Source organism: Lissotriton helveticus, chromosome 4_1 (genome assembly GCF_964261635.1).
Source record: "Lissotriton helveticus chromosome 4_1, aLisHel1.1, whole genome shotgun sequence".
NCBI lineage: Eukaryota > Metazoa > Chordata > Amphibia > Caudata > Salamandridae > Lissotriton > Lissotriton helveticus.
The window spans coordinates 2,012,992,244-2,013,064,332 of NC_136063.1; positions in this window are offsets into that span (position 1 = coordinate 2,012,992,244).

The window sequence follows — 72,089 nt, forward strand, 5'->3', positions numbered from 1 at the left end:
CTTTTTTGATGGTGCGCTTCCCAGAGAGCGACCCGGTACGCGAACTGGCGAGCGCCCCGGTACGCGAACCTGAAGCGTTACGGGAGTCCACCATTTTGTGTTTCGGTCGACTTAAGATACAAGATGGAGGGCAAATAATGTTCAGAATGGGTAGAAGGGGGCATGGTAGACTTATCTTGACCCCCTAGGTTTTCTGAGGGTGGCTGAGGAGGCTTATATGTGCAAAAAAAACCATTTTTAAAAAAATTTTCGCGAGGTTAGCGTCCGGTTCGCGTACCGGGTAGCGCACCGGGGAGCGTACTTTGTTGAAAATTAGTGAAAAAAGTTAGAGAAAAATAATAATTGTGAGTGATCAGATGTAGGGTAGCTCTGAGAAGAGCTTTTGGGTTTATGGTACATTTAGGTACTTATAAGTAGGTACCAATGCACAGTCTTAAATTCAGAATGAAAATTCTGTTGCCCTCATCTGAGAAGTGAACTCCATCTCCTCTGTAGATATCTTGCATGTAGTAACGCAAGTTATTGTTGTACATGGAGCCCATTCCATGGTCTCTCATGTAAGCTGAAACAGATTTGTTTACATGCTTCCTCGACTTCTCAATTTGTGGACAAAATTGGTTTGACCACCTCCATTTCTGTCTTTGGCATATATTTGAATATACCAAGGCAGTTTGAGGAAAAAGTGCCATCAATTGCTCAAAGGTGTCCTTTAAAAGCATTTCCAGACCTACCCCAGTCAAAGTGCCCAAATCATTACCTCCACAGTGCACAATTAACAGGTCAGGTTTTGGCAAATGCATAAAGGTTTTCACCAATGGTATCAATTGGTGACATTTTAATCCTCTGTGGCCAAACCACTTAATTTCCACATCTTGTAAATTGAGGTTAGGTAAATTTCTGTTCTCAGCATACCTCTGAGCCCAATAGATGTAACTATGTCCAACAATCCAGACAGAAAACATGGTGAGAGAAGGTTCTGCTGCAGTCAGATGAAGTGTGGCAATGAAATGGCAGTTGAAAAAATAAGAGTTTAAAATGAAAAAAACTGTGGAGTTTCTGTGTTAATGAAGCAGTAACAGTGATTGGTGGATTTTGATTGCTGAAAACAGAAAGTTAGGGTGCATGGATGAGTTCTTTTGAAAGATGTATTTTGAGTGGTCAAGAAAAAATCATTAAATGAAAGATTGCACTGGATATGCAGGTGCACTGAGAGTTCAGAGTTCAATTGAAACATTGTTGTGTGAACTTGCAAACACCAGAGGTCTTCCAAGAGGTGGTTGCTATGCAAAAAAGGCAGAGAGGGCAGAGGGGGGAAGGGTTTTGATTTGAAAAAAGTGAGGGAAGAGTTTTGATTGGGTGACATGAGAGATATGTGTGAAGAATTACAGCATTTCTGTGCTTTTGATAGCTGCAGACTCTGGAGTGCATACCTTTTGCTCTGCTGAAGACAAATTGGTGTGTTTCTGAGACTGTTTTGAAACTCATAAAGTATTTGCTAAGGTGAGAAAAGATTTATTTAATTTAGATAGAGAATAGTGAGCTTTAAGGAGAAAATTATGAAGAAAGTTGTGTTTTTCAAATGTTGCTTTGTCTCAAGTGTTTTACAAATAGATTTTGTTTCTTTGAGAAATTGTAATTGGAGAAAATGTGAAGTATTAGTACTGACAGGGTGTTTTTTTGCATAGGAGCTGTGGAGTGTTTTCAAATTATGACTTGAAAATCGTTTTTGAGGAAAAGGAATGGTTTTAAAATTTATGACAAGGACATAATGGTGTATGCTTCTTTATAAGGCATTTGAGTGTCGCTGATGTTATTTTTCCCATTTTAATGTAAGACCTTTCCCTGTGGAGCAAATTGCTTGTAAATATGCTCCCACCTGTGCATGGCAAATTTAGATTTTGAATGTTTGCGTTACATAGCCATGTTAAAAGTGACCCAAACATGCTGCAAAGGCAATCAAAAAACGCTTTCATGTGTCTTAAGGACATTTTAAGTCATTTCCCCATGTGCAGTGTTTTCAAATTATGACTTGAAAATCGTTTTTGGGGAAAAGGAATGGTTTTAAAATTTATGACAAGGACATAATGGTGTATGCTTCTTTATAAGGCATTTCAGTGTCTCTGATGTTATTTTTCCCATATTAAATTAAAAGACCTTTCCCCGTGGAGCAAATTCCTTATAAATATGCTCTCACCTGTGCATGGGAAATTTAGATTTTGATTGTTTGAGTTACATAGCCATGTTAAAAGTGACCCAAAAAAGTTGCAAAGGCTTTAAAAAAACACTTTCATGTGTCTTAAGGACATTTTAAGTCATTTCCCCGTGGGCAGTGTTTTCAAATTATGACTTGAAAATCGTTTTTGAGGTAAAGGAATGTTTTTAAAATTTATGTGCGCCATATGCCCCCAAATTTCTTTTTCAGGGGTGCAGCAGGGTGTTCTTGAGACACCCCTGCACCCTTGGAAAAATTCCTAATTTGCGATGAGCTAATTGCTAATCGCAAATTGCACCTTCATTCCTATGGGGCTCCTGGCCCATGGAAATGAATGGGTAATTTGCAATTAGCAATTTGCTCATCGCAAATTAGGAATGGTAAAGAATCGCTATTTATTCCTTAAAATTCGCTATTTAGGAAATGCAAAATAGTTTGATGATACATATGGCGGTTCATCTCTAACAAGATAAGAAGCTTAGGGATAGATTTATGATGACTGGCGCAATGAGGTGGACATCACTTACTTCATTGGTAGGCCTTTACATGTATTATCTCCTCTGTATTCTTCAACAAGCGTAACTTTGATCTGCAACCCTGAGTAGGCCTCACCTTAAACAAACCTCTGGATAGGCCACACCTTATCGTCATCCTGAATTAATCATTTAAAATGCTAGGGACAGATTTATGATAGGTGTATGCCCTTTTGCGCCACTGTGCGTCACTTTTGTGATGCAGCGGCGGTGCAAAAGATTTGCTATGAGGCGACAAAATTACAAATTGATGCATTTAGGCAGATGTGTCATGCTTTAAAAAAACCGTGCCACATGAAACCGATGCAGCAGTGATGCAAAAGATGCACCATGTTGCAAGACAGGCCTCACTTGGGGCCATATGTATCAAGCTAATTAGCATTCGCAAAGGCAGAAATTCTGCGAATTTCGGCCTTTGCGAATGCTAATTAGACAAATGGTATGTATCAAACAAGTTTGATGCAAAATAAGGAATAGCAAAATTTGCTATTCCTTATTTTGCGATTGCACTTAAGGATTTGCAAATTTTGCGATTCCTTAAATGCAATGTATCAAACAAAAAATATGCAAAAAATGCCATTAAGGATTTGCAAATTACCACCAACTTCTAGTTGGTGGTAATTTGCAAATTCTTTTCAAAAAGCTTTTTTTCCAAAAAACAAAAGGTGCCATATGACGCCCATACATGCCCTTAGGGCATGTATGTGCGCCATATGCCCCCAAATTTCTTTTTCAGGGGTGCAGCAGGGTGTTCTTGAGACACCCCTGCACCCTTGGAAAAATTCCTAATTTGCGATGAGCTAATTGCTAATCGCAAATTGCACCTTCATTCCTATGGGCCTCCTGGCCCATTGAAATGAATGGGTAATTTGCAATTAGCAATTTGCTCATCGCAAATTAGGAATGGTAAAGAATCGCTATTTATTCCTTAAAATTCGCTATTTAGGAAATGCAAAATAGTTTGATGATACATATGGCGGTTCATCTCTAACAAGATAAGAAGCTTAGGGATAGATTTATGATGACTGGCGCAATGAAGTGGACATCACTTACTTCATTGGTAGGCTTTACATGTATTATCTCCTCTGTATTCTTCAACAAGCGTAACTTTGATCTGCAACCCTGAGTAGGCCTCACCTTAAACAAACCTCTGGATAGGCCACACCTTATCGTCATCCTGAATTAATCATTTAAAATGCTAGGGACAGATTTATGATAGGTGTATGCCTCTTTTGCGCCACTGTGCGTCACTTTTGTGATGCAGCGGCGGTGCAAAAGATTTGCTATGAGGCGACAAAATTACAAATTGATGCATTTAGGCAGATGTGTCATGCTGTAAATAAACCGTGCCACATGAAACCGATGCAGCAGTGATGCAAAAGATGCACCATGTTGTAAGACAGGCCTCACTTGGGGCAATATGTATCAAGCTAATTAGCATTCGCAAAGGCAGAAATTCTGCGAATTTCGGCCTTTGCGAATGCTAATTAGACAAATGGTATGTATCAAACAAGTTTGATGCAAAATAAGGAATAGCAAAATTTGCTATTCCTTATTTTGCGATTGCACTTAAGGATTTGCAAATTTTGCGATTCCTTAAATGCAATGTATCAAACAAAAAATATGCAAAAAATGCCATTAAGGATTTGCAAATTACCACCAACTTCTAGTTGGTGGTAATTTGCAAATTCTTTTCAAAAAGCTTTTTTTCCAAAAAACAAAAGGTGCCATATGACGCCCATACATGCCCTTAGGGCATGTATGTGCGCCATATGCCCCCAAATTTCTTTTTCAGGGGTGCAGCAGGGTGTTCTTGAGACACCCCTGCACCCTTGGAAAAATTCCTAATTTGCGATGAGCTAATTGCTAATCGCAAATTGCACCTTCATTCCTATGGGCCTCCTGGCCCATGGAAATGAATGGGTAATTTGCAATTAGCAATTTGCTCATCGCAAATTAGGAATGGTAAAGAATCGCTATGTATTCCTTACAATTCGCTATTTAGGAAATGCAAAATAGTTTGATGATACATATGGCGGTTCATCTCTAACAAGATAAGAAGCTTAGGGATAGATTCATGATGACTGGCGCAATGAGGTGGACATCACTTACTTCATTGGTAGGCCTTTACATGTATTATCTCCTCTGTATTCTTCAACAAGCGTAACTTTGATCTGCAACCCTGAGTAGGCCTCACCTTAAACAAACCTCTGGATAGGCCACACCTTATCGTCATCCTGAATTAATCATTTAAAGTGCTAGGGACAGATTTATGATAGGTGTATGCCTCTTTTGCGCCACTCTGCGTCACTTTTGTGATGCAGCGGCGGTGCAAAAGATTTGCTATGAGGCGACAAAATTACAAATTGATGCATTTAGGCAGATGTGTCATGCTGTAAAAAAAACGTGCCACATGAAACCGATGCAGCAGTGATGCAAAAGATGCACCATGTTGCAAGACAGGCCTCACTTGGGGCCATATGTATCAAGCTAATTAGCATTCGCAAAGGCCGAAATTCTGCGAATTTTGGCCTTTGCGAATGCTAATTAGACAAATGGTATGTATCAAACAAGTTTGATGCAAAATAAGGAATAGCAAAATTTGCTATTCCTTATTTTGCGATTGCACTTAAGGATTTGCAAATTTTGCGATTCCTTAAATGCAATGTATCAAACAAAAAATATGCAAAAAATGCCATTAAGGATTTGCAAATTACCACCAACTTCTAGTTGGTGGTAATTTGCAAATTCTTTTCAAAAAGCTTTTTTTCCAAAAAACAAAAGGTGCCATATGACGCCCATACATGCCCTTAGGGCATGTATGTGCGCCATATGCCCCCAAATTTCTTTTTCAGGAGTGCAGCAGGGTGTTCTTGAGACACCCCTGCACCCTTGGAAAAATTCCTAATTTGCGATGAGCTAATTGCTAATCGCAAATTGCACCTTCATTCCTATGGGCCTCCTGGCCCATGGAAATGAATGGGTAATTTGCAATTAGCAATTTGCTCATCGCAAATTAGGAATGGTAAAGAATCGCTATTTATTCCTTAAAATTCGCTATTTAGGAAATGCAAAATAGTTTGATGATTCATATGGCGGTTCATCTCTAACAAGATAAGAAGCTTAGGGATAGATTTATGATGACTGGCGCATCACCAGGGATGTGCCAGTCATCCTGCGCCGCTGTTCCGCCACCCATGGTGTGCTGCATTTACAATGAGGCGCACCATGGGGCAAAAACGGCACAGATGCGTGACGCATCTGTGCCGTAAAGGTGACGCATTGCTGGAGTTGTATCGCAAGTGCGATGCAGCTCCAGCAAGGCTCAGGGGTGCCCCATCTCCACAATGCTGCGTCAAGACCTATGCCTGCTTCAAGCAGGCGCAGGGTTTTGACGCAGCTTTGTCCTATCTGATTGTAAATGCGGCACACCATGGGTGGCAGAGCAGCGGTGCACGTTAACTGGTGCATCCCTGGGGATGTGCCAGTTAACATAAATCTGCCCCTTTACATTTAAGTATGTGCAGGGGACACAGAGTCGGTGAGGCTTATCCAAGGTTAAGAAGAGATGAGTCCTGTTCACTGAAAAATTGGACATAGGCTTCACCTCCTCAGCATCGCTGGACATGGCTAAATAATAGCTGCAAAATGTTACTCTTGTTAAACAATTTTACTATTATAATCTCTGAGATTTGTCTCTTACTCTGCAACATCTCATTGTTGTTATCTTTCTTTAAAGATAAAGACAACATCAACATGAGCGACAATCAGCAATCAGTTGATTTCGACCTCATCATTGAACTCGTAATTGAAACATCAGTGGATGTTGATCCCTTGGATGATTTAAATCCTGAGGATGAAGAAGAACGTGATGAGGATGCAGATTTGTCAGAATTGTATGACATAGGATGGGAAGCTGACGTGCTTGAGCCTATGGAACTATAAACATTTATTTTAAAAATTTATAATAAATGAAAAGTAAAAATGTAAACCGTTTCATTTAAAAATAAAGACACCTTCAAAAACAGGTTATGTGTAGTGTCTTCAATAAAATATTAAAATATGCTCATAAAATTAGATCAGATTCACATATAAAACAGCACAGGTAAAATGAATATAAATTCCATTTCTTTTCTGCTATTTCTGTATTCTAAATTTGCCAAGCGCTAAAAAATCTTCTATGTAAAAATGTCAAGTAGTGTGTTAAGTTTTTGATGACTGTTATTGATTTACTGTTGGGTAATAGTGGTTAATAACATTTTTTATTATATTTTACCACAGATTCAACTGCAGAGCATTTCAAGATTTCAGCATGCCAACCAAAGAAAGACTGAGAAAGGCTGCAAAACGTCAAAGACAGCAGGTCAATGAAAAAAAGCAGCAGTCCTCTAACAAAAAGATTTGTCAAGTCACCAAGAAAGCACCGGGTAAGAGAACAAAAACATTCATAAGAAATATCTGTAGTAAAAAAAATATTACTACAGAAAATGTTTCAGTCCAGAAAAAGAGAAGCAATTCAAACGGAAAGGAAAGGCCAATGAAAAATGTTACTGCTAGAGCAAGAGATAACTCTGTGCATGATAGTAGAAGGAAACAACAGTTTAGGGACATTCGTAAACGAATGTTCCGCAACAGGATAATTGGCAATTTGTTAAAAAATATTAAGAAAGGTCAACAGAAAGTGGTTTTTTATAAGAGAAAAAAAATAGTTGAGAAAGTTATTGATCAGGCATTTGAAATTAAACGTAAGTTATTTATTTTGATAATCAATAGAATTAGGAAGCTAAACAAGGCAATTTATGATTTCAAAAGAAATAGTAGATGGAAGAGAATAGTTAATCGTAGTAATTTTTGTGAAGTTTTTTCTGGAGAATGGATGCATAGTTCAAGCTGTGAGGCATTTTTTAATGAGGAGAGTTATTTCCAGGATAATGATTTGGTGCATGCAGTTGACACCAGTGGTCGAGCTTATGAAGTGAAAGATGGTTGTCCAGTTGAAAAAGAAAAACTTGTGACAACAGAGATAGAAGAGGTGTTAGGTAATGAGGTTTTAGGAAGACGTCCTAAGGGTCCTGTGTACACCTGGAAGTGTAGTAGTATTTGCAGTGTGCGACAGGATTCCATCAATTTGCTTTGTGATTTTGTACGGTCATTTAATAAGAAAAGTTTGAAGCAGAAAATGAAGTTGTTGCAAGAATTAGATCCTTGCAGAGTGAGAGAAGTGACAGGTTTGCATGGTCATTCACTGGCTTGTCTTTCCAGGAGAGTATGCCAGAGTGTTTTTCATCATTTCAGGATGCTAGCAGTGCATCATAATAAAGTGAGGAAATTAGTTAGAATGTTGTATTATGCTAAGAGTCCAGCAATTATGCTTAAACAATTATGCGCTGCTCTTTTGCATGGTTCTGAAATAGATGTGAAGAATATATGTGAAGAAATTGAGTTTTGTTACTTTGGAAGTAAAGAGGAGAATGTTGAAATTGACCAAGAAGAAGAGGGTAATGTGGAAGATAGTGTACAGGTTTCCAGTACAGATAATTTCCAGAGGGAAATTGCGACGTTTGAGGTGAAATCAAGTGAGAGGCCAAATTTCACTTGTGTGTGTTGTCGACGCACTTATTATAAGAATCAGACTAAGTTAGTGGATTTATATGCAAAAAGTGAAAGGGAAAATAATAGTGAATGGAAGGATTTCACAACATACTTGATGGTAGAAAATTGTTTTGATTTGGGATTGGATCAATGTGTGTGTACTTATTGTTGTAACAAATTAAATCAAAACCAGATGCCTGCTAGAGCAGTTCATAATAATCTGGAATTGGTTGAGATTCCTTCTGAATTGAAGGATTTAAATACTTATGAATCTATTTTGATTCAAAGTATCCATCCCTTTCAGGCTATTGTAAGAATGGAGCCAAAGACAGGGAAATTGCCTCCATCAGATTTACAGAGAGGATTAAAGGGAAGAGTTGTTTATTTGCCTCTAGATTTGAAGAAAAACATTAACACAATTGGAGTAGAAAAAGTGGAAGAGGAACCTCTGGTTATCTTAGTTAATGGGGTTCCGACAAAGAATAAGAAAATATGGCAAGATTTAGTGGATGTTAGGAAAGTTAAAAAGGCAACATTGTATTTGAAAAAAAATATTAAATACTATAAGAATGTATATGTTGCAGAAGAGGAAGTAAGTGAGGAAGAGGATAGCGATTTGTGTGCTGGTCAAATTGAGAAAGTAGAACCCTGTACTAGTGAAGAAATATATGAACATTATAGTGTTCATCCTTTGCATTCCAAGGAAGTCATGGGGAATGCTATTGAGTTGTTTCAAATGAAACAAGCCAAAGGGAGTCCCATTAGTGTTTGGGAGGAAAGTTTGGAAGCTCGGTGTTTCCCACAGCTTTTTCCAACAGGTCAGGGAGGAAGATATGATGAGCGACCTCATCAAATTCCTGCTTCTGAATACCGGACTTTGCGATTGTATGCAGGAGATGCTAGGTTTCGACAATGCATTCCCTATTTGTTTCATCTCCTGTTTGAAAGCGATCTGTCTGGACTGTCATATGCAGTGAACCACATCTTGAAAAGTGGTATACACATGCAAAACATCTCGGCAAGTGACTTTATGGATAAAGTCAATGTCCAAGACAGTATTTTGGATTCTCACCTGATTAATCTCATGGCGTGTCAGCGTGGTACTAATGAGTACTGGTACCGTCGTCATGGTGATTTAAAATGTATGCTGAGGAACTTAGGAACTCCCACATGGTTCCTCACTCTGAGCTGTGCCGAGTATGGCTGGGAAGACTTACTTGAATTTCTACGAGAGGCAAATGGAAACATCGAAAACATCGAATTCAAGACACCCGGAGAACTGTGCTCTTTGGATCCAGTCAATGTATGCAGGTACTTCAATCATAGATTTGAAGCTATGATGTCTTTCATCATGAATAAGAAGAATCCACCTCTTGGAGAGGTGTTGGATTTCTTCTGGAGAAAGGAGTACCAAGCAAGAGGTGCTCCTCATATACATATGCTGCTGTGGATCAAGGATGCACCTAAATTTGGAACGGATCCAGAAGACTCAGTGATGAGTTTCATACAACAGTATTCTACGTGTGCTGTTCCAAACGCAAAGGAGAAGAAAAGCCTAAGAGAAAAAGTTCTACGTTTCCAAAGCCATCGATGTGGAAAGTACTGTCGTCGTAAATTCCGAAACAAGGACAAGTTCTACACCAAATGTCGTTTCGGCTTTCCAAGACCGGTGATTTCTAAAGGAAGAGTAAACAGTTTGATGTCTTCGCTGCGACATAATGTGATGAAGAAATCACCTAAAAACACATACAATTTGAAGAGGAACGAAGAGTCCAAGTACATCAACGACTACAACCCGGTGATTTTGTCCATGTGGAATGCTAACATGGATATACAGTTTGTGGCTGATAACTGTATGGCTGTGGCTCGGTATGTGACATCTTACATCACCAAAAAAGAGAAGACAGAATTGAAGGATATGTGGGAGGACATTTCCCATGAAAAGAGCCTCAGTAAGAAGTTGTACAGTTTCAGTCTGAAGATCTTGTCGCATCGAGAAATCGGAGCTTACGAATGTTCTGACCGGTTGTCTTAAGCAAGTCTCTATGCCAAGTCCAGGAGTATCGTTTGGGCGAGTCTTGGTCTTGCTGCAACGCGTAATCGAGTTCTGAAACCTGTGCGGGAAATTGAGTATTTGGCGGAAAAGGAGCCAAACAGTACCGACATTTTGAAGACCGACATGTTGGATACATATTATCCAAATCGAAGCAGTCACCTCGAGAATGTTTGTCTGTATGAGGTTCTTCAAAATTACATATTCAAGAGGAACATCAAAGAAGATACTGAGAAAGGAGTGTATGCTGTAATAGGAAGTGAGGGATGTCTGGTCAAGCAAAGAAAATGCCACTTGGTAAACCATCGAAAATTGAGTGGCGAATCTCCTGAAAAAAAGGAGTTTTTCTATTTAGCACTTTTGCAACTTTTCAAGCCTTGGCGTGCAGAAGAGGAACTGCTTGGAGATTTCCTCTGTTATGAAGACTCTTTCAATGCTGCCAAGGAGACCATAGAATGTCCTGCTTTTCCCAAATATGTAGAAATGTTGAATGCGGAAATTGAGCAGGAAGCAACGATTGCAGCCGAGATTGCCAGAGACAGTTCTCAGGACAGTCAGAGTTCTGCTTCATTGAGTCAGGATCCACTAGGAGGACCTGTTATCCAAAATGAAGCTGCCACTGCTATGAATGAAGTGGAAAGAGCCATGGCACATGCTCAGGAAGATGCGGTTAACTTAGAAGAGGTTGAAAGACAACTCAACGTTGAGCAGAGGAAAATATATGACGAAGTTACCATGCAAATTGATCATGGATTAAGTCATGAGAAGAAAGAGTGCTCATGTACGTCGTTGAAGCCTGTCCGACTGTACGTGAGTGGAGAAGCGGGAACTGGAAAAAGTTTCCTTATTAAAGCAATTTCATGTTATTTGCAGGAAAGGACAGAGTCATCGCTGTCTTGTGTTGTCACCGCTCCAACTGGACTGGCAGCACATAACATTAAAGGGATTACTTTACATCATTTACTGATGCTGCCAGTGGAGCATGACAACAAATTACAATATCACAAGCTATCTGGAGATGCTTGTTGTGAAGTTTCAAGAATCTTGAGGAAAATGAAACTTCTTATCATTGACGAAGTAAGCATGGTTTCCAATGTCATGCTTGCCTTTGTGCATTTGAGAATGCAAGAAGTTCTCAAAACAGAGTATGATGTGTTATTTGGTCGCAAACACATCATTGTTTTCGGAGATCTTCTGCAGCTGACACCAGTGAAAGGGCAACCTGTGTTCAAAATGCTCACGCATGAAGATACCAGGAAGTGCCTAGGGAGCATTGGCAACGTCAATATATGGTTAAACTTCAATTATGCTGAACTGCATGAAAATATGCGTCAGGCGAAGGATGAAGTTTACAAGACTATTCTACAAGATGTTAGAATTGGAAAAGTGACCGAGCATGGGAAAGAAGCTTTACATGCACGATTACTGTCAAATTTATATCCAGAACAAGATGTTGTGCCTGAGAATATTTTTCAGAAAATTACTGAGAAGAAATCTGGAATATGTTTGATGCCAACTCTTGCAGAATGTGCCAAATTCAACAACAAAATGTTGCATTTAGAAAAGCAAGAGATGGTGAAACTGGAAGCTATTGACAGAGTAGAGCATATGGGATCAACAATTATTTTGTCTGAGAATTTGAAAACAAAATTGGATTCTTTAGAGAAGACTATATCTAAAACTGCAGGTTTTGAAAAGACTCTGAATGTGTGCTTGAACTGCCGTATAATTTTAAGAAGGAATTTACATGTTGAAAGAGGTCTGGTAAATGGATCAATGGGTAATGTTGTTGATTTTGTAAAATACAGAAATAGAGATGGAATTGAATTTTTAAAAATTAAATTTGATGGCATTGAGGAAGTACAGCTAATTGGTCGTTGTTCTGCTAGATTTTTGCTTGTAAAAGACTTATATGTTCGCCATAAGCAGTTTCCTGTTTGCTTGGCATATGCGGTGACAATCCATAAATCGCAAGGTTTAAGTGTAGACAGTGCATTGGTGAATATTGGCAGTTCTGTGTTCAAGGAGGGTATGGCATATGTGGCATTGTCACGAGTTAGAACTTTATCGGGATTGTACTTGATTGAGTGTGATGTCACAAACATTTGTGCGGATCTAGATTGTGTTAAGGAATACAATAGGTTAAGAAGAGAGTATGCGCCACATTTGCCTCAATATCCTTTGTTTGAGAAACGTGTGGTAGGCCGGAAACGAAGAAATGTGACCAATACTGGGGAGGTTGTAGCAAAAAGACGAAAAGTCGATGAACCTGAAATTATAAGCAGAAACAAAAAGGATTCTGTTGAAGATGTTGTTGGTTTTCAATTTGAAAACAGTTCTGGTGTCAACTGCTATGCTAATGTAGTGGTTAATGTTTTGTTTTCTCTAGAAAATGTAAAAGAAGAGATTGTGGTCAATTCTGATGAAAGATTTTGCAGTTTGTTAAATTCTGTGTTAGAGAAATGTAGCACTGATAGAACAAAAATAGAAAGTGTGTCTGAAATTCGAAATCTGTTAGACAGATGTTCAGGCCAAACACAATTCTCTCAAAATATTCAGCACGATTGTCAGGAGTTTTTAATGTATATGCTTGATGTATTGCATGCTGAAGGTGTAGATGTAGATCACCTGTTTGGGCTTTCTTATCAATGGCAGCATGACTGTGAGAACTGTAGGGTATCAAGTACTACTAGTGTAGACTCAGAAAGATTTATATATTTAACTTTGCCAGACAGTAAATCAGTCTCTTTTAATAAACTAGTAAAAGCAGCTGATCACAACATGGAGTGTAGCCAATGTAAATCTGAAATGATGTCCACATTATTTATACGAACATATGGCCAGTATGTTATTTTAATGTTCCAACGATGTAGGCCTGATGGAACAAAATTGACAACTTTAATTAAAAATTTTGTGGCTTCACAGTTGTCAATATCAGGAAGGACTTTTGTAACTGCAGCAATTATATATCATGACGGCCCTTCAATAACATCAGGACATTACACAGCTTATTTAAAGTCTAGAAATGGCTGGTCATTCTGCAATGATTCTGTTTTAATTTTCACAAAAAAATTGCCGTATGACCTTAAAAACTCTTACCTGGTGTTTTTAAAACCAAAATTTTAGGGAAAGAATCTCGGGATGTGCTCTGAGGAATTTCAAGAAGTTCTAATGGCTCCTACATGATTTGGCCTTGAGGATAAGTGTAGTACAGAGACATAACTTCTTACCATAACACTGGACGTCATGGAGAAATAACTGCACTTTGAATGAATTCAGAAAAACTGTTTCTTTATATAAGCAAATTGAAGCAGCCAATCAAAACATGGAGTAGAGGGAATGTAAGTCTGCAATGCTGTCTACTGTTTTATATTGCTTTGTGATTAAAAGTGATGTAGAGAATTAAATAATTGTAGTAGTCATAGAGATAGTGTAAGTCTGCTTCATAGTAAGCAGTATCAGTGTCATAGGAAATGTAGAACATGACTGAGCAAGAAGGGGAAGATCTTACTAGTCCAGGATTGTGAAAATGATCTTCAACATTTTAATTGTGAAAGTTGCGGAAATACAACATGACGGGATTGGCTTACAAGAATTCTAAGAGTTATAAATGGCTCTGACATGATTTGGCCTTGTGGAAACGTGTGGTAGAGAGCAAGAAGTCATTTATTGTATGTAACATGTTTTTCAAAACGATGGAGGTTTTCTTTCAGAAAGTGGCGGTCTGAAAGTAATAACAGCACAACAGAGTGTAAGCTGTTCATAGGACATCCTTCGACGTCATGGAAAGTAAGTTAACTTTAAGGAGTTTGGAATTCTGATTTGTTATGTTGTATGGGTTTTTTAAACACAATCATTTTGATTGTGTTTTTTTTTCCCCGCTGTTATATGATGAATACCTTCAAGTCACTGTTTTTAGTGAAATTTGATACATTCTGAGAACAGCAAAAATAAACCATTTAACATGTATAATTAATTCTGTACTGTTTGCATTTATGATGTACATTTAGAACTGTGTAGGAGGCATGGAGAAGGAGAGGCTTCTGTAAGTGTCAAAGTTGTTGCATACAGTGCTCATATTCTACGTAGTCTTTCATATGATAGACTACATTTCCACAATGAGATACCTAAGCAAAGGAAACACAGGTGATATGATTGTGGAATGAGCAAAAAAAATTGCACGTTTTTCAATTATATTACCTGTGTTTCCTAACATTACACATCACATTGTGTAGATGAGGTTTGGGCCTGTTCCTGGAGACAGAGGAGGTCTGACATTTGTTCAAGAGTGCAGTGGACACGACTCACTTCGTTGGTAGGCCTCCACATGTATTATCTCCTCTGTATTCTTCAACAAACCTAAATTCCATCTGCAACCCTGAGTAGGACTTACCTGAAACAAATCTGTGGATAGGTTACACCTTATTGGCATCTTGAAACAATCATTTAAAATGTTAGGGTCAGATTTATGGTGGCCGTGCGCCTCTTTTGCTCCATTGTGGGTCACTTTTGTGTAAAAGATGCACCATGTTGCAAGATAGGTTTCAGTTCATCTCCAGCAAGATACCATCAGTTTAAAATGTATATAATTAGCACTGTGTAGGGGGCATGCAGAAGCTGAAGCTTTTGTAAGTGTCAAAGTTGTTGCATGCAGTGCTGCACTTCTGGGTACTGTTTAATATGCTGCACTACATCTGCACTATGAGATACTTAAGCCTAGGCAACACAGGTGATGTGATTGTGAAATGAGGGAAAGAAACTCCACATTTTTCAATTACATCACCTGTGTTTCCTAAGTTTACGAATGACATTGTGCAGATGAAGTTTAGGTCTGTCCACGGACACAGAAGAGGTCTGGCCTTTGTTCAAGAGTGAAGTGGACATGACTTACTCCATTGGTAGGCCTTCACATGTATTATCTCCTCTGTATTCTTCAACAAGCATAAATTTGATATGCAATCCTGAGTAGGCCTCACCTTAAACAAACCTCTGGAGAGGCCACACCTTATCAATCATTTCAAATGTTAGGGACAGATTTATGATAGGTGTATGCCTCTTTTGCGCCACTGTGCGTCACTTTTGTGATGCAGCGGCGGTGCAAAAGATTTGCTATGAGGCGACAAAATTACAAATTGATGCATCTAGGCAGATGTGTCATGCTGTAAAAAACCCGTGCCACATGAAACCGATGCAGCAGTGATGCAAAAGATGCACCATGTTGCAAGACAGGCCTCATTTCATCTCCAACAAGATAAGAAGCTAAGTCTTCTGTAAATGTCAAAATTGTTGTATATACTGCTCAACTTCTATGTACTCTTTGATATGCTAGACTCCATCTGCACTATGAGATACCTAACCAAAGGCAACACAGGTGATGTGATTGTGAAATGAGGAAAAGAAACTCCACATTTTTCAATTACATCACCTGTGTTTCCTAAGTTTACGAATGACATTGTGCAGATGAAGTTTAGGTCTGTCCACGGACACAGAAGAGGTCTGGCCTTTGTTCAAGAGTGAAGTGGACATGACTTACTTCATTGGTAGGCCTTCACATGTATTATGTCCTCTGTTCTCTTCAACAACTCGAAATTTCATTTGGAACCCTGAGTAGGCCTCACCTCAAACAAACCTCTGGATAGGACACATCTTATTGGCATCCTGAAACAATCATTTAAAATGTTAGTGTCTTGCGACACTTTTGTGAGACAACAGCAGTGCAAAAGATGCACCATGTTTTAAGATAGGCCTCACTTCATCTGCATCAAGATACTGTTAGTTTAAAATGTATATCTTTAGGACTGTGTAGGGGGCCTGGAGAAGCAGAAGCTTCTGTAAGTGTCAAAGTTGTTGAAAAACTGTTTGTCCTTCAATCTTTTCCCTTGTCTTTTCTAATTTTTAAATACATGTTTTAATATTTTTCAAATGTTTGTTCTCTCTTTCACAGATTGAAAGTATAAAAACAAAAAGTGAGTAAGTTAACGACAATTATAAGGTAAATGTTTTGTACTCTTTTCGTTACATTTCTATCACATTCACCTACTAGTAGTTCGACAGCTTCATTTCTTTAACCCTCAGTTTCCTGCCTTTGCTACTTCCCTCATTCCTTTCTCTATTACCTACTTACTCTACTCCTTCCACATCTTTTCTCAGTCCCTCTCTTCTCATAGTTCCTCACTCTTGTTCACTCACTCCGTCTCTATTACTCTTAGTGTCTTTGACTGATCACTCTTTCACTACTTGTTCATTATGCTTTTTCTGTGTAGCTGAAGCACACTAAGGGGCATATTATGAACACAGCCAATAAAATTATTGCTGTTTTTATTGGCAGAAAACTGTTGCAAAAGTGGTTTTAGCGGCAGTTTTCCGCCGCAAAAGCGGCTTTAGCGACACATTTCTGCCGATAAAAGCTGCAAAACTTTTATTGCCTATGTTGATGATATGGCTCTATGTTATTTACATTTATTTGCTGTTTCAATTAATCTTTTTCTGTTATTTTTTCTTTTCTGTTTTCTGTTTTTTGTCTCTGTTATTCCACATGTTTTAATCTGATTTTGAACATTCACTCACATTCTCCAAGAAACTCTTCTTTGTTATTGTTCTACTCTCTTTTTTTTCTTTCACTTCCTTATCTATTTTGTTTTTCACATTTATACCCTCTTCCATCTTTTCTTCGGTAAATAGATCTATTAAACAGTATCTCTGGTTTACTCCCTATAGCTGTCTTTCTTTTAACATTACTCTCTGTTTACTTCCCTTATACTTACTCTTCTTTTTTTTTTTTTTTTTTTTTTTGGTTCGCTCCCGGTTCGCGAACCGGGAAGCGAACGGGGAAGCGAACTAAAAGAAATAGAGCTTGCCAGAGTGCTAAACATTCTAGCAATTTTTTTTTGAAAGGGGAGGTAGTTCTGAAAAGAACTTTTTTTAAATGTTTTTGTTGTTTTATATTTTTTTTTATTTTTTGAACATTTTTTGTTTTTTTTGTATTTTTTGAACAGTTTTATGTTTTTTTTTGTTTTTGATGGAGGGGAAACAACAAAAAACAGGCATTGAAAAGGGCTCAACAGGAGCAAAAAAAAGAAATTACTGTCTGGGGCAGTTAGGGCAATTGTGATTTACATAAGCTAGGTTGATTAACGTAATGCTCATGTTACCACATGACAGCAATGCACCGCAATACATACAGGTAAATTTGATATGAGCAAAGTTCTCCTGAATGTTTGGCACGGTTTCCCGTGCCTCTGCTCCTGTCAACGATATCTGTGATGTTGACCTGGCCACAGGAGTTGTTGTTGGGTTATCCTGCATGTCACGTATCTCTGCCTGGCTGTAGTTCAATGGAGGCCACCTGTTCATGTGACGATGCATTGTATAGTTACCGAAGCTATATTTTTTATCAGTGCCTCTAGATAACCGGTTTTTACAAATGAGGCAGGTGACATACCTAGCATTTACTTTCTTCTGCCCTCGAGGGAGTGAAAAAAACTGCCAAATAAAACTGGCTTTCCGATGGGAAACCCGGGGCACCTCTTGTAAGAACTGTGGTCCTTCTGTCTCCTCTTCCTCTAGTTCATCCTCTTCCTCCTCTGTGTTGCTGATGAACTGGGGAGGTGGTCCTCTCTTCCCATGAGGAGGTGGAGGTGGTGGTGGGGGTGCACCAGCTGAAGCAACTAATGAAGCCATTGCTCAACTCTCAAAAAAGGTCTTCCTCTCACAAAGATGAAAGTCAGAGTGAGGAAAGAAGGAGGGGTTTTCATCATTTGGGAAAAACAATAGTTCTAAACCAATGAAAAGTGTTATTTTTAGGTCACCTGACCTAGCCTTACATCATTATGAAACCAAAAGTGAAATGAACCAATGAAAAGTTTTATTAACAAGTCACATGACCTCTTACGCTTAAGTTACGCGCTGCGGAACGCGCCCCAGATCGCTTCCGGGTCGCTGCGCTTCGCGCCTCGGTTCGCGCTCCGGAGCACTTCCGGGTGCGCTAACGCGGCGCGTCATAAGACGCATTACGCAGCAACGCGATACGTTGCGCTTTCGCGACGCGCCGCGGATCGCTTCCGGGGAGCTGCGCTTCGCGTCTCAGTTCGCGTACCGGAGCACTTCCGGGTGCGCTAACGCGGCGCGTCATAAGACGCATTACGCGACAACGTGATACGTCGCGCTTCCGCGATGCGTCACGATGTTGATTTCTAACGCGGCAGTTGCGCAAACGGAACGTTTACCGGTTCGCGGACTGGGTCGCGGCATCAAGATGAGCTAACGGGAAGCTTCCCGGTTCGCGAACCGGGAGCGAACAAAAAAAATATTTAAAAAAAAAATTATTAATAAACATATAAAATATATTTTTGGATTTAAAGAAGAATACATTTTACAGCTACAGATATTAGCTTTTAAAAAACCAATGAAATTCACTGAAAAAACCATAGGTTATAGACCATATATAGTTAGGAATTAGCATTTACAAAACCTTGAAAATTCACTGAAAAAACCATAGGTTATAGACCATATATAGTTAGGAATTAGCATTTAAAAAACCTTATTTTACTCACACAAAACCATTGAAATTCCATATATAGTTAGTTGTACTAACTATATATCGCGCACCCGCAATCCACTGCTGATCATGTCACATATTACATCATTCATGACATGGTCAGTGACATCACTGATGACATCACTGATGACATCTCAAATGACATCACTGATGACATCACTGATGACATCTCAAATGACAGTACATGTGTGACTGGGGCATAGCTGTGATTTCAGGTCGACTGTGATGGAGCATATTTGAGATCAGATTAACTAAGCGGGTTGCCCCAGTCAAGTTCTTACCCCTAAAGTCAGAATTCACCAGCAGAGCAGTTTTAAGGCTGAATGCAATTAGGGCCCCTCAAATTGGATATGTAATTGCTGAATTTCTGCTGATGTCATTGGCTTTGCAGCCAAAAGCTTCAAGTGGGACCAAGATAGATTCTGTTGTTGCTTTGTTCGCTTTGCTGCTTTCACAGATGTTCCACTACTTTTACTTTCGAACCTAGTCACTTTTTGGGTTCTCATCATCCTCAATGGAGCAAGGGACGACCTGTACCAGGGTAGGGCTTCACATGGCCTGATTTCATTACTGTAATGTAATGTACAACTGAACCCATTTTAAGCACGGCAAACAACTCTTCGAAGGTTAAACCTGGTTTTCTTGCCCTTGTAGGGTGCGGTCTTCCTGGGCAATCCTCAGCACCTTGTCCCAGTCCTCCTGAGGTAGAAAATGGATGGATTCACTTTTCTCTAATTGCTAGGCAATTTCTTTCTGGTCCCTGCAGAAGCGTCTCAGTCTTTAGAGCAGGCTTATGTGCACCAGGTCTCTCTCCAGCCAGAGCTCCTGTAGGGTTGAGTCGTCAGTGATCAGTTGGGCCTTCTTAGAGTCAGGAGCCATTCTGCTTTTTGTGTCCCCTGAGGAGCCAGAAAGGGGATCAACAACTTGATCATTGGAGAGCACGTCCAGTCTCTGAGTGGCATCCAGAGTCAAGAGACATTCAGGTCTTTTCTCCCATGAAGGACATCTTTCTTTAGGTGTTGTCTTCCTAGGTCCAGGACCGTTCCTGGGGAGGTTGTGGTGAAGTCCCAGTCATATCCTGCCCTCTTGCCTGTAACTGGAGAATTTTTTGTCTTCAATCTGTCTGCTTTCTCACTCTATGGCAACCTTCTTTCATAGCACTTCCTCTTTCCTTTACTTTAAAAATTTCCAAGAGTTCTAAATTCACAATAGCTAACCTCTGTTCCATTAGAAGGGGTTTGGCTCTCCCCAAACCACTCACACGTTTAGATGAGGTCTCCTCCCTGGGCCAGGGACAAAATTGATTTTCCCCATGCTGGACTTGAGGCAAGAAAATCTAGAAGGGATCTAGGACTAAACGGGAGCAGATCCTGTCAGCACCCTTTGAAATCTCCAAGTCAAAAGAGGTAGCAGGAAGCTGTCCTATCCAACGAACCCAATGCAGCCAAACACAACTTTTAAGAAGGCCTGGAAGCTGTTGCCAAATGGATGAAAAGCAGATGCCTACGACTCAACACTGACAAAACAGAAGTACTCATCATGGGCCCAAACCCCGACGTCTGGAATGACACCTGGTGGCCTCCTGCCCTCGGAAGCCCACCCTCCCCCACGGACCACACATGCAACCACGGTATCATACTGGACTCCGAGCTCTAAATTGACTGCCAGATCAACTCTGTCACATCCTCCTTCTTCCACACCCTCCGCCATCAATGTAAGACCTTCAAATGAATCCCCCTCGAGCAGAGAAAGAGTGTCACTCATGCCCTTGTCACTAGCAGACTTGACTACAAGAACGCACTCTACACCAGAATAAACAAAAACCTCACCCGCAAGCTACAAAACATCCAGAACGCCGCTGCAAGACTGGTCCTCACCCTGCCATGACACTGCCATATCTCCCAGCACCTGCGCACACTCTACTGGTTCCCCATCGAGGCTAGAATCTCCTTCAAGATTCTCACTCACGCACACAAAGAGATCCATAACACTGGACCAGCATACCTGAACTGCCAACTCGTTTTCCATGCACCCAAAAGGACCCTACGATCAGCCCAGCTCTCCTACACCGTGGTCCCCCGCGCCAGAAAGACCAGATCGGGAGGCCGCTGCTCGTCCTTGCTCGCGGCCAGAGCCTAGAACACCCTACCGCTCCACCTCAGACAGATAACATTACTTCCCATCTTCACAAGAAACCTCAAAACGTGGCTCTTCGATGGACTGGAACCTTCACCTCCCCTGCACCTTGAGACCCTCACAGGTGAGTAGTCACGCTTAACAAGTACTTGATTGATTGATTGATTGATTGACAACCATTCATGTGCCCTTCCCAGATACCTAATTCCTACTGAGTGGCCAGTTGTTGACAACACCCTTCCCTTCCTTGGCACAGAGGTGAGGCTATTATCCTCTGCAGAGCATTGTAGTTAGCTCTAGTCAAAAATGTGTATGGGGTCTCTGGAGATGGAATGAGTTGCAATACTCCTGGCAGAACGAAGTACATTGTTATTAGCTACCTTTTTACTGACATTATCAAAAATATACTTTCAGCATGAAAGGAGATTTGTAAAACTAAGTGTAAAATAACCTTTAGTTATCGTGCTTGTATTTTCTGGGGAAAAATAAAAATAAAGGTTTTATTGATACCTAGGCCTATGCATGGAAAATCGAGCTTGACGCGATTTCTAATATGTAGTGTGCTATTTCTTTTTAAATAGTAAGCATCCAGTCCTGTGGGCTCATAAGGCACACCTTAGGGGTGACTTTAGTGGTGACTTATTCATATGTAGAAATAGGTCTGTATGGCAAATGCACTTTTATTTTCCATGTGTCATTGCAGTGCTTCTAACCTGCATTGCAGCCCAGCCAGAGCACTGTGGTGCTTCTGGCAGCCATATATTGTTGTCATATATGTGGATGGTGCGGCCCACATATAACATTGAACGTGCATGCAATATATGTATTTTCTGCACCACCTCACAATGGCCATAATGGGCATTTAAATACACCAGTTGAGTGAAACTGGTTTTACGGGCCATTTTGGGAATAGAGCACATTAACTGTGGCACTGTTTACCTGTGGTGGAGTTCTCATACCAGAAAAAAATCCCAGAAAGAGGTGTAAAATCCAGGGTGACAGCGGAGACAAAGCGACTGTATTACATCGTCTGTAGATGTTCATTGACATATGTTAAAACATCATTTTCAAGGATGTGAACATTTTTTAAACCATCTTTCCATTTTGCTGAAATAAATAATATGCAACACAGACTATAGCAAAAAATAGATTATTTCGACCGTCAACATATCTCACAAACTCTACCCGATGTACAAACGCCCCATGAAAGCCTGGATTTTGAATTAAAGCTGCTTATTTACAAAGTGTTTATTCTTGGAAAGGATAGTGAGTTTCGAAAACAGAAATATTTCTCCTAGAGGCGCACCCCGACAGTCTTCCTTGATCCCCACTCCCGACTTGCCATAGCATTGGCGAGGAGTGCCCAGTGATTCGAGCTTGTGTGATCTGAACCACATCTTGCAGTATTGTGTGTTGCTTCAGTTTTACTGACACCTTAGGCATGAAAAACGAGAAAGGAACAGATTGTAAATGTCTTCTAAGGAGCAAAAAGCCCATCAGATACCAATTACTAAGGACATTCTGCCAGATTCCACAAACTATTTACATAATGCATGCAGGTCTACAACCACGGGGAGCACGGCGTAGCCTGGAACTTACTTAACCCGGTTTCCATGGAAATTGAAATATTATCTTAAAATATCCTCCCTATCAGCTCTGGTAATTAATGATGCATTTGTAATTGTACACAGTAATCCAAAATTTACCACACCGGCTAGCTTTATTGTGGCAGTCACCGATTAGGCGAGTATTGATTCTTGATTAACGCGACTGCATACAAGCTGTGTGTTTACAAATGTATTGATGAATTCTTTAATATTGTTGCGCGCATTCCCGGAAAATATCGAATTGTCGAATTTCAGACAACTATGAGTAAAATACTGACAAATATGCACATTTGGGACTCTTTGGGACCTTGCTTTTCTTGAACAGTGGCTGTGTTTGCATGGATGCGAGAACAGTCAGCGTCGAGCTCTTCTTAATGCCGAGGCAGGAGGCATTGTAGCTTGTAAGTGGTTTGTCCTGTCAGTGAACTCAGGCCAGTGTACACGGCTTCACCTTTCTTCAGAGGTGAACGCCAGTTCAGCCATTAAATCCAACAGCTCTGTCCCAGGGCTCTCTCGCGGAGCTTGAAAATTGTCCTGGCCTTGCTCTTTAATGTGGTACGAATTCAATTTCTGCTGGGGCATTTAAACATTGTGTACTCATCGTTCCATTTAAAATGTTTAACTAAATATATTGTGGACCCAATTCCCCACTGTTTGCACTTCTAAGGGACCCATTTAGATCCACGCAACATGGGTACCGAGCAGAGGCGCAGAACATAGCTGTGTGCCCACTTAGAATGGCACTTTACATACGCTTAACTCTCAAACAGCACACGTCTGAAACACAGCAGTGCTTCCCACTTCCTGTTCCGAGCTCAGCTGCACTGTCTACAGCTCATGCACTAGCTCGTAAAGTTAAATAAGGAGCACACAGCTCTTTTCTGCGCATGTGCACTGCATTCATGATATCATTGGCGGCGGCAGGTTGTTGTGCCTGAGGAGGCCCGTTGCTCTTCGAGGGTCAGAACTGTCAGCTATAGCTGTTGAACTTAAAAAATGGCGATGATATGGATGTGTAGGGCATTGGTAAAGAGTGGTGACTGGAGAAGGTTAGCAGTGGTGTGTCATACATACCAAATACAAATTGCACACGAAAGAGTGAAGTGAGCAAGCTTTATTTACTTCACAATGTATACCTGTATCCAATTGAGGAAGTTCCTGGGAAAGTCTTGCTGAAAAGACAGGAATTGAGGGGTTTTCTAAATGCCATCAAATCATCTCTTGGTCTCACTCTATCCAATAACGACGTTTCTATTCCCTAGCAGATAACACAAAAAGAATTGTGACCTTCCGTCCTTGTGTTAACAAATTTAGGAACAGTCAATAATTTGGCAGAGAAAGAGCACAATGGAAGACAAGGCCGCAGTTAGTGCCGCTCGCAGTGAGGTTTCTTGCCTGACATTGTTCCTTGACGCTACAGGAGTAGCTTGCTGTCTGTTCATTTCTCCAGCCCCTGGTGAAGAGGAGTAACACCATCTGCGTGGCCGCAGAGGAGGCGCGAGGCGCGGCTCCGGGACTGCGAGGCTCAGCGCTCAGCTCCATCAGCTGTTGCCTCTTCCCGTGTGAGCCGCGCCCCCTCCCAGTGCCCGCCCCCACCGAACTGCTCTTAACCTCTCGCGGCCCCGCTACGCGGGTGCCGCTCGCAGTGAGGTTTCTTGCCTGACATTGTTCCTTGACGCTACAGCAGTAGCTTGCTGTCTGTTCATTGCTCCAGCCCCTGGTGAAGAGGAGTAACACCATCTGCGTGGCCGCAGAGGAGGCGCGAGGCGCGGCTCCGGGACTGCAAGGCTCAGCGCTCAGCTCCATCAGCTGTTGCCTCTTCCTGTGTGAGCCGCGCCCCCTCCCAGTGCCCGCCCCCACCGAACTGCTCTTAACCTCTCGCGGCCCCGCTACGCGGGTGCCGCTCGCAGTGAGGTTTCTTGCCTGACATTGTTCCTTGACGCTACAGGAGTAGCTTGCTGTCTGTTCATTGCTCCAGCCCCTGGTGAAGAGGAGTAACACCATCTGCGTGGCCGCAGAGGAGGCGCGAGGCGCGGCTCCGGGACTGCGAGGCTCAGCGCTCAGCTCCATCAACTGTTGCCTCTTCCCGTGTGAGCCGCGCCCCCTCCCAGTGCCCGCCCCCACCGAACTGCTCTTAACCTTTCGCGGACCCGCTACGCGGGTGCTGCTCGCAGTGAGGTTTCTTGCCTGACTGTGTTCCTTGACGCTACAGGAGTAGCTTGCTGTCTGTTCATTGCTCCAGCCCCTGGTGAAGAGGAGTAACACCATCTGCGTGGCCGCAGAGGAGGCGCGAGGCGCGGCTCCGGGACTGCGAGGCTCAGCGCTCAGCTCCATCAGCTGTTGCCTCTTCCCGTGTGAGCCGCACCCCCTCCCAGTGCCCGCCCCCACCGAACTGCTCTTAACCTCTCGCGGCCCCGCTACGCGGGTGCCGCTCGCAGTGAGGTTTCTTGCCTGACATTGTTCCTTGACGCTACAGGAGTAGCTTGCTGTCTGTTCATTGCTCCAGCCCCTGGTGAAGAGGAGTAACACCATCTGCGTGGCCGCAGAGGAGGCGCGAGGCGCGGCTCCGGGACTGCGAGGCTCAGCGCTCAGCTCCATCAGCTGTTGCCTCTTCCCGTGTGAGCCGCGCCCCCTCCCAGTGCCCCGCCCCCTCTCACCCGATAGCTTTTTAACCAGGTCCACAAAACCGCATCGCAGGACGCGCGCGGGTCGGAGCCAAGGGTGGGCCCGTCCTAGCCCGTCACAGACCGGAGGAGACCGGGCCGGGCGCACCCCCCTAACATCTAACGAAAGGTAAAATTTGAGTAAAAGCCCCCTAAGAGGTAAAGAAAATAACAGTATACCACTCCTCCTAATGACATACTACTATTTCTAGTTTTACATACTCCGTTGTACCTGGCCATCCAACATACAATGTCCACAAGAAGCACCAGAAGTAAGACCATGAAAAAAAACATAACAACCACTGTGGGTCCTATCGAACAATTTTTACATAAAGTAAATGAAACCATTGATCAAACAGTATTGCTGATTGACCGCCGTGTCTCATATGAGCTAGACCAAGCACGGCGCTCATCGATGGGTACTTTGGCACAGGCCCAAACCCCAAATATGGTACCCCTAAATAAGTCAACCATGGACACAAATGTTGAAATCCACGCAATACCAAACACTGTTGACCTATCAGTAACCTCACAACTGTCTAACTCACAATCTTCTGAGGATCTTGAACTGACCCCCGATATCTTTGCAAGCTTACAACCAATGAACACCGACTTAACACAGTCCGAACTTAAAGGCATAAGGGAAGGAGCAATCCCTAAAAAACAGAACCACTTGCAATTACGATCTCATAGTTCAGAACACATAATTGTCACAAATCTGGATACTGTTCTACCCTCTAGCCAACAAACTCAACAGAACACCGACATTATAGAACCCTCTAAGAACATTTTTTCCGATGTCCTCATAGTTGAAGACCATGCGAACAGTCTCAGCACCAAACCGAATCGACAAGAAAAATCGGTTCCTCGCTTAGAAAAAAGTACAAGTCACTTCAAGGTAGATACATCTTTGTTAAACAAAATTTCGGAAATAATAAAACATCAACTTCAACCCTTACAAAAGAGCCTTGAAATAATAGAAAAACAAGTGGCTATATTAATCGCCTCTGCTAAAACAACTACCAACTTAAGGAAAAACGATCTTCCTGTTTCTCTAGGCGCCGCCACCAACCAAGGAGAAAGAAACGCAACTAACCTATCAATACAACCAGCCAATAAACCAACTCCTACTAACACTATTAATACCACAACGAAAATGGTGAAAGAATCGGAAAATAAATCAACTAACCAGATCAACTCCGCGAAAACAAAGCTTGACCAAAACAACACAAAACTCATTTCCAGCACTCAAAACCAACCAATTACAGATTCCATTTCAACAAATGCTAATCAGACAAAAATTTCTCCCATCCCACCCACTGTAAACACTCCTAGACTTGATCAACCTCAGTCTCATAACAGTAAACCCGGACGATCTAATAAGAGATGGCCAAAGGTAGTAAATCTCCCCCCGGAAGCAGCTCCCTTCGTAGCCATATTAACGGGTGTTCCCGAATTAAGCAGAGACACGGACGAACCCACCTGGTCTCTACTTAACAAAGCACGATACTGGTTAAACATCAACAGGCCCAACCACTCTAATAACAACACCAGAATAACCACGGTAAGAAGGGTTTCCTGGATAGGTCAACAGCCAAAAACAACCTCTGGGGACTGCATAATCGTAAACTTCGAAAACCCACGTGCAGTCGAGTACATTTGCTCCTGGGACACCTTAGAAAATAACGAAGGAATAAACGTCAAACGCCTATCCTTTTTCTACCCCCGACAAAATCATCGCTTTGAGGACCCCAGTTGGCCTTCAAACTGGTCCTGGAGCCAACCCGAGCAAGGACCAAGAAACTGGCATCAGGTTAACAGGGGACAAGGAAATAACCAAAGGTTCCACCCTCAGGGGGATTGGGGAAATGAACATAGAGAACGAGGTGACTGGAATAATTTTGGCAGAAGATCATTTCAACATACGTACAACGAACCATGGTCGGCAATTCCGACCTTTAATCATTTTAGCTGCCTAGATATGGTTGACTGACCACCATCACAGTCCCACATGCCAAGTCAAACGTACAAAACTAGCATGCTACTATCCTCATCACCTGGTATCGCTAAACCAAATACTCTAGGAAAGGCTCAAAGCCCATTACAACGAAGAACAAAAGACACCATCCTAAAACCCATAATTCCAAATGGAGGCCGCCAGTTTGAAACCAGACAACATCACGTCAATCTGGTCACAGGTCCGCAGATATCGTCACTATCTCCCTTAAAAAAGCGACTGCCTGAAACGGCCCAGATTGGAGACGAACCAAATTTAACGGCATATGAGCTATCCCCTCCTCCTACGACCCTTCCTAATGCCAATACAACCAATGTCGAGAGGAACCTGCTATTTTGGAACGTGGCGGGTCTCGCAACCAAGTACAAAGAGAAAGCCTTCTTGGACCTGGCCCAGACAAACAACCTAATATGTCTTCAGGAGACATGGCTGAATGATCCAGTCCACCTGGTGGGATTCAGAACATACTTCTCGCAAGCCACAAAATCGCACTCAGGGAGAAGCAAAGGGGGTTTAACAACATACATCTCGAACCTTTGGCCCTGCCAGGAAACAACGCCCATAGCTCTTCATCAGAACTATCAAGTAATCAATATTAAAGCAACTAATCAAATTTTCTACACAATAATAAACTTTTACAATAATATGAGCTCGGTGGACTTACTCAAAACTCTAAGCGAAATCACTGAAATAACAAATAAGCAAAAAATTAAACATGCCAAAGTCACACACTCAATAATCTGGGGTGGAGACTTCAACTTACACATCTGCGACAAAAGTAACGCACTCACCTGTGGGATTACCGATGAACAGGATAACCCCTTAACTCATTTTCAACATACGGAGGAAGGAACAAACATACAAGCCGTTATGTTTGAGCTGGATTTGGGGTTTGCGAATATGATAATGTCACCGACAATCCCATTTACGTCAACTTTTCATGGTAGAGGCGCTCAAACACTAATTGATTATATCTTGGTTTCTACCATTAACGCAGAATGCATAAAGCACTTTGAAGTGATTAATAATGTACTTAGCGACCACTATCCCCTCAAATTAACATACTCAGAACCTGTCTCCCATAAGAACCCAGCAAAGGATAATTTTGCCCTACTCCATTAAGAAAAACTTACGCTAAACAGGTTGAATGGCTTCACCCTAAAATGGGGTATTTTAGATCAAGAACTGACCACTAAAAGAATAGTCGAAAAATGCAGGACACTTATTGATAACTGCTTAAATCCTTCTGCTACTGCGAAAGAAATTCTGAGCGACTATGACAAAATAGTGAAGACCATAGGAAATGAATTAACCAAACCCAGAAAACAAAACAACACACTAAGAAAAGGATGGTTTAATACCAAGTGTACAAAAACCTATTCTAATCTAAAGAAAGCCCTAGCAAAGAAAGAACGAAACAGGGAAGAGATAGTCAATTTAAGGAAATCATACGCGCACGCACTAAAACAACGGAAAAAAGAGATACAACTCAACCTCTGGACTCAGCTTTTAGACAGCAGCTTGCAAAAAGATCACCTAGCATTCTGGAGAATAGTCAAAACTCCATTCTTAGCCGGGAACAAGGAGGGCCCATCCTTGGACATTGCAATAAGCGCGGAGGACTGGGTGTTGTATTTTTCAGGGGTCTTTGGAGTGGCAAAAACTGGAGATCTAACTCCTCGACCTGACCTTCTACCGGTGAAATATCCGTTAGACATACACTTTACCATCAACGAGATACAGAAAGCTATTAACCTGGCAAAAAACGGTAAAGCGCCAGGTCCAGATTCCGTTCCAATGGACCTTTACAAATTTCTTCCTGACCTCTGGTCCCCACTATTAACAAAAGTACTGAACGCAGCCAAAGAAATCAATCTCCCTAACTCATGGTCAACATCAATCTTGGTCCCTATTTTTAAGAAAGGCAACAGAGACAGTCCTTCCTGCTACCGACCCATCTCGCTCCTGGACTCAGTGGGAAAGATGGCAGGAAGGATACTTCTTGACCGTCTCCAGGAGTGGTCCAAGGAACAAGGGCTCCTTTCAGACCTTCAATACGGGTTTAGGTCAGGCCTGAGCACCGTGGACCAAGTTCTGAACTTAACCCTACTGGCCGCAAAATATACAACCGTAAAAAAAAACAGTCTCCACATGGTCTACGTTGACCTCACGGCAGCGTTTGACTGTGTGGTACACACAAAACTTTGGTTAATAATGCTGGAAATGGGGATTGACCCTGCAATAGTGGACTTTTTACGTGAGCTATATTCTGGCGCCACAGGCAAGGTAAGATACGGGCTGGAAGGACAACTTACGGATAGCTTCCCAATACAGAAGGGGGTCAGGCAGGGGTGTGTATTGGCCCCCTTCCTATTCACGCTGTACACTAACGGCTTAGAGGCAGCAATGCTACAGGGAACAAAAGACTTTCCAACAGCAGGTCGGCGACCAATTCCGGCACTGTTATACGCCGACGATGCGGTGATCCTCGCTCGAACTCCAATTCAGCTACAAAGAGCTTTAAACAATTACTGCACTTTCATGACCAACCTCAACCTGAAAGTTAACATAAAGAAAACCTTTGTGATGCATGCCGGCAGTAAGGGGAAGAGGGTGAAAACAATCTTCGTGGACAACTTACCGCTTGAAACAACAAAAACCTATCCATATCTTGGATCACTGACATAACCTCGACAGACCGAATATCGACTGGACAAAATATCGATGACTAATTATCGACAACAAAATTATCGATTTACTATACTTACACAACAAACATCAAAAATATCGACTACACAATATCGACTACTAAAAACAACGACTACAACAATATCGACTCACAACATTATCGATTTCTAAAACACCGATTATTAAATATTTATATAACAACAGTCAAAATATCGATTACACAAACATAGATAGCAAATTTATCGATTGTAAAAAAATCGCCATTAATAGATCCTAAAATAAATGACTTTATTATTTAATAATTAAGTCATACTGATCATAAAAAAACAGATTTAGTTAATATAAATAGATGACATATATTATTTATTTTCATAACATTTACAACACACAATAAATACTAACATACATTTTATAATACATAAACAATGTTTCGACCTTCTACACATTTTTTTAAACTAATTATATATATTCCTCCACTTTACAAATATCAAAATAACATTACCTAGAACATTACCTATACAAAATAAATCCTTACACATTCAATAAACGTTAATTGGCGTCACCCATATAAGGAAAGCAATTAGCATAACAGAAAAAAAAATTCAAATCAACAAATAAAAACAGACTATCCATTTAAACAACCAATCCTATTTCTGAAACAATTAACCTAATACTATATAAATGAAATAATAAGTAACTAAAAACGCAGTATACATCTCCTAAGTAAAGGAAGACGAAACTCTGCTGGATTTCTGGAAGAAAACTGATGGACTTCAACAGAAAGAGACCTACACATATCTAAAGTAAGTACTACTACATTATTAGTCAGCGAAAATGTAACTCTCAAAGCTCACACCTATATTTTAAAGCAAAATACATCAAATATATCTTTTTTTTTTTAGCACTCATCCTACAGATGAAAAAAAAAACAGAAGACCTACACAACACCTGGACATCAAAAGTTACATATAAAAAAGTAAGTATATATTAGAAATGTAAAATCGAGAATTAATAGATAGGTAACTAAATCTAAACTAGCAAAAAACGTCGAACAAATTATCATAAATAGTAATAAAATATATCTACACATTTTCTCAACTTCCACAGGTACAAAAAGATATACACAGAAAATAACAGTTTGAAGAACATCAACAGCTGAAAATAACGACTTGAAAGCATCAAAACATTTACAGGTAAAATACAAATGTGTGAAACTGTATAATGTGATTAGAACATTTTTTTTCCTTAAAAAATATTTACATTCTCTTTTAATTACCTCCTAGCACTACAATACTATCATGACTGAAGGAGCTAAATTCATTTATTCACAAAAAGGGAAAATGCTTCTTTGTTACATGGGATATGTCTACACTCAAGAGAAACAAAAAGATTTGAAAGTGTTTTGGAAGTGTACGAAATATTATGCCAACAAATGTTATGGTAGAGCTATAACTCAGGAAACTACTGTTACTTATACTAAAGAACATAATCACCCACCCTATGTAACAGAAATAGAGATTAGACAAATGCTAGATTCCCTTAAAGAAGCTAGTACTAGCACTGATCAACCAACAACTGCTATTCTGAAACACCATTTAAGTGTACTTCCCCAACATGCTTCTAGCCAATTACCATCTATAGAATCCCTTAAAAGAACAGTAGCTAGACAAAAAAGAGCAACATGCACTACTCCTCCCACACCAAAAACTTTAGAAGAAGTCCAAATTCCACCTGAACTCTCTGTAACTCACAATAAAGAAAATTTTATACTCTATGACAACAAATCTAAAGATAAAAGAATTATACTGTTTGCCACAGCAAACAACATGACAAAACTTACCCAATGCCAAACTTGGATGATGGACGGTACTTTTTCTGTATGCCCCAAACCTTTTTATCAATTATACACCATCCATGGTCATTTCCAAAATGCAAATATTCCATTCCTTTATGCCCTTCTACCAAACAAACAGCAAACTACCTATCAAGAAATACTAACTGAAGTCAAGCAACATACTAACAACTATTTTCCACAAAAAATTATCATTGACTTTGAAAAAGCTATGATAAACAGCATCCTTAAAACATACCCACACACAGCAATACAAGGTTGCTATTACCACTTTAATCAATGTATCTGGCGACATCTACAAAAATCAACCTTGAGTATCCAATACGCCACTGATAGCACATTTGCTTATCAAATCAAAAAACTCATCGCCCTAGCCTATGTTCCACTAACAGATGTAACTGAGCACTATAACTTATTAATAGACAGCCCCTACTATAAAAGAAACGAAGATAAACTAAGCCCTATGCTTGACTACTTCGAAGACACATGGGTAGGAAGGCTACACAGATCAGGCCATAGAAGACAACCCAAATACCAAATAGCTTGGTGGAATGTCTACCTTAGCACACTAAATAAGGAAGCAAAAACAAACAATGCAGTTGAAGGATGGCACAATGCCTTCCAAGCAACTACAGGCCGAGGAACGCCTACCCTTCACAAATTAATACAATCCTTACAAAAAGAACAAAGTTACCAGGAGCTCCGAATGGAGCAATCAGTAACTTTGATTGGACCTAAACTCACCAAAGAAACTAAAAAAATGTATAACACACTCCAAAGTCAAGTTACCCTCTATCCAACTAGCAAAGGACTAGAATATCTATCAATGATTGCCAAAACTATTCTTTAAAACATTACATAACTATACACGTAAAACTAAACATATTTTTCCTAAAATTCTTCATTATAATATGTAACAAATTGCAATTAAATTATCAAATACATAATATTAACATATATAAAATGTATTTAGATAATGTATTTACAAAATGTTACATACAACGTAAGTAAAGCAAAATTAAAAACAGTTTTCCCACCCATTAAAAATCCAGAAAATACTTATATTTCTGATGCAGCTTCAAACGTAATCCAATTCCAAGCAATCCATAGGACACCATTCCAAAAACCCATACAATCCATGAAAGCCCAAAAAAAATGCAAAAATACAAGCAAATGCATAGCGACTCCTTTCCACTTCAGTAGACACCAGATACCATAGAAAACCCAAAAATCCGTAATGGCGAAAAATAAACGCTCCAAGAAAATGTAAAAACCCAAAAAATAGTGTGCAAAAATAAGAGTATATAATACTCGTTACACAGCTGTGATCAAAAAAGAAGGGAGTCCTCCAAAACAGCGAAACGCGACGATAACCTAGAAAAAATAAATAACATACCCACCCACATAAAAACACCCATACATATATAAAAACACATATTTATACATCAAACATATTATCTTAGTAACATTTAAACATATTACCTCACCTCACACACCTACAACAAAAACGCGGTAAAAATCCAATATCGTACACTCTACCTAACACCGAACACACAATCTTCTCTAATTAACTCTACCTACATAAACATAAACACAGCACACATACACTAGCAATAAGTTCAGAAACTTATAAAACACAATTAAAACAAACTTACCCTCTCTAACGCGAAGCAGCACCCAACCGCGATCTGTTGAAGCACCAAATATGCCTAAGTAACATTACGCGGTTAAAAAGTAGTCCCTGTATACAGCTAAATGCTATTTAATTTCTATATTCCAACACTTTAAAAAATACACAGAGTATTATATTAAGTGTAAATATTTTTTTAAAGTGTATAAAATTATTTCATAAATATTCATAAGTTTGAAATAATTATTCAACTGTTATGTTATAGTTAAAAAATTAATTTTTGATTTATAAATACATTTAGTAAATAATGTTAATGTAAAAATAAATTGCATATATAAGTTTGTTACAAGAAATGTTTTTTTTAAATTTGCAAATATTATGTAAAACATTATGTACGTATATAATAAATGTTTTTGGTGTTTATGTATTTAAAAATGAATATTATAAATATGTTCAATATTCATAATAATTATTTCCAAAAATATAACATGACTTGGTAATAAACAAAAATGTTACAATTACAAAAAAATGTACATAATTTGCAATCACAATAAATTCAATGTGTATCTGAATAAATATTTTGTTATTAAATAAAAAGTACATATTACCAATTTTTTTCAGAAACTATTTAAATGTTAATATATGTAAAAGATAAAAAAATTATGTTAATATAATTTATGTGTTAAAAACATATACATGTACTTCATATTTTTGTTATGTTAATAAAAACATTGAATGAAAATTTTTGATTATAAATAAAAAATGATTCTCTACTTACAAATACATTTTTATATGTGAATAAACAATTTTTCATTTATGGCATTTAACCCTGTCTATGTTTCCTTCTTTATTATTGTATATAAATATTATTTGCATATTAAATAATCTATTAAAAAATACCTTATACATTTAAATATGTTTAAAAATGTATTAATATTTAAAGTCCTACAATACCAATAATTGTTTTAATGTATATTAATTCAAATATTTTATATAAAATATATGAAAAAGTAACTAATTTAATAGACATTTAAATTGACCATATTTTTACCCTGTATCCCTCTAACCTAAAACCCTAAACTGACCCAAAGCCCTAAAAACACCCCTTTACCCACAAACTAAAAACTGACCCAGAACCCACAAAATACCCCTTTACCCACTAACTGAAAACTGCCCCTGACCCCTAACAATAACCCTTTACCCACTAACTGAAAACTGACCCTGACCCCTAAAAATACCCCTTTACTCACTAACTGAAAACTGACCCTGACCCCTAAAAATACCCCTTTACCCAAAAACTGAAAACTGACCCTGACCTCTAAAAATACCCCTTTTCCCACAAACTGAAAACTAACCCTGCAACCAAAAAAATACCCTTTACCCAAATACTGAAAACTGACCCTTAACCCTAAAAATAGCCCTTTACCCACTAACTGAAAACTGACCCTGACCCCTAAAAATACCCCTTTACCCACTAACTCAAAACTGACCCTGACCCCTACAAATACCCCTTTACCCACTAACTAAAAACTGACCCTGACCCCTAAAAATACCCCTTTACCCAAAAACTGAAAACTGACCCTGACCTCTAAAAATACCCCTTTACCCACAAACTGAAAACTAACCCTGCAACCAAAGAAAGACCCTTTACCCAAATACTGAAAACTGACCCTTAACCCTAAAAATAACCCTTTACCCACTAACTGAAAACTGACCCTAACCCCTAAAAATACCCCTTTACCCACTAACTGAAAACTGACACTGACCCCTACTAATACCCCTTTACCCACTAACTGAAAACTGACCCTAACCCCTAAAAATACCCCTTTACCCAAAAACTGAAAACTGACCCTGACCTCTAAAAATACCCCTTTACCCACAAACTGAAAACTGACCCTGCAACCAAAAAAATACCCTTTACCCAAATACTGAAAACTGACCCTTAACCCTAAAAATACCCCTTTACCCACTAACTGAAAACTGACCCTGACCCCTAAAAATACCCCTTTACCCACTAACTGAAAACTGACCCTGACCCCTACAAATACCCCTTTACCCACTAACTGAAAACTGACCCTCACCCCTACAAATACCCCTTTACCCAAAAACTGAAAACTGACCCTGACCCCTAAAAACACCTTTATCCACAAACTGAAAACTGACTCTGAAAGAAAAAAATTACCCTTTACCCAAATACTGAAAACTGACCCTGAACCCTACAAATACCCCTTTACCCACTAACTGAAAACTGACCCTGACCCCTAAAAATACCCCTTTACCCACTAAATGAAAACTGACCCTGACCCCTACAAATACACCTTTACCAAAAAACTGACAACTGACTCTGCACACAACATATACCCCTTAATAACCAAACAGAAAAGTAACCCAGAAGACTAAACCAACCTCTTTCCCCAAATACAAAATAATATATATATGAGAATATCTATAATTATATATATATATGTTATATATATCTTTATATATCTAATTATAAATATATTATATATATGTAATTAAATGTAATTAGACAATTATATTTCATATATATATATTTTATATTTAATTATTATAATATTAGTTATATCTATTTATATCTATATAATTAACATATTTTAAGTCTTTAACAATTATTTCATTATGAATACCAATTAATTAATTAACATATGTCATTACTTATAATTAATTAACTTCCCACCCTATACCCCTATTAACACACAACCCACTACATAACATAAAAATGTGATATGTAACATAATTTACTATAATAGCATTAATGTTAATAAATTTACAATTACATAAAATATAATTAACATATTTAATTTATTTTACAAATATTTAATTATTCATAACAATTAACTAATTAACATAATTAATTACTTACAATTAAATTACTTCCCACCCTATTCCCCTATAATCCCACAACCCACTACATATCCTAAAAAAGTTTGATTTTACATATTCAACAATAATTCCATTTATTTAAATAAATTAACAATTAAATTATATATAATTAACATATTTTAGATAAATAACAAGTATTTACTTATTCTTACCAATTAATTAATTAACAGATTTAATTACTTACTATTAAATTACTTCCCACCCTAATCCCCTATAATCCCACAACCGGTTACATGAAAAAAATTATTTAAATAAGCATAATTCTCAAATAAGCTATTAAAATAACATATTTACCAATTACATATTATATATTTAATTAAATAGTAATTTAACAATTAATTACATATTAATACTAATAATTATATTTACATATTTAATTAATTAATACCAATTAATATATTTACATATTTAATTAATTAATACCAATTAATATATTTACATAATTAATTAATTAATACCAATTAATATATTTACATAATTAATTAATTATATTTAAAATACTTCCCACCCTATTCCCCTAAAAACCCACTACCCGCTCCTAGAAATTATTATAGTAATATACATTTTTTTTAATTTATTAATAATTTTTAACATTAATTCTATATAAATAAATAAATACAATTAATACATTTTAACACAAAATGCTATTATAAAACATTAAAACAATGTACATTGAACTATTACATATTATATATATACATATTAAAATTCGATATCATGAGAGTCGATATTGTGACAGTCGATAACACAACTTTCGATATTTTTAAACTAATAAACATATCGATATTTTTTACTGACGATATTACTTACTCGATATTTTTTATGTCGATATTTTTTACATACATAACAATCGATAAAAAAAAATCGATATTACTTACCTCGATATTAATGCCATCTCGATATTCTCTAGTCGATATTATGTCCAGTCGAAATAAATGACTCGATATTAAGACTGTACACCCCATATCTTGGCATCACCATCGATGAGGAGTTCAAATGGAAAGACGCAATCAATTCCCACAAGCTATCGCTCATACGAACAGTGGGTGCTCTAAAAGCCTTTTCTCTTCGCCTAGGAAAAAACCCCCTGGCAGAGATGTTAAAGATCTATAATGCTAAATGCATTAGCACAGCGATTTTCGGAGCAGGAGTTTGGGGAATAGCAAATGCTGACCAAATCCCAAAAACCGAAAACACCTTTTTCAAATTTTTACTAGCAGTACCCAAAAGCACGACCACCTTCGGATGCCACCTAGAACTGGGAGTGGAACATATCTCCGACCTTATCAAGATCCAACCCATAATGCTATGGCGTAGAATATGGGCTACGGATGAATGTACACTCACCAGAGAAATTATTGAGGACTGCATGAACCTAGAGCACATGGAAAAGATAAAGTGGCTACACTATGTAAAAACTTTCCTTACAGATATCGGCCTCCTGAGGTTCTTTAATGACCCACAGTCAGTAACAGACATAGCAAAAAAAGAGCTAAAAAAGATATGTCTGTCCCACTTAAACCAACTAAGGCTGATGACAGAAATAGGTAAGCCATCAGTACAACACTGCCTCATGATACAAACTGTACCATCTATTCAATCATATCTCCAGCAAGACCTGACTCAATTCGAAAAGTTACTGCTCACCCGTTTCAGGTTCAATCTTTTCCATATCATGGTTTCATTTCCCACTCAGAACAACTGGTCACATAATACAACAGCGTCCCCCTGCGACCTTAACTCTCCTCAGTCCACTATCCACGTTCTTTTCTTTTGTACTTTTTATTCACCATTCCGTAAGAGATGGATTTTACCAATTTTAAAAGTAATGAAGGTCAGAAGATGTCGGCCAGCATTCCTGGCACTGCAGTTCTTGGAGAATCCCCTAGTATCAAAATCTGTGGCACACTATCTTAGAATGTGCCTCAAACACCGCATGAACCTATGAGTAACCCGAGAACCTGTCTTAACATGGACCCTAGTAAATATACTGTACAGTATAAGAGTTCTCAATTACAACAATTTATGAACTTTTAACTTTTTCTCTTAATTTTTGGTGTTTTTACTGTGTAAATTTGTACTTTTGTGGCTTTCATACTGAAAACCGAATAAAGATATTTTGATTTGATTTGATTTGATTTGGAAGACAAGGTTTATAAAGAAGCTGCATTTCTGAATAAACCTTGAACATAGCTATGGATGGCTTGATAAACTGTACAGGGTACCTTAAATAAGATATGCTCCTGGATCATGAAGTGAAAAAACAAGAAGGTGAACTTGACAGTATTTATTGCAACCAAGAATCAGTAAATGTGTTTGGTTTTGAAGGACCAGAATACATCTTAATACATTTCCAGAAATTCCAACATAAATATAATTGGCGTAATCCAGTCTACACCCAATAATAGCTGATATGGCCAATCTTTAACAGCCTTGTTTTGGTATGTTAGAAGTTTTCTTATGCCCCTCCTATAGAAGGTGCAGGAAGTCACAAAGGATGAGAGGGCTAGTCTGGCATCAGTTTTCATGCATAAACTTCTAAAAGATCAACGTCAAAAACACCAAAAGCTGGTTATCCTCTAGGTACATGTATAACATTGTCTCAATGGAATGGATGAGTTTAGCAAGTGGAGCTATACACAGTTACAAGAAGTAGAGGAAGAGTGCAGAACCACGTGGGACACCATACTACATTGTGAAAGCGGTGGGAGTGAATAGTAGAAGCTGTACCAATTGAATTCAACCAGTTAAATAGATCAGAGGCACGTCTGTGCTTAACCAAGAATCTGAGCTACTATACGACAATTCTTTAATATAGCCCGCTATTAAAGGCCCGCTCCCTCGTTAAAGGCCCGAGCCGAAGGCGAGGGACTTTAACAAGGGACAGGACTTTAGTAGACAGTATATTCCTGCTACAAAGGGCTATAAGGCTATTAGAACATTCTGCCACTAGAGGGCAGAATGTTCTAACAAATAAAACAAAGGCCTCTCGAAGCTCGAGTGGATTTAAATCCCCTCGAGCTTTGAGAGGCCTTTGTAAAACACTGGAATGTTGCTCTGCGGGCCTTTACCGGGCCCGTAGAAGCAGGGAGCACTCCATTGTCTTCAATGGAGCTCCCAACATTCCAATGTTGTAATGGGGAATAGTTGAATGCAGCTGATAGATCAGTTAAGATCCTTGCACTGACACTTCTTTCATCAGATATCATCCTAAGACCTTAAATACAAATAAGACCTCTCAGGGCTGACAGTCAGAAGAAACCCTGCCTGGTTGGAACAGAGATACTTCACAAATTGCATAAAGGTGTTTCGCTCTTTTGCGACATAATCTGTATCTAAACTTGCTAAATGTTCAAAGGTTCTGAAAGAGGCCGTATGATACAGTCCAGTGCCTTCATTGTGTGCCTACGAAGTTTGACACTCACCAGGAGTGCTCAGGGTTACCCTTTCCAAAAAGCTTTTTAAGCAATTTTCAGCACCCTTTCACTATAAATGCCCATCATATACCAACAATTGTCACCATTATGTGAGGATGCACTTCATTAGTCCAAAGATGTTGCACACCTAGTTGGTGCCTGGCTCAACATACTATGGTACATTGATAGAGTCTGGAGTGAGGTGGGGACTGCATTGTGATAGAGAGCCAGTGAGTGAGGTAATATAATGGTGTGAGTGATGGTATGGTTGACAGGGTTGCGGAGAGTGTAAGGGATGGGGAGAGTGATGCATTTGGGAGGAGACAGGTGGTGGGAGGGTGATAGAGACTACAAGTATGACTGGGACGTGGATAAAGAGGACACAAGGTAGTTGGAGAGTGATAGGTATGGTATGGTGACAGGGATGGGGCAAAAGAAGGACTAGAAGTGCATCTGTGGCAGGGATAGGAAGTCTGAAAGATATGTGGAGATTGACAGGCAGTTAGAGGGTGGCAAGGTACTGGGACTGACATACAGAATGATGGACAGGAAAGGTGACAGGGCTGGTGTGATATGTCACAAGTATGTCAGAGTTGGAGTGCAATATAGAGTGTGACAGTGATAGAGCGACAGGAGGGGAATGATGACAGTGATGAGGAAGATCACAGGGATAAGAAGGGTGATGTAGGGGAAGTGAATGGGAATTTGGGTAGGAATTTGAAATGTGAAATTGATTCAGAATGTGACATGGATGGGAATTGTGACAGGGGTAGGAACTTTAAATGTGAAATTGATTCAGAAGGTGACATGGATGAGAATTGTGACAGGGGTGGAGAGGGTGACAGGAACTGATAGAGGATGGTAGAGTCATTGGGATAATATTATGATACATGAATACATGGCATCAGGCCTACCTGTGCAACATGACTGCTGCAGCTTTTAAACCCTCAGGCAAACCTGTTAAAATAACTTTGTTTAATTGGAAAGAGCCCTACTTTTAAATATTAGATATTTCTCCCCTAAGTAGGCCATCTAGCCCACAAGGCAGGTTGCCTAGTATTCAAAAGTGGCACATACAAGAATAGTGGGGCCTATTCACCAAGGTAAACTTATGTATGAGTAAATCAAGAGGTGTACATTTATTTTAAACTGTTGAGTAGCTTTACTAATTTGAGATATGCACCATTTCCAATTGTAAATGTACTCAAAAGTAAGTCAGTACTCAATAGTGTAGACTTATAGGTCTCCAATACCTGAAACAGGGTTTGGGGATTAACTGCTGAAGCGTTGCATCATGTGGGGAATAAGAAATCCTGCCAAGCTGCAGTAGCGCTAATCTCCACAGCACATTTCCAATGGCAAATTAAGACATTTGTGAATTAATTGAAGATTGACAACGCAATTGTGGCTGACCAAGGTTTCGCACTATAAATTTCAATGTTAGGGAAGTCAGTATGACGTTGTGCACATTAACATCCGGAGCTGGCCACAAAGAGCTCCACTGTCAAGACAGAAATTACATTTTTAAAGCAAAGGATGGTGCACCAAAATTTAGTAGTCCAAACAGGCTGTTGAATTTTTCAAAAAAGTCCTTTATTATTTTCAATCTTTAAAAAGGCCATCAGCCAACGTTTCGTTCCCATACGAACTTCGTCAGGGCTGTAAAAGCACAAATAAAACCACTCAGTATATGGACATACAAAGACATAACACAGTCATATATATATACACACAAATATATACAAAGTATTTACATAGACATAAAAATATACAAGTCTAAAGAACATCTAGTATTACATTATTGTACAAACAGTGTCCATATAATTAAACTGGGATAAGAATCCCTAAAAAGAGGAGGAGAGGAAGAAAAAGAGAATAAGTAACAATCATATTGTGATATCTCAAAGTAACTAGTTAGGGAGCGATATCTATACACTAGAGAACAAGAGAGAAAGAAGAAATACATAATAGTAGAAGTAGGAAAGTCAAAAGGTCAAGAAAATGAGGAAATGAATAAAAAATATAGACCACAGTTAGGGGAAGGCGTGGGAGAAAAACTCAGAGTTGTCATCCCCTTTTCCTTGGACCATTCTTATTACCGGGCCCAATCTGTCTGTGGTCACCCAAGAGAACATATTGCGCAATCATATTCATTAATATTACATAAAGAGAGTCTAACTGCAAGGGAGCATCAAAAAGAACCAAACACAAATTGCAAAAATAGTAATACCTCACACTCACCTAGAGAAAACAAACCTGGTGACAAATGAGGCTACCAAGCGTAGTTTGTATGGATTAAGACCTCCACGTCAAGATCTACATAAAGAGATGTGCAAGCGATCAATTCAGCAAAATATATAAAAACCTCGTTCAGACAAATACAGATGTCGCACCTATCTCAGGTCGATTAACATGAGCCACACAGTCTTAAAACAGGATTTAGACTTCTAGTTTCAGTAACCAACAGGTGTCAAAAGAGTCTCACCTCCCAATACATGGATGAGACGTATTATGAAAAATTCCTTAACGCTATTGAGCGTCACCGGGCAGGAGACTTTTTATTCTGGACACGAAAGGACCATGTGTCTATGTAGAGAAAAAATATACGTTGATACATAATGAGACTTAAACTCCCTGAAAAAGTTACTCTGACACATTATACCTAGAGGCCAAACCCAAAAACGAATATAACGTACACCATATAGTTCCCGGGTCAGTCTTTAAGAAATTGACAAGCGTAAAGAAACATATATTTTGACCACATATGTCATAGTACTGCTGCGAGGAGAGAAAACATGCTCACCAATTCAAGTAGCAAAGCAGGCCAAGATCCAATGTTGTACCAGGTGTGGATCAGTGGAACTGCTATTGATACCCGAAAGGAATGGAAAAATTAATATAGGCGGAGGATAAGGGATATGTACAGAGAATTTTATAAAGGAGAACACAAACAATGTGACACTCAGAAACGGTATAATGACCGTAAAAACCAGGGTTCAATACTCAGATACGCTATGAAGTAGACATTTTATTAAACAAATAAAGTCTCAAACCCACCTAGTTGAGTTCGGATGTCATCTCTCATCAACTTTTAGAATAGCACATAAAGAGCTGGCATAAATAGGGGGTAGAAACTAATGGGAGAGATAGATACTTATTAGCAAATTCATAACAGTGAAGCAACCAATACCTATCAGTAAATCTAAAAAAAAATATTACCTACTGGCGGTCGCCAGTAGGTATATATAGTTAGGATTTTTTCTGTATGGGATTTTTGAAAATTCTATGTCTAATAACTTTGGCGTTTGTGGACGGAATTGGCTGAAATTTTCAGGAAAATTTGGGGGGGGTTCGTCAAGGGGGGGCTGAGAAAAAAGGGGGGTCCCAAAACGTGTTTTTCCCATGTTAATTTCCATAGGGCGGTTGGCCTCACTTTTAGCCCGAACGGCTGAATGGATTTGCACGAAACTTGGCAAAATTGTAGGGACTGGTAGCCCGATGTGCCTTTGCTAGGTCTCAAGATATGTGCTCCAGTGGATTTTGAGAAATTAACGTTCAAAAAAAGATATATATCTGTAAGCGCGTTCCGGGTAGCGCTCCGGTTCGCGTACTTGACGCGTAACGGAACTTCGCGTAGCGAAGCTGATTGGCTCTCCGGTGTCTGTCAACATTCTAAACAGTCCGGAGCGGCCGCCATCTTGTCTCTCGGTAGGATCGAGAGACAAGAGGAGGCCAAAACAAAGGGGGAAATGACCATAAGGGGGCATAGTAGATCCTCCCTGACCCCCTAGGTTTGATGTGGAGGCTTTAAAAGGGCCCCGCGGGGCAAAAAAAAATAAATTTTTTTTTGTTTTTTTTGCGTGGGGAGCGCCCGGTACGCGCACCGGGAAGCGCTCTGGGGAGCGTACTATAAGGAAAAAAGAATGATAGACTTTTCAAATATTGTATGTTAATTGATTGTTTGTTTTTTTGATTTTTTTTATTTCTTTATTTTTTAAGCAATTATTTATTATTGTCATTGTGTTTCAAAATTTAATAAAATGTCTAACATTTCACTGTCTGAAATGTCGTTATTTTCATTGAACATAGCTTGTAATTTTTGAGTGTGTAAAATGTCCTCATTTTCAAAGAGGACATCTACTGATTGCACACATTGCAGTAGTTCTTGGTCCCAAGTTTCATCCATAAATTCAATGTCATTTGGATCAATGATTTCTTGGTTGGTCTCTGCAAGGACAATTTCAAATGAAACTTTCTGTTCGCCTTCCATTTTGTCTGAAATTTGCATTAAAAAAATATATATTAGTAGAGATAGGGCACTGTTGGGATTAATTTTAGATAGGCAGTTTTTAACAGTGAATTTATCTTTGGGCAGTGTATAGTATCAGAGGGGAAGTAGGAATATAAAAAAGTGTATGTGATTTAACGTAAGTAAATTCATAATTATACAAGAGAAGCCTAAGTCCATCCATAACTATAACAGAGAAGTCTATCTAAATCTATAACTACTACAGAGGGATAGTATATAACTATCAGAAAAAGTTTACCATATTAACTTAAAGTGCACAATATACTTCAGTTTTTAAAATAACAACTTACCTTTAAAAAGAAGTTGAAGTTATTAGTGAAAATCCTATTGAAATGTACACCAGGAAGTAGTAGTCAAAATGGCTGTGTTTCCTTCTCTTCCTTTATATATATTCAGGTACATAACCAATCAAATGTCAGGTAAAAAAAAATAGAAAATGAAAGTAACATTTTAATTGGTTGTCAATTCCAACACTTCAGATGTGTTTTGTGAAGTAATTTACCTCAGGGTATTTAGAGAGGTCTACAGGCTAAATGGCTAAATGGAATTCCAACCAAATTTGTGAAAATGGTAGGGATTGGTATGTAGTATGAGCTAATCTATATTTGGTGAAAGTGTCTCCAGGGTTTCTTCTGTAAATTACTTTCCCACCTTTTTTGATGGAGCGCTTCCCGGTGAGCGCCCCGGTACGCGATACGGGAGTCCACCATTTTGTGTTTCGGTCGAATTAAGATACAAGATGGAGGGCAAATAATGTTCAGAATGGGTAGAAGGGGGCACGGTAGACGTATCTTGACCCCCTAGGTTTTCTGAGGGTGGCTGAGGAGGCCCATATGTGCGGAAAAAAAAACATTTTTAAAAAAAAGGAGAAAGGGCGCGGTTAGCTTCCGGTTCGCGTACCGGGTAGCACTCCGGGGAGCGTACTTTGTTGAAAATTTGTGAAAAAAGTTAGAGTAAAATAATAATTGTGAGTGATCAGATGTAGGGTAGCTCTGAGAAGAGCTTTTGGGTTTATGGTACATTTAGGTACTTATAAGTAGGTACCAATGCACAGTCTTAAATTCAAAATGAAAACTCTGTTGCCTTCATCTGAGAAGTGAACTCCATCTCCTCTGTAGATATCTTGCATGTAGTAACGCAAGTTATTGTTGTACATGGAGCCCATTCCATGGTCTCTCATGTAAGCTGAAACAGATTTGTTTACATGCTTCCTCGACTTCTCAATTTGTGGACAAAATTGGTTCGACCACCTCCATTTCTGTCTTTGGCATATATTTGAATATACCAAGGCAGTTTGAGGAAAAAGTGCCATCAATTGCTCAAAGGTGTCCTTTAAAAGCATTTCCAGACCTACACCAGTCAAAGTGCCCAAGTCATTTCCTCCACAGTGCACAATTAACAGGTCAGGTTTAGGCAAATGCATACAGGTTTTCACCAATGGTATCAATTGGTGACATTTTAATCCTCTGTGGCCAAACCACTTAATTTCCACATCTTGTAAATTGAGGTTAGGTAAATTTCTGTTCTCAGCATACCTTTGAGCCCAGTAGATGTAACTATGTCCAACAATCCAGACAGAAAACATGGTGAGAAGAGGTTCTGCTGCAGTCAGATGAAGTGTGGCAATGAAATGGGAGTTGAAAAAATAAGAGTTTAAAATGAAAAAAACTGTGGAGTTTCTGTGTTAAGGAAGCAGTAGCAGTGATTGGTGGATTTTGATTGCTGAAAACAGAAAGTTAGGGTGCATGGATGTGTTGTTTGAAAGGTGTAATTTGAATGGTGAAGAAAAAAATCATTTAATGAAAGATTGCACTGGATACGCAGGTGCACTGAGAGTTCAGAGTTCAATTGAAACATTGTTGTGTGAACTTGCAAACATGATAGGTCTTTCAGGAGGTGGTTGCTATGCAAAAAAGGCAGAAAGGCCAGAGGGGGGAAGGGTGTTGATTTGAAAAAAGTGAGGGAAGAGTTTTGATTGGGTGACATGAGAGATATGTGTGATGAGTTACAGCATTTCTGTGCTTTTCATAGCTGCAGACTCTGGAGTGCATACCTTTTGCTCTGCTAAAGACAATTTGGTGTGTTTCTGAGACTGTTTTGAAACTCATAAAGTATTTGCTAAGGTGAGAAAAGATTCATTTAATTTAGGTAGAGAATAGTATGGTTTAGGGAGAAAATTATGAAGAAAGTTGTGTATTTAAAATGTTGCTTTATGTCAAGTGTTTTACAAATAGATTTTGTTTCTTTGTGTTACATAGCCATGTTAAAAGTGATGCAAAAAAAGTGCAAGGGTCTTACAAAAATGCTTTCATGTGTCTTAGGGTATTTCAACTCACTTCCCCATGAATGTATGAATATAATTGTTTTACAAGATGTGTTTAAAAACGTTTTTAAAAATCAATTAGGTTTCTTGATATGTACTGCTAGAGTTTCATAGCTTGCTTGGGGCATATTTTCAAGGCTTTTGACTTCCTTTGATGTAATTTTTCCCATTTTAATTTAAGACCTTTCCCCGTGGTGCAAGGTCCTTGTAAATATGCCCCCATCTGTGCTTGGCAAATTTAGATTTTAATTCTTTGACTAACATAGCCATGTTAAAAGTGACCCAAAAATGTTGCAAGGGCCTTAAAAAAAACGCTTTCATGTGTCTTAGGCCATTTTAAGTCATTTCCCCTTGAATGTAGGTATCTAATTGATTTAGTTGATGTGTTTAAAAACGATTTTTGAAATCAATTAGGTTTCTTGATATGTACTGCTAGAGCTTCATAGGTTGCTTGGGGCATATTTATAAGGCCTTTGTGTCTCTCTGATGTTATTTTTCCCATTTTAATTTAAGACCTTTCCCTGTGGTGCAAGGTCCTTGTAAATACGCCCCAATGTGTGCTTGGCAAATTTAGATCTTGATTATTTGACTTACATAGCCATGTTAAAAGTGATCTAAAAATGGAGAAAGGGCGTAAAAAAAAACGCTTTCATGTGTCTTAGGGTATTTTAAGTAACTTCCCCATGAATGTATGAATATAATTGCTTTACAAGTTGTGTTTAAAAACGTTTTTTGAAATCAATTAGGTTTCTTGATATGTAATGCTAGAGGTTCATAGGTTGCTTGGGGCATATTTATAAGGCCTTTGAGTCTCTCTGATGTTATTTTTCCCATTTTAATTTAAGACCTTTCCCTGTGGTGCAAGGTCCTTGTAAATACGCCCCCATCTGTGCTTGGCAAATTTAGATCTTGATTATTTGACTTACATAGCCATGTTAAAAGTGATCTAAAAATGGAGCAAGGGCTTAAAAAAAAACGCTTTCATGTGTCTTAGGGCATTTTAAGTCACTTCCTGATGAATGTAGGTATATAATTTATTTAGATGATGTGTTTAAAAACGATTTTTGAAATCAATTAGGTTTCTTGATATGTAATGCTAGAGCTTCATAGGTTGCTTGGGGCATATTTATAAGGCCTTTGAGTCTCTCTGATGTTATTTTTCCCATTTTAATTTAAGACCTTTCCCTGTGGTGCAAGGTCCTTGTAAATACGCCCCCATGTGTGCTTGGCAAATTTAGATTTTGATTTTTTGACTTACATAGCCATGTTCCATACAGTTATAACCTTCTGCGTAGTCTTTGATATGCTAGACTCCATCTGCACTATGAGATACCTAAGCAAAGGAAACACAGGTGATGTGATTGTGAAATGAGGAAAAGAAACTCCACATTTTTCAATTACATCACATGTGTTTCCTAAGTTTACGAATGACATTGTGCAGATGAGGTTTAGGTCTGTCCACGGACACAGAAAAGGTCTGGCCTTTGTTCAAGAGTGAAGTGGACATGACTTACTTCATTGGTAGGGCTTCACATGTATTATCTCCTCTGTACTCTTCAAAAAGCGTAAATTTCATCTGCAACCCTGAGTAGGCCTCACCTCAAACAAACCTCTGGATAGGGCACACCTTATCGCCATCCTGAATCAATCATTTAAAATATTAGGGACAGATTTATGATAGGTGTATGCCTCTTTTGCGTCACTGTGCATCACTTTTGTGACGCAGCGGCGGTGCAAAAGATTTGCTATGTGGTGACATATTTACAACTTGATGCATCTAGGCAGATGTGTCATGCTGTAAAGTCCCATGCCACATGAAACCGATGCAGCAGTGATGCAAAAGATGCACCATGTTGCAAGACAGGCCTCATTTCATCTCCAACAAGATAAGAAGCTGAATCTTCTCTAAATGTCAAAATTGTTGTATTCACTGCTCAACTTATGTGTACTCTTTGATATGCTAGAGTCCATCTGCACTATGAGATACCTAAGCAAAGGAAACACAGGTGATGTGATTGTGAAATGAGGAAAAGAAACTCCACATTTTTCAATTACATCACCTGTGTTTCCTAAGTTTATGAATGACATTGTGCAGATGAGGTTTAGGTCTGTCCACGGACACAGAAGAGGTCTGGACTTTGTTCAAGAGTGAAGTGGACATGACTTACTTCATTGGTAGGTCTTCACATGTATTATATCCTCTATACTCTTCAACAAGCGTAAATTTAATCCGCAACCCTGAGTAGGCCTTACCTTAAACAAACCTCTGGATAGGCCACACCTTAATGTCATCCTGAATCAATCATTTAACATGTTAGGGACTGTTTTATGATAGGTGTATGACTCTTTTGCGTCACTGTGCGTCACTTTTGTGACGCAGCGGCGGTGCAAAAGATTTGCTATGTGGTGACATATTTACAACTTGATGCATCTAGGCAGATGTGTCATGCTGTAAAGTCCCGTGCCACATGAAACCGATGCAGCAGTGATGGAAAAGATGCACCATGTTGCAAGACAGGCCTCATTTCATCTCCAACAAGATAAGAAGCTGAATCTTCTGTAAATGTCAAAATTGTTGTATACACTGCTCAGCTTATGTGTACTCTTTCATATGCTAGAGTCCATCTGCACTATGAGATACCTAAGCAAAGGAAACACAGGTGATGTGATTGTGAAATGAGGAAAAGAAACTCCACATTTTTCAATTACATCACCTGTGTTTCCTAAGTTTACGAATGACATTGTGCAGATGAGGTTTGGGCCTGTCCACGGACACAGAAGAGGTCTGGCCTTTGTTCAAGAGTGAAGTGCACATGACTTACTTCATTGGTAGGCCTTCACATGTATTATCTCCTCTGTACTCTTCAACAAGCGTAAATTTCATCTGCAACTCTGAATAGGCCTCACCTCAAACAAACCTCTGGATAGGCCACACTTTTTCGTATTCTTGAATCAATCATTTAAAATGTTAGGGGCAGATTTATGATAGGTGTATGTCTCTTTTGCGTCACTGTGCGTCACTTTTGTGACGCAGCGGCGGTGCAAAAGATTTGCTATGTGGCGACATATTTACATCTTGATGCATCTAGGCAGATGTGTCGTGCTGTAAAGTCCTGTGCCACATGAAACCTGCGTCAGTTTTCATATAAGTATTTTGTTGCAAGGTATGCATTAATTTGCATGAAAGCCCTGTATAACTAACACAGTGAAATTTAGAAGATTTCACTGAGTCAGCTTTATAGCATTGCTGAATCAAATCCTTACGCCTGTTTGAAACAGGCATAAGAAGTGATGCACCATGCAATGTGAGGCTTCCTCCTGTGCATTGCAGTATACATGTCGCGCTTATGACGTGATTACTGCAATGTGCTGGTTTTGCGGCACAGATGCGTGACGCATCTGTGCTGTTTTTGCTCAATGGTGCTCCACATTGTAAATGCGGCACACTATGGGTGGCAGAGCAGCGGTGCACATTAACTGGTGCATCCGTGGGGATGCGCCACTTAGCATAAATCTGCCCCTGTACATTTAAGTATGAGCAGAGGACACAGAGTCGGTGAGGCTTATCCAAGGTTAAGAAGAGATGAGTCCTGTTCACTGAAAACTTGGACATAGGCCTCACCTCCTCAGCATCGCTGGACATGGCTAAATAATAGCTGCAAAATGTTACTCTTGTTAAACAAATTTACTATTATAATCTCTGAGATTTGTCTCTTACTCTGCAACATCTCATTGTTGTTCTCTTTCTTTAAAGATAACGACAACATCAACATGAGTGACAATCAGCAATCAGTTGATCTCGACCTCATCATTGAACTTGTAATTGAAACGTCAGTGGAAGTAGATCCCTTGGATGATTTAAATCCTGAGGATGATGAAGAATATGATGAGGATGCCGATTTGTCAGAATTGTATGACATAGGGTGGGAAGCTGACCTGCTTGAGCCTATGGAACTATAAACATTTATTTTTAAAATTTACAATGAATGAAAAGTAAAAATGTAAACTGTTTAATTTTAAATTAAACACACCTTCAAAAACAGGTTATGTGTAGTGTCTTCAATAAAATATTAAAATATGCTCATAAAATTAGATCAGATTCACATATAAAACAGGACAGGTAAAATGAAGAAGAATTCCATTTCTTTTCTGCTATTTCTGTATTCTAAATTTGCCAAAGCACTAAAAAATATTATATGTAAAAATGTTAAGTAGTGTGTTAAGTTTTTGATGACTGTTATTGATTTACTGTTTGGTAATAGTGGTTAATAACATTTTTTATTATATTTTACCACAGATTCAACAGCAGATCATTTCAAATTTTGAGAATGCCAACTAAGGAGAGAATGAGAAAGGCTACAAAACGTCAAAGACAGCAGGTCCATCATTTACTGCAGCAGTCCTCTACAATAAAAAATCGTCAAGTCACCAAGAAAGCACCGGGTAAGACCACGAAAACATTCATAAGAAACATTTCTAGAAAAAAAAGTAGTACTACAGAAAATGTTTTTGTCCAGAAAAAGAGAAGCAATTTAAACGGAAAGGAAAGGCCAATCAAAAATGTTACTGCTAGAGCAAGAGATAACTCTGTGCATGATAGTAGAAGGAAACAACAGTTTAGGGACATTCGTAAACGAATGTTCCGCAACAGGATAATTGGCAATTTGTTAAAAAATATTAAGGAAGGTCAACAGAAAGTGGTTTTTTATAAGAGAAAAAAAAAGTTGAGAAAGTTATTGATCAGGCATTTGAAATTAAACGAAAGTTATTTATTTTGATAATCAATAGAATTAGGAAGCTAAACAAGGCAATTTATGATTTCAAAAGAAATAGTAGATGGAAGAGAATAGTTAATCGTAGTAATTTTTGTGAAGTTTTTTCCGGAGAATGGATGCATAGTTCAAGTTGTGAGGCATTTTTCAATGAGGAGAGTTATTTCCAGGATAATGATTTGGTGCATGCAGTTGACACCAGCGGTCGAGCTTATGAGGTGAAAGATGGTTGTCCAGTTGAAAAAGAAAAACTTGTGACAACAGAGGCAGAAGAGATGTTAGGTAATGAGGTTTTAGGAAGACGTCCTAAGGGACCTGTGTACACCTGGAAGTGTAGTAGTATTTGCAGTGTGCGACAGGATTCCATCAATTTGCTTTGTGATTTTGTACGGACATTTAATAAGAAAAGTTTGAAGCAGAAAATGAAGTTGTTGCAAGAATTAGATCCTTGCAGAGTGAGAGAAGTGACAGGTTTGCATGGTCATTCACTGGCTTGTCTTTCCAGGAGAGTATGCCAGAGTGTTTTTCATCATTTCAGGATGCTAGCAGTGCATCATAATAAAGTGAGGAAATTAGTTAGAATGTTGTATTATGCTAAGAGTCCAGCAGTTATGCTTAAACAATTATCCGCTGCTCTTTTGCATGGTTCTGAAATAGATGTGAAGAATATGTGTGAAGAAATTGAGTTTTGTTACTTTGGAAGTAAAGAGGAGAATGTTGAAATTGACCCAGAAGAAGAGGGTAATGTGGAAGATAGTGTACAGGTTTCCAGTACAGATAATTTTCAGAAGGAAATTGCCACGTTTCAGGTGAAATCAAGTGAGAGGCCTAATTTAACTTGTGTGTGTTGTCGACGCACTTATTATAAGAATCAGACTAAGTTAGTGGATTTATATGCAAGAATTGAAAGGGAAAATAATAGTGAATGGAAGGATTTCGCTACATACTTGATGGTAGAAAATTGTTTTGATTTGGGATCGGATCAACGTGTGTGTACTTATTGTTGTAACAAATTAAATCAAAACCAGATGCCTGCTAGAGCGGTTCATAATAATCTGGAATTGGTTGAGATTCCTTCTGAATTGAAGGATTTAAATACTTATGAATCTATTTTGATTCAAAGTATCCATCCCTTTCAGGCTATTGTAAGAATGGAGCCAAAGACAGGGAAATTGCCTCCATCAGATTTACAGAGAGGATTAAAGGGAAGAGTTGTTTATTTGCCTCTAGATTTGAAGAAAAACATGAACACAATTGGAGTAGAAAAAGTGGAAGAGGAACCTCTGGTTATCTTAGTTAATGGGGTTCCGACAAAGAATAAAAAAATATGGCAAGATTTAGTGGATGTTAGGAAAGTAAAAAAGGCAACATTGTATTTGAAAAAAAATAATAAGTACTATAAGAATGTATATGTTGCAGAAGAGGAAGTAAGTGAGGAAGAGGATAGCGATTTGTGTGCTGGTCAAATTGAGAAAGTAGAACCCTCTAAAAGTGGAGAAATATATGAACATTATAGTGTTCATCCTTTGCATTCCAAGGAAGTCATGGGGAATGCTATTGAGTTGTTTCAAATGAAACAAGCCAAAGGGAGTCCCATTAGTGTCTGGGAGGAAAGTTTGGAAGCTCGGTGTTTCCCACAGCTATTTCCAACAGGTCAAGGAGGAAGATATGATGAGCGACCTCATCAAATTCCTGCTTCTGAATACCGGACTTTACGATTGTATGCAGAAGATGCTAGGTTTCGACAATGCATTCCCTATTTGTTTCATCTCCTGTTTGAAAGTGATCTGTCTGGACTGTCATATGCAGTGAACCACATCTTGAAAAGTGGTATACAGATGCAAAACATCTCAGCAAGTGACTTTATGGATAAAGTCAATGTCCAAGACAGTATTTTGGATTGTCACCTGATTAATCTCATGGCGTGTCAGCGTGGTACTAATGAGTACTGGTACCGTCGTCATGGTGATTTAAAATGTATGCTGAGGAACTTAGGAACTCCCACATGGTTCCTCACTCTGAGCTGTGCAGAGTATGGCTGGGAAGACTTACTTGAATTTCTACGAGGGGCAAATGGAAACATCGAAAACATCGAATTCAAGACACCCGGAGAACTGTGCTCTTTGGATCTAGTGAATGTATGCAGGTACTTCAATCATAGATTTGAAGCTATGATGTCTTTCATCATGAATAAGAAGAATCCACCTCTTGGAGAGGTGTTGGATTTCTTCTGGAGAAAGGAGTACCAAGCAAGAGGTGCTCCTCATATACATATGCTGCTGTGGATCAAGGATGCACCTAAATTTGGAACAGATCCAGAAGACTTAGTGATGAGTTTCATAGAACAGTATTCTACATGTGCTGTTCCAAACGCAAAGGAGGACAAAAGCCTAAGAGAACAAGTTCTACGCTTCCAAAGCCATCGTTGCGGAAAGTACTGTCGTCGTAAATTCAGAAACAAGGACAAGTTCTACACCAAATGTCGTTACGCCTTTCCACGACCGGTGATTTCTAAAGGAAGAGTGAACAGTTTGAAGTCTTCGCTGCGACATAATGTGATGAAGAAATCACCTAAAAACACATACAATTTGAAGAGGAACGAAGAGTCCAAGTACATCAACGACTACAACCCAGTGATTTTGTCCATGTGGAATGCTAACATGGATATACAGTTTGTGGCTGATAACTGTATGGCTGTGGCTCGGTATGTGACATCTTACATCGCCAAAAAAGAAAAGACAGAATTGAAGGATATGTGGGAGGACATTTCCCATGAAAAGAGCCTCAGTAAGAAGTTGTACAGTTTCAGTCTGAAGATGTTGTCGCATCGAGAAATCGGAGCTTACGAACGAATGTTCTGACCAGTTGTCTTCAGCAAGTCTCTATGCCAAATCTAGGAGTATCGTTTGGGCGAGTCTTGGTCTTGCTGCAACGCGTAATCGAGTTCTGAAACCTGTGCGGGAAATTGAGTATTTGGCGGAAAAGGAGCCAAACAGTACCGACATTTTGAAGACCAACATGTTGGATACATATTATTCAAATCGAAGCAGTCACCTCGAGAATGTTTGTCTGTATGAGGTTCTACAAAATTACATATTCAAGAGGAACATCAAAGAAGATATTGATAAAGGAGTGTATGCTGTAATTGGAAGTGAGGGATGTCTGGTCAAGCAAAGAAAATGCCACTTGGTAAACCATCGAAAATTGAGTGGCGAATCTCCTGAAAAAAAGGAGTTTTTCTATTTAGCACTTTTGCAACTTTTCAACCCTTGGCGTGCAGAAGAGGAACTGCTTGGAGATTTCCTCTGTTATGAAGACTCTTTCACTGCCGCCAAGGAGACCATAGAATGTCCTGCTTTTCCCAAATATGTACAAATGTTGAATGCGGAAATCGAGCAGGAAGCAACGATTGCAGCCGAGATTGCCAGAGACAGTTCTCAGGACAGTCAGAGTTCTGTTTCATTGAGTCAGGATCCACTAGGAGGACCTGTTATCGAAAATGAAGCTGCCACTGCCATGAATGAAGTGGAAAGAGCCATGGCACATGCTCAGGAGGATGCGGTTAACTTAGAAGACTTGGAAAGACAACTCAACGTTGAGCAGAGGAAAATATATGACGAAGTTACCAAGCAAATTGATCATGGATTAAGTCATGAGAAGAAAGAGTGCTCATGTACATCGTTGAAGCCTGTCCGACTGTACGTGAGTGGAGAAGCGGGAACTGGAAAGAGTTTCCTCATTAAAGCAATTTCATGTTATTTGAAGGAAAGGACTGAGTCATCGCTATCTTGTGTTGTCACCGCTCCAACTGGACTGGCAGCACATAACATTAAAGGTATTACTTTGCATCGTCTACTGATGCTGCCAGTGGAGCATGATAACAAATTACAATACCACAAGTTATCTGGAGATGCTTGTTGTGAAGTTTCAAGAGTCTTGAGGAAAATGAAACTTCTTATCATTGACGAAGTAAGCATGGTTTCCAATGTCATGCTTGCCTTTGTGCATTTGAGAATGCAAGAAGTTCTTAAAACAGAGTATGATGTGTTATTTGGTGGCAAACACATCATTGTTTTCGGAGATCTTCTGCAGCTGACACCAGTGAAAGGACAACCTGTGTTCAAAATGCTCACGCATGAAGATACCAGGAAGTGCCTAGGGAGCATTGGCAACGTCAATATATGGTTAAACTTCAATTATGCTGAACTGCATGAAAATATGGGTCAGGCGAAGGATGAAGTTTACAAGAATATTCTACAAGATGTTAGAATTGGAAAAGTGACCGAGCATGGGAAACAAGCTTTACATGCACGATTACTATCAAATTTATATCCAGAACAAGACGTTGTGCCTGAGAATATTTTTCAGAAAATTACTGAGAAGAAATCTGGAATATGTTTGATGCCAACTCTTGCAGAATGTGCCATCTTCAACAACAAAATGTTGTATTTAGAAAACCAAGAGATTGTGAAACTGGAAGCTATTGACAGAGTAGAGCATATGGGATCAACAATTATTTTGTCTGAGAATTTGAAAACAAAATTGGATTCATTAGAGAAGACTATATCTAAAACTGCAGGTTTTGAAAAGACTCTGAATGTGTGCTTAAATTGCCGTATCATTTTAAGAAGGAATTTACATGTTGAAAGAGGTCTGGTAAATGGATCAATGGGTAATGTTGTTGGTTTTGTGAAATACAGAAATAGAGATGGAATTGAATTTTTAAAAATTAAATTTGATGGCATTGAGGAAGTACAGCTAATTGGTCGTTGTTCTGCTAGATTTTTGCTTGTAAAAGACTTATATGTTCGCCGTAAGCAGTTTCCTGTTTGCTTGGCATATGCGGTGACAATCCATAAATCACAAGGTTTAAGTGTAGACAGTGCATTGGTGAATATTGGCAGTTCTGTGTTCAAGGAGGGTATGGCATATGTGGCATTGTCACGAGTTAGAACTTTATCGGGATTGTACTTGATTGAGTGTGATGTCACAAACATTTGTGCGGATCTAGATTGTGTTAAAGAATACAATAGTTTAAGAAGAGAGTATGCGCCACATTTGCCTCAATATCCTTTGTTTGAGAAACGTGTGGTAGGCCGGAAACGAAGAAATGTGACCAATACTAGGGAGGTTGTACCAAAAAGACGAAAAGTTGATGAACCTGAAATTATAAGCAGAAAGAAAAAGGATTCTGTTGAAGATGTTGTTGGTTTTCAATTTGAAAACAGTTCTGGTGTCAACTGCTATGCTAATGTAGTGGTTAATGTTTTGTTTTCTCTAGAAAATGTAAAAGAAGAGATTGTGGTCAATTCGGATCACAGATTTTGCAGTTTGTTAAATTCTGTGTTAGAGAAATGTAGCACTGATAAAACAAAAATAGAAAGTGTGTCTGAAATTCGAAATCTGTTAGACAGATGTTCAGGTCAAACACAATTCTCTCAAAATATTCAGCAAGATTGTCAGGAGTTTTTAATGTATATGCTTGATGTATTGCATGCTGAAGGTGTAGATGTATATCACCTGTTTCGGCTTTCTTATCAATGGCAGCATGACTGCGAGAACTGTAGGGTATCAAGTACTACTAGTGTAGACTCAGAAAGATTTATATATTTAACTTTGCCAGACAGTAAATCAGTGTCCTTTAATAACCTAGTAAAAGCAGCTGATCACAACATGGAGTGTAGCCAATGTAAATCTGAAATGATGTCAACATTATTTATACGAACATATGGCCAGTATGTCATTTTAATGTTCCAACGATGTAGGGCTGATGGAACAAAATTGACAACTTTAATTAAAAATTTTGTAGCTTCGCAGTTGTCAATATCAGGAAAGACTTTTGTAACTGCAGCAATTATATATCATGACGGTCCTTCAATAACATCAGGACATTACACAGTGTATTTAAAGTCTAGAAACGGCTGGTCATTCTGCAACGATTCTGTTTTAACTTTCAAAAAAAAATTGCCGTATGACCTTAAAAATTCTTACCTGGTGTTTTTAAAACCAAAATTTAAGGGAAAGAATCTCGGGATGTGCTCTGAGGAATTTCAAGAGGTTCTAATGGCTCCTACACGATTTGGCCTTGAGGATAAGTGTAGTACAGAGACAATAGTTCCTGGAAAAAAAGAAGATTTTCTTACAGAAAGTGGTGGGCACAGATTAGTTGAAGGACAACAGAGTATTTCCCAAAGCAAACGGTCTTCTTACCATAACACTTGACGTCATGGAAAAATGACTGCACTTTGAATGAGTTCAGAAAAACTGTTTCTTTTTATAAGCTAATTCAAGTAGCCAATCAAAACATGGAGTAGAGGGAATGTAAGTCTGCAATGCTGTCTAGATTATTGGTCCAAACTTTTGATTATAATGTCATTTTAAAAATCCAATTATATAAACCTGATGAAAGTAAGTCTTCAACTTTAATTACAAATGTTGTGGCTACACAGTCGTTGATTTTAGGAAGAAGATTTGTAACTGCAGCTATTATATTGCATGATGGTCATTTGACAAGATCCGCTTATTACACAGGTTATTGAAAATGTAAAAAAATTTGCTGTTTCGGAAATTATTGCCATTTAACTACGATACAATGTTGCCTTTTTACTAAAAAATATTCTTACTGGCTGTTTTCAGAAAAGAGAATTTAGGGTAGGTAACTGGCGTATAATGATTCTAGGGGTTGATATAATTGTATCTACTGTTTTATATTGCTTTGTGATTAAAAGTGATGTAGAGAATTAAATAATTGTAGTAGTCATAGAGGTAGTGTAAGTCTGCTTCATAGTAAGCAGTATCAGTGTCATAGGAAATGTAGAACATGAGTGAGCAAAAAGGGTAAGATATTACTAGTCTAGGATTGTGAAAGTGATCTTGAACGTTTTCTTTCTGAAAGTTGCGGAAATACAAAATGACGGGATTTGCTTACAAGAATTCCAAGAGTTATAAATGGCTCTTACACAATTTGGCCTTGAGGAAACGTGTGGTAGAGAGCGAGAAGTCATTTATTGTATGTAACATATTTTTCAAAACGATGGAGCTTTTCTTTCAGAAAGTGGCGGGCTGAAAAAACAGCACAACCGAGTGTAAGCTGTTCATAGGACATCCTTCGACGTCATGGAAAGTAAGTTACTTTTGAGGAGTTTTGATTTCTGATTGGTTATGTTATATGGGTTTTTTAAACACAATCATTTTGATTGTGTTTTTTTTTCCCCGCTGTTATATGATGAATACCTTCAAGTCACTGTTTTTAGTGAAATTTGATACATTCTGAGAACAGCAAAAATAAACCATTTAACATGTATAGTTAAATCTGTACTGTTTGTATTTATGATGTACATTTAGAACTGTGTAGGAGGCATGGAGAAGGTGAGGCTTCTGTAAGTGTCAAAGTTGTTGCATTCAGTGCGTACTCTTTCATATGCTGGACTACATCTGCATAATGAGATACCTAACCAAAGGAAACACAAGTGACGTGATTGTGAAATGAGCAAAAGAAATTGCATATTTTTCAAATACATTACCTGTGTTTCGTAACATTACGAATCAAATTGTGCAGATGAAGTTTGGGCCTCTCCAGGGAAACAGAGGAAGTCTGAACTTTATTGGTTGCCCTGCACATGTATTATCTCCTCTGTACTCTTCAACAAGGCTAAATTTGATCTGCAACCCTGAGTAGGCCTCACCTGAAACAAACGTCTGGATAGGACACACCTTATTGCCATCCTGAAACAATCATTTAAAATGTTAGGAACAGTTTTATGATGATTGTGCACCTCTTTTGCGCTGCCATTGCGTCACTTTTGTGAGACAACAGCAGTGCAAAAGATGCACCATGTTCCAAGATAGGCCTCAGTTCATCTGCATCAAGATACTGTTAGTTTAAAATGTATATCTTTAGGACTGTGTAGGGGGCCTGGAGAAGCAGAAGCTTCTGTAAGTGTCAAAGTTGTTGAAAAACTGTTTGTCCTTCAATCTTTTCCCTTGTCTTTTCTAATTTTTAAATACATGTTTTAATATTTTTCAAATGTTTGTCCTCTCTTTCACAGATTGAAAGTATAAAAATAACAAGTGACTAAGTTAACGACAATTATAAGGTAAATGTTTTGTACTCTTTTCGTTACATTTCTATCACATTTAACTACTATTAGTTCCACTGCTTCATTTCTTTAACCCTAACTTTCCTGCCTTTGCTACTTCCCTCATTCCTTTCTCTATTACTTACTTACTTACTCTACTCCTTCCACTCCTTTTCTCAGTCCCTCTCCTCATAGTTCCTCACTCTTGTTCACTCACTCCGTCTCTATTACTCTTAGTGTCTCTGACTGATCACTTTTTCACTACTTGTTCATTATGCTTTCTCTGTGTAGTTGAAGCACACTAAGGGGCATATTATGAACACAGCCAATAAAATTATTGCTGCTTTTATCGGCAGAAAACTGCTGCAAAAGCGGCTGTAGCGGCAGTTTTCTGCTGCAAAAGCGGCTTTAGCGACACATTTCTGCCAATAAAAGCTGCGAAACTTTTATTGCCTATGTTGATAATATGCCCCTATGTTATTTACATTTCTTTGCTGTTTCAATTATTCCTTTTCTGTTACTTCTTCTTTTCTGCTTTCTGTTTTTTCTCTCTGTTATTCCACATGTTTTAATCTTATTTTGAACATTCACTCACATTCTCTAAGAAACTCTTCTTTGTTATTCTTCTACTCTCCTTTTTTCTTTCACTTCCTTATCTATTTTGTTTTTCACAATTATACCCTCTTCCATCTTTTCTTCGGTAAATAAATCTATTAAACAGTATCTCTGGTTTAGTCCCTATAGCTGTCTTTGTTTTAACATTACTCTCTGTTTACTCCCCTTATACTTACTCTTCTTTTTTTTTAACATTTTTTTTTGGTTCGCTCCCGGTTCGCGTACCGGCGAGCGAACCGGGAAGCGAACCAAAAGAAATAGAGCTTGCCAGAGTGCTAAACATTCTAGCAATTTTTTTATAAAGGGGAGGTAGTTCTGAAAATAACTTTTTTTTTAATGTTTTTGTTGTTTTATATATTTTTTTTTTCTGAACATTTTTTTTTTTTGTATTTTTTGAACAGTTTTATGTTTTTTTTGGTTTTTTGGGGGGGAAACAACAAAAAACAGGCATTGGAAAGGGCTCAACAGGAGCAAAAAAAAAATTTACTTTTTGGGGCGTTTAGAGCACTTGTGGTTTTCAAATGCTCTGTTTATTAAGTTAATGCTCATATTGGCACATGAGAGCAATGTACCACAATATAAACAGGTAATCTTCATATGGACAAAGTTGTCCTGAATGTTTGGCACGGTTTCCCGTGCCTCTGGCCCCGACAGAGATACCTGTGACGATGTCCTGGCCACAGGAGTTGGTGGATTGTCCTGAAGGTCACGCATCTCTGCCCGGCTGTAGTTTAGTGGATGCCACCTCAGCATGTGACGGTGCATAGTATAGTTGCCGTAACTATACTTCTTTTCTGTGCCTCTAGATAAGTCCTCTTTACATATCAGGCGCGTCACATATCGAGCATTAACTTTTTTCTGTCCTTCAGGAAATGAAAAAAACTGCCAAATGAAACTAGTTTTATGATGAGATACCCGAGGGCTCCTCTTGTAAAAACGGTGTTTCCTGTATCTCCTGTTCCTCTTCTTCATCCTCTTCCTCCTGTGTGTTGGTAATGAACTGTGGAGGTGGTCCTCTCTTCCTATGAGGAGGTGGTGGTGGTGGTGGTGGGGGTGCACCAGCTGAAGCTACTAATGAAGCCATTGCTCGGTGATCACAAAGGGTCTTCCTCTCACAAAGATGAAAGTCAGAGTGAAGAAAGAAGGAGGGGTTTTCATCATTTTGGAAAAAAAATAGGTCTAAACCAATGAACAGTGTTATTTTTAGGTCACATGACCTAGCCTTACATCATTAGGAAACCAAAAGTGAAATGAACCAATGAAAAGTTTTATTAACAAGTCACATGACCTGTTACGCTTATGTTACGCGCTGCGGAACGCGCCCCGGATCGCTTCCGGGGAGCTGCACTTCGCGCCTCGGTTCGCGCTCCGGAGCACTCCCGGGTGCGCTAACGCGGCACGTCATAAGACGCATTACGCGGCAACGCGATACGTCCCGCTTTCGCGACCCGCCCCGGATCGCTTCCGGGGAGCTGCGCTTCGCGCCGCGGTTCACGTACCGGAGCACTTCCGGGTGCGCTAACGCGGCGCGTCATAAGATGCATTACGCGACAACGCGATACGTCGCGCTTCCGCGACGCGTCACGATGTTGATTTCTAACGCGGCAGTTGAGCAAACGGAACGTTTACTGGTTCGCGGACCGGGTCGCGGCACCACATTGAGCTAACGGTAAGCTTCCCGGTTTGCGAACCGGGAGCGCACTAAAACATAATAATAAAAAAAAAATAATAAACATATAAAATACATTTTTTGATTTAAAGAAGAATACATTTTACAGCTATAGATATTAGCTTTTAAAAAACCAATGAAATTCACTGAAAAAACCATAGGTTATAGACCATATATAGTTAGGAATTAGCATTTACAAAACCTTGAAAATTCACTGAAAAAACCATAGGTTATAGACCATATATAGTTAGGAATTAGCATTTAAAAAACCTTATTTTACTCACACAAAACCATTGAAATTCCATATATAGTTAGTTGCACTAACTATATATCGCGCACCCGCAATCCACTGCTGATGATGTCACATATTACATCATTCATGACATGGTCAGTGACATCACTGATGACATCACTGATGACATCTCAAATGACATCACTGACGACATCACTGATGACATCTCAAATGACATCACTGATGACATCACTGATGACATCTCAAATGACATCACTGATGACATCACTGATGACATCTCATTTGACATTACTGATCACATCACTGATGACATCATTCATGTGATAATACGATGAACCTCTTCAGACTCTAATATAATCTTAGATACACTCAGTGTAAACAGACACTCACAGACTGTCACTCATCCATGGAGTTACTCACACACCTAGTCAGTCATGCAAAGAATCAATCACACCTCCATTTCCTCAACTATACAGTTATACACACCTTACTTATTCAAACATATACTAACACATATTTACTCTCTTATACAATCCCTGATACAAGTTCACAATGATCCATACAGCCACTCACACATTCACTGGCTCTTATGCACAGTTATTTATATATGTCAACTCTCACATGTACTGTGTTTTACATATGTACTTACTTTGACATGTAGCACTGAGATATCCATTCACTCACCAATACACTCATGCACACAGTCAACCGCCCATACAGGTGTTTCCACATGCACTTTTGAACCCATACATCTAGTGAATCAACTGCTCACACATCTATGCACAGAGTCATACACCTCCCAGCCACCCACACACACACTCAGTCTCCCATACAAATACTTGGGAACCAATCAATAACCCATATAGTTAGTCATATAGCTAATGATCAACACATGCAGCAGATTACAGAACAACAGACACAATGATGCACAAATTAAAACAGTTTAGTCACTAACCCATGCACTCAGTGAGACACATTTAATCACTCACTCATACAGTCAGTCATGAACCTACTTAATCCTTCATCCAGACACTTATACATCCACTCATTCTTCAATATGTAAGACATATTTTAACTTTACAGAAACATACAGTCACTGGATGTTGTCATCAGTGATGTCATCAGTGATGTTATTTGAGATGTCATCAGTGATGTCATCAGTGATGTCACTGACCATGTCATGAATGATGTAATATGTGACATCATCAGCAGTGGATTGCGGGTGCGCGATATATAGTTAGTGCAACTAACTATATATGGAATTTCAATGGTTTTGTGTGAGTAAAATAAGGTTTTTTAAATGCTAATTCCTAACTATATATGGTCTATAACCTATGGTTTTTTCAGTGAATATATATATACGTGTGGACAAAAAGATACCTGTAGATTTTAAACTCTCGCAGTGGTCACAGACATGTATAAGGACCTGAACCACTAATAATGATCTCCCCAAGAAAACGGATCGTAATCTCTGTAAAAAATAAGGGAAACGTTTTCAATATTCATTTCACAGTAGCACTATCTATATTTGTTAAACTTGCACCTAGAATTGTATAAAGTTTGATTGTTGAAAAAGGATAGCAAATATCTCAAGACATACAAGCGCTAAAATAAGGGGTCACCCATCTGTTGAAGGCAAAGGTACAAACCACCTAGATATTGCAATTATGAATCAAGGTATTTCGTATTGTTGTGCCTTAATGATTGTAATTAATGTCACATTGCATTTTACCTGCATAGCGTCTATATATCCCCTTAAAGTAACCATCATTCATTAGAGAGTAAGTGTGTTCCATTCTTAATCATAGACCGGATCTCTCAAAAATATATCGCAGAGAAACAGAAGTGAACACATAGCTGTCATTTGACCAAAATCGAGGAACTGGTGCATTACTAGCATGAGGCCCTCCCAGAGAGATTATCAGCAGTAGTCATCTTACCCGTAAATGCCGAGTCCGTATCTCCAAACCCGTTTTCTTCAAGCAACCCGCCATAACCAACACGCCGGTTAAAAGTAGGATAGAATTACCCATAATTCACTCAAAACGAGTCACGTGGTGTTTAGGCACCAGAAATAAACATAGGGCATTAAGACGGGCGCCATGTTTAAATATATTTCGAAAACTCCTTATAAAGACACAATGAGAATAACAAACACGGATGTAAGGGCAACAAATCGATTCTTATCAACATAATTTCGTCATCACATAGAAATAAATATACACAAAAGCAAGTCTAGGGAAAAACGGCAAAGTAATTACACATAAATAAATTGCACAAAAAAAGGTTCGCCGGAAGGCAGGATTGAACCAAGGACCTTTGGATCTATGAGCTAGCTCTCTTCCAACTGAGCTATTGCAACCTGCTACTCACGTCCAGTAAAGTAAATGAATATATCGGTTCCGAGTTACTAAGGCAGTTATGACTTTTTCACTATCCGGACACCACCGATTCCACGTAAATCAAATCATGTCAGCATAGTTTCGTCAGCACAATAAGATAAATAAACAGAAAAACGAGTCTAGGGAAAAACGACAAAATAATTACATAAACAAATAATTGCACACAGAATATATATACCAAAAGTCAGGATTGGACCAAGGACCTTCGGATCTGTAAGTCAGCTCTCTTCCAGTTGAGCTATTGTAACCTGCTCCTCACGTCAAGACAAATAAATAAATATATTAGTTTCAAACTGCTGAGGTAAATATACCTTTTTGACTATCTGGACATCACCGATTTCTCACAGGATTATCTCAGAGTATTAAATAGTGAGATAATCCAATTGGTGTCCCGTTGAGTATTAGAATTAGTATGATGGTTGTAATGGAAGAGAAAGGAAAATGAAAGACAGAAAAAGAGAGAAGAAAAAAGAGAAGAAAGGAAACCAAATAACATAATAGAAGGAAAAAATTATTAATCAAAATCCAAACATGCATTCCCAGACAAACATATATATGTACTATACATTTGGGAGGGAAAGGAGGTACTCAATTTGATTTCTTTCATGGTGTGATGCGCTACATTTCATTATGGCTATTTACAGTATAGAGCATGATGGAAACATGAATTATTACAATCATTACAGAACATGATGGAAACATGAGTTATTACAATCATTGCAAGATCAGACATGAGTTTCAAAAGAGAATCTAATGTAAAGATATCAGGTCTACCTATGGGGTCAGATTTTCCAATAGTCATTAGACATGTACATTTCTCATTTTTCTAACCAAGAAAGAAGTGCATCTCCCCATCAGTATTGTGTCCAAGCTCAATTGCCCTAAGGTTACATATCCACCTGGATTCTCTTTGTCTCAGGAGGAGCTCCCTATTACCACCTCTCAGAGGAGCTGGGACATGATCAATGCCATGAAACCAAAAAGATAGATCATCTGGATGTTCCTTCATGTAATGTTCAGTAATCGGGTATCTAGAGTCTTTAGTTTTGATCGCACGTCTGTGTTCCTGCATTCTCACTTTTAAACAACGAATCGTGCTCTCGACATAAATAATCCCACACCTGCACCCCAGTACATAAACTACATGTGTGGTATTGCAATTCATGAAATGGTCAATGTTGTAAATTTTGTCTGTGTTATAACTGAAACTGTGCATTTTGTTCTTACCCATTGGACAGACAATACATGACCCACAGGTGTAAAAACCTTTTGGTTTCGGCGGGAACCAGTTCCCATCATTCTTTGTGGTTGTCACGTAACTCGGACATAAAGTGTTCCTCAGTGTTTTACCCCTCCTGTATGTTATAGAGGGTTTGTTGTCAACGTACTCCTTTAAACCAGGTATGTCAGTCAATAGATACCAGTGTTTGCGAAATACGTTAAAGATGTCTCCACTGTGTCTGTTATATTGAGTAATAAATCTGGCCTTTTGGTTCCCACTGTCTCTTTTCAGTTTGTCTTGAAGTGTTACTTCCCTAGGGATATTGTGAATTCTTTTTTCAGCCTTTTCCAGAATGGAACACTCATACCCTCTTATAGAGAACCTTTCAACAGTGTCCTTGATATGAGTATTGAACGTCAGCTCCTCACTACAGTTACGCCTAATTCTGGTCATTTCCCCAAAGGGGATATTGTTTACCACTGATTTAGGGTGTGCACTAGTAGCGTGAAGTACCGCATTACATGCAGTATCTTTTCTGAAGAGAGTGCTTTCTATTTTGCCCGACTTGACATAGAATTGAATGTCAAGAAAATTGATACGATCCTGATGAAAGGTCATAGTAAATTTGACATTGTAGGTGTTATTATTGAGAAAGGAGACATATTGGTCCAGTTGTTCTACTGTTCCTGACCATAAGCAAATCACATCATCTATATACCTCCCCCAGTATACGATGTTGTTGATCCAGGGGGAGGCACTTCTGCTCCAAGCGTGCTCCCTCTCGAACCACCCCATAAAGAGGCAGGCGTAAGAGGGAGCAAACTTGGAGCCCATCGCAGTTCCACGTAGTTGGTGGAACCAACGTTTGTCAAAGAGGAAATAGTTATTAGTCAGGATGATCATAATCATAGAGACAATCATCTCGTTGTAGTCATACAATGTGGCATCATCTTTATCAAGAAAGGAACGGATAGCCATGATCCCATGCTCTTTGTCAATACAAGTATAAAGACTTTCCACATCAAGAGTCACAAATAGAAGGTCTTCAGTCCATTCATAATCTTTTAATTTACTCAAGATGTCTTTACTGTCTCTCACATAGGAGGGCAAGTTAGGGACATAACTCTGGAGTTTAACATCCACAAATTGGGATAGTTTTTCTGTCGGTGATCCCACCCCCGAAATAATGGGCCTGCCCGGCGGAAATGGACCACCTTTATGTACTTTGGGCAGTACATAGATACAAGGGTAAGATGGAGACTCAACCAATAGAAACCTGAATTCTTCTTCAGAGAGTAATCCTATTTCTTTCCAGCCGCTTAGGTGGGTGTTGATAAGTTGGGCACTGTGAGGGATTGGGCTACTCGACATCTCTCTATAGTACAGTTTGTTACTCAGTTGTCTTGTTATCTCCCCCATGTAGTCACTGTGATTCATTATAACGACGTTGCCGCCCTTGTCAGCCTCTCTAATTACAATATTCCTGTCATCGTTTAATCTCTTAAGTGCTTGTTTTTCTTTCACTGTAATATTGTGTGGTATTTTCGGAGTAAACCTACTCGGTTTCTCCAAATCATAAAGTTCCCTAGTGATTTTTTTCGTGAAAGATATCAATGTTACGATGATAGGAGTGTGTTGGGATGAATTTGGATTGCGGACGTAGGCCGGTGTCAGTACTGATTGTCTGTGATATATTCATGTCTCTGAGTAAAGCGAGGATGTCCATATTATCCTCTTCCGTCAAGGTCATGAGACAATGTACTCCACGTACCTCGCCTATTGTATGGGTTCCTATGCTGGGTGGATTTATAATTTCCTCTGAGTCTTGTGGCCTATTGGTAAAGTAATCATTTAACTTCAGAACCCTAACAAATTTGAAGAGGTCAATATGGACATTAGCAAAGTCACCCTCCTGCGTCGGACAAAAATTAAGGCCTTTACTCAAGATCTTTACTTCCTCAGCATCCAACATTTTATTTGAGAGATTTACAATTTTTAAATCATTACTGACATCAGGCAACAGAATCGCATCAACATTAGTACATGTATTCACAGCATTTACTTCTTGGGTTTCGTTCCCACATTCGTATTGTTCCCTGGTTTGCCTTTTATATCTGTTTTTGGCTCTCCTCCCACCCCGCCTTGTTTTCTTGTTATTTCCTTTTTCTGTTGTAGGCGGTTGCTTATTCTGAGTCTTGCCAATTCCTTTTGAAAGGAACTGGCCCCCTCTTCTAAAGGGACATCCGGGACAGTGGTGTTGGATGCCACACTACCCTGTGATGAAACCGAGAAATTACTATTTGAGCCTATATCTTCACTCTCCTCTCTGCTATCCCTCAATCTTTTTTTATTGGTATCATCTGTGACCTGTATGCCATCAAATTTTTTCGTGAAGGTATACACCCTCCCATCTTTATAGTCTCTGTCATCCCTTTTGATTTTTGTTAATTTTTTGTTCTTAAGATATAGCTGATGTTTTTCCATCACCTCTTTTAGAATGGCATAGTTTTTTTCCACAAGGTCTTTTTCAGGCATATCTTTAATTTCTCTTTCTAAAGTTTCAATCTCGGTTTCTAGTTTTTCCCTTTTCTCAGCTGCATGTCTTACCAAGACTTTCATCATTGTTACAGATGCACCCTCTAGGTTACACTCCCACTCTTTTAAATTATCACCTCTAAGATCTTCGAACGTAGGAAAAATTAATATTCGTAGGCCGCGTGGTATCTTTCCATTTTTCATGTATTGTTCCAGAGTAACACCGTCCCACCACCTACTAAGTTCTTGTTTACGAAGCCGCTCTAACTTGAGGAACATTCCTTTAAGAGTTAGAGTGGTAGTGGCTGTTTCTTTTGGTGTCACATTAGAACTACCGGCCCCAAATAGATCTTGGGCAATTCCTCCCGTCCATCCTGAAATCTAGGCATTACCAATATTAGATAATACTCAATCAGAAAAAAATATATATATATCAGCAATAACCCGTGAAATAAGTGCAAAACAGTCCAAAACTTCAAGATTGACAACGCAACTGTGGCTGACCAAGGTTTCGCACTATAAATTTCAATGTTAGGGAAGTCAGTATGACGTTGTGCACATTAACATCCGGAGCTGGCCACAAAGAGCTCCACTGTCTAGACAGAAACCAAATTTTTAAAGCAAAGGATGGTGCACCAAAATTTAGTAGTCCAAACAGGCTGTTGAATTTTTCTAAAAAGTCCTTTATTATTTTCAATCTTTAAAAAGGCCATCAGCCAACACGTTTCGTTCCCATACGAACTTCGTCAGGGCTGTAAAAGCACAAATAAAACCACTCAGTATATGGACATACAAAGACATAACACAGTCATATATATATATATACATAAATATATACAAAGTATTTACATAGACATAAAAATATACAAGTCTAAAGAACATCTAGTATTACATTATTGTACAAACAGTGTCCATATAATTAAACTGGGATAAGAATCCCTAAAAAGAGGAGGAGAGGAAGAAAAAGAGAATAAGTAACAATCATATTGTGATATCTCAAAGTAACTAGTTAGGGAGAGATATCTATACACTAGAGAACAAGAGAGAAAGAAGAAATACATAATAGTAGAAGTAGGAAAGTCAAAAGGTCAAGAAAATGAGGAAATGAATAAAAAATATAGACCACAGTTAGGGGAAGGCGTGGGAGAAAAACTCAGAGTTGTCATCCCCTTTTCCTTGGACCATTCTTATTACCGGGCCCAATCTGTCTGTGGTCACCCAAGAGAACATATTGCGCAATCATATTCATTAATATTACATAAAGAGAGTCTAACTGCAAGGGAGCATCAAAAAGAACCAAACACAAATTGCAAAAATAGTAATACCTCACACTCACCTAGAGAAAACAAACCTGGTGACAAATGAGGCTACCAAGCGTAGTTTGTATGGATTAAGACCTCCACGTCAAGATCTACATAAAGAGATGTGCAAACGATCAATTCAGCAAAATATATAAAAACCTCGTTCAGACAAATACAGATGTCGCACCTATCTCAGGTCGATTAACATGAACCACACAGTCTTAAAACAGGATTTAGACTTCTAGTTTCAGTAACCAACAGGTGTCAAAAGAGTCTCACCTCCCAATACATGGATGAGACGTATTATGAAAAATTCCTTAACGCTATTGAGCGTCACCGGGCAGGAGACTTTTTATTCCGGACACGAAAGGACCATGTGTCTATGTAGAGAAAATATATACGTTGATACATAATGAGACTTAAACTCCCTGAAAAAGTTACTCTGACACATTATACCTAGAGGCCGAACCCAAAAACTAATATAACGTACACCATATAGTTCCCGGGTCAGTCTTTAAGAAATTGACAAGCGTAAAGAAACATATATTTTGACCACATATGTCATAGTACTGCTGCGAGGAGAGAAAACATGCTCACCAATTCAAGTAGCAAAGCAGGCCAAGATCCAATGTTGTGCCAGGTGTGGATCAGTGGAACTGCTATTGATACCCGAAAGAAATGGAAAAATTAATATAGGCGGAGGATAAGGGATATATACAGAGAATTTTATAAAGGAGAACACAAACAATGTGACGCTCAGAAACGGTATAATGACCGTAAAAACCAGGGTTCAATACTCAGATACGCTATGAAGTAGACATTTTATTAAACAAATAAAGTCTCAAACCCACCTAGTTGAGTTCGGATGTCATCCCTCATCAACTTTTAGAATAGCACATAAAGAGCTGGCATAAATAGGGGGTAGAAACTAATGGGAGAGATAGATACTTATTAGCAAATTCATAACAGTGAAGCAACCAATACCTATCAGTAAATCTAAAAAAATATATATATATACGTGTGGACAAAAAGATACCTGTAGATTTTAAACTCTCGCAGTGGTCACAGACATGTATAAGGACCTGAACCACTAATAATGATCTCCCCAAGAAAACGGATCTTTGTCTGGGAATGCATGTTTGGATTTTGATTAATAATTTTTTCCTTCTATTATGTTATTTGGTTTCCTTTCTTCTCTTTTTTCTTCTCTCTTTTTCTGTCTTTCATTTTCCTTTCTCTTCCATTACAACCATCATACTAATTCTAATTCTCAACGGGACACCAATTGGATTATCTCACTATTTAATACTCTGAGATAATCCTGTGAGAAATCGGTGATGTCCAGATAGTCAAAAAGGTATATTTACCTCAGCAGTTAGAAACTAATATATTTATTTATTTGTCTTGACGTGAGGAGCAGGTTACAATAGCTCAACTGGAAGAGAGCTGACTTACAGATCCGAAGGTCCTTGGTCCAATCCTGACTTTTGGTACATATATTCTGTGTGCAATTATTTGTTTATGTAATTATTTTGTCGTTTTTCCCTAGACTCGTTTTTCTGTTTATTTATCTTAATGTGCTGACGAAACTATGCTGACATGATTTGATTTACGTGGAATCGGTGGTGTCCGGATAGTGAAAAAGTCATAACTGCCTTAGTAACTCGAAACCGATATATTCATTTACTTTACTGGACGTGAGTAGCAGGTTGCAATAGCTCAGTTGGAAGAGAGCTAGCTCATAGATCCAAAGGTCCTTGGTTCAATCCTGCCTTCCGGCGAACCTTTTTTTGTGCAATTTATTTATGTGTAATTACTTTGCCGTTTTTCCCTAGACTTGCTTTTGTGTATATTTATTTGTATGTGATGACGAAATTATGTTGATAAGAATCGATTTGTTGCCCTTACATCCGTGTTTGTTATTCTCATTGTGTCTTTATAAGGAGTTTTCGAAATATATTTAAACATGGCGCCCGTCTTAATGCCCTATGTTTATTTCTGGTGCCTAAACACCATGTGACTCGTTTTGGATGAATTATGGGTAATTCTATCCTACTTTTAACCGGCGTGTTGGTTATGGCGGGTTGCTTGAAGAAAACGGGTTTGGAGATACGGACTCGGCATTTACGGGTAAGATGACTACTGCTGATAATCTCTCTGGGAGGGCCTCATGCTAGTAATGCACCAGTTCCTCGATTTTGGTCAAATGACAGCTATGTGTTCACTTCTGTTTCTCTGCGATATATTTTTGAGAGATCCGGTCTATGATTAAGAATGGAACACACTTACTCTCTAATGAATAAGGGTTACTTTAAGGGGATATATAGACGCTATGCAGGTAAAATGCAATGTGACATTAATTACAATCATTAAGGCACAACAATACGAAATACCTTGATTCATAATTGCGATATCTAGGTGGTTTGTACCTTTGCCTTCAACAGATGGGTGACCCCTTATTTTAGCGCTTGTATGTCTTGAGATATTTGCTATCCTTTTTCAACAATCAAACTTTATACAATTCTAGGTGCAAGTTTAACAAATATAGATAGTGCTACTGTGAAATGAATATTGAAAACGTTTCCCTTATTTTTTACAGAGATTACGATCCGTTTTCTTGGGGAGATCATTATTAGTGGTTCAGGTCCTTATACATGTCTGTGACCACTGCGAGAGTTTAAAATCTACAGGTATCTTTTTGTCCACACGTATATATATATATATATATATATTTTTTTTTTTTTAGATTT